Source organism: Cornus florida, unplaced genomic scaffold (assembly GCF_030987335.1).
Source record: "Cornus florida cultivar Cherokee Brave unplaced genomic scaffold, ASM3098733v1 CherokeeBrave_3.0.0_Hap2_Chr10, whole genome shotgun sequence".
Lineage (NCBI taxonomy): Eukaryota > Viridiplantae > Streptophyta > Magnoliopsida > Cornales > Cornaceae > Cornus > Cornus florida.
The window spans coordinates 66,253,895-66,325,983 of record NW_026775580.1 but is presented as its reverse complement, the minus strand read 5'-3'; the positions used below and the strand labels follow the sequence as shown (position 1 = coordinate 66,325,983).

At 35.9% G+C, this 72,089-nt stretch overlaps 3 protein-coding genes and 1 pseudogene across 3 annotated transcripts; 2 read left to right on the top strand and 2 right to left on the bottom strand.

Moving 5' to 3' along the window:
* The first annotated feature begins 18,014 nt into the window (after positions 1–18,014).
* Positions 18,015–19,387, top strand: LOC132277742 (uncharacterized). The gene is made up of 2 exons (XM_059779591.1): positions 18,015–18,960; positions 19,086–19,387. Exons 1-2 carry the CDS (start codon positions 18,015–18,017, stop codon positions 19,385–19,387), a joined length of 1,248 nt encoding a protein of 415 aa, XP_059635574.1.
* Positions 19,388–24,523: 5,136 nt separating this feature from the next.
* LOC132279346 (S-locus-specific glycoprotein S13-like) lies at positions 24,524–26,924 on the bottom strand. Its single transcript, XM_059781308.1, has 3 exons — positions 26,114–26,924; positions 25,349–25,895; positions 24,524–25,055 (listed from the first exon to the last, which is right to left on the bottom strand). The coding sequence occupies exons 1-3, from the start codon at positions 26,255–26,257 to the stop codon at positions 24,970–24,972; spliced, it is 777 nt and encodes a 258-aa protein (XP_059637291.1). The 5' UTR covers positions 26,258–26,924; the 3' UTR covers positions 24,524–24,969.
* A 17,952-nt stretch (positions 26,925–44,876) lies between these two features.
* On the bottom strand, positions 44,877–46,855 carry LOC132277740 (probable carboxylesterase 2). Its single transcript, XM_059779590.1, has 3 exons — positions 46,670–46,855; positions 46,205–46,475; positions 44,877–46,032 (listed from the first exon to the last, which is right to left on the bottom strand). Exons 1-3 carry the CDS (start codon positions 46,853–46,855, stop codon positions 45,263–45,265), a joined length of 1,227 nt encoding a protein of 408 aa, XP_059635573.1. The 3' UTR covers positions 44,877–45,262.
* Positions 46,856–53,712: 6,857 nt separating this feature from the next.
* LOC132277739 (protein FAR1-RELATED SEQUENCE 5-like) lies at positions 53,713–55,051 on the top strand (annotated as a pseudogene).
* Positions 55,052–72,089: the final 17,038 nt, after the last annotated feature.

Genomic DNA, 72,089 nt, shown 5'->3' with positions numbered 1-72,089 from the left:
GGACTGCAGATTCCAGCCAACTTTTGTGCAATCTTCTTGGGTCCTACAAATTCATTTCCCTCAACTTTCAAGGTGTGGATTCCATTAAACCCATTGATCTTACCTTTTGCTCCAGAATCAGAATATGTGACAGATAAATCAACAACTCTTCCTCCTCCCACACCTCCTGCAGTGTGATACACCTCGGATCCGAGACACGGGTTGATCAAGTCCGACCCGAGTCCGAGGGATATCAAACAATTAAAGTATTTTAAATCGAACACGAAATACAAAATTGATTTAAGAAATAAAAATTTAAAAGCTGAAAGGAACTAGAAGTAAATATCTTCCAAATATAATTATAAAAATCCAAGCTTCAAAACCTCTGTAAGTTTACAACTCGGGAATCCATCTATTGGACCCCTTATAAAATTCTTAAATAGGAGTTTAAATCATAGAAATAAATTCTACAGCTAACATAGAGAAGATTCCTACATAGTCAGAGGAATGAATATCTGTATCTGCTCTGCACGTCCAAGCTCTAACCCTGGAACTGACGAACACCTGAAAAATAAAGGAGTGGGTCAGGCCCACATGCAAGTCCTGATCTACTACAATCCAAACAGTAATCTGATACGCAGATACATCCTAGGAAGACTCAACCATATCTAGAGTAGTCCATATATGTATATAGTGCACACTTATAGGACGTTCGCTAGTCCAATAGGTTTGTCTCAGCCTGAATAGAAGGCAACATGCAAATACGCACCCTAAGGTGGGCATGAGTACCTAGACCTACCAGGGAACAACACCTATGTCCAGTTATCCATCCCAAGCGATATACGCGCCCTAACCCTGGCCCTGAGACTCAAGCTCATACCATGGCACATAAAATAAATATATAAAGTCCGTACTCCTAATACAAAATATCATCCATCTGTATAATGGTCTGATATATGTAGCACAAATTCATCCTGAAACCATAGTAAGTCATTCACTTTATTTGATTGACATGACACAAGTAGGTGATGGACTTAACATTTATGGTTAATCCATACCTTAATCCAAATTTGGGTAGGACTTAGTATTTTGAACTAATCCATTCCAATATAGGTAGGTCTTAATGCTTTGAGCTAAGCCATCCCTAATATGACACCGTCCCATACCGGTTCATACACATCCATTCAAGTAAGACTTAACCCTTTTTATGGTTAATCCAACTCATTCCAGATTAGGTAGGATTTAGTGCTTAAACTAATCCATACCTAGTATGTCACCGTCCCATACCGGTACATACAATCCTCCAATTAACATAGTCGATAAAACAGTAATAGATGCAAACCAACTATACTCCAGAATAAGCATTTATTATAACCTATCAAGTTTAGGATCAAATTATGCACACAATATAAAGTTTAGAAATCCTAAACCAATTCCTTTAAGCTGATAAAAATGTACTGAGCATTTAACTCCTCCAAACTGCGTAGTTAATTGAACCACACTATATAATCAACATCCATCCTCCAAAATATGTATCATTATAATTTGATACATATATATCAATAATAAGCATTCATTATAGAGCCTAAACAAAATCAATATTCCAATAATGTAATCTGCAAAATAAGTATAAGCATTCACATCCTCCAAGTTGTCCGTACCTGCCATAGTTGAATAACACGGTGAAAATTAACTTGATTCAACACAAATTCAGTTAAATTTAAGTAATTAATGTTACTTATAATCCTATTTATATATGTTTAATCCTAATTAAATCATATACAAACGATCCTCTAAATTCTCTAGTGTAAACAGTTTAATATTCAAGGTGCAACCGGTAAATTCCTTGCCTAACTGTGCATTGTCCAATCCTTAATTAAATTATGAATTTATGTTTCTCTATTGTTTAACGAATCTACAACACTTGTATCCATCCATTAATTCAATTCAAACCATTTAAAACACCCCACGCAGCCAAACAGTGCACTAAACCAAAACTAAGCGCATCCGGGTGAGAGCACTACTCAAATTGCCTCAAGAGCCGGCTCTGCACTATTGGAGCCGGCTCCAAAATAGCCAGGAGCCGGCTCCAAAGGCTTAGAAGCGGCTCCTAGGTTTTCTGGAGCCTGCTCTTGCTCCTTTGGACACCGTCATCTGTTCTTGCTTCATCTTCTTCGACTCCGGTAACTAACAGAGCCTCTGGAATGTTTTAATCAGTTGTTCTAGGGTCCAATCAAAGTTATAGATTAATCCTAACCCACTAATATGCAACCATGATTTGAACTAGACTCAAGTTTGGAAGCCACAATTACAGAATGTTCAAATAGCAACCTTAAGCAACTTACAACAGTTTTTTTTTTGTAAAAATCAAAACTGTTTTAAGATCTTGTTCCAGGCTTTAAACTCACTCCTAGATTAGTTACAAAGCATCCCATATATAATTTACAACCTTAGTGTACAACAACCTGAATCACAACTATAGAAAAACAGATTAACAGAGAAGCAGAAATAGGCAAAACAATTATCTTACGAGTATTTAAACCAGATTCTTATATGCATAAATCCATGATATTATGTTTGTTTACAATTGTTTAGCCTTTATTAAGTCCCTGAAGTCCTCCTAGGCATGAACAGAACACAGATTAAAGAGATAGAGCAGAATAGAAACTTGTTTCTGATTTCCGACTGAAAATCCAAAACTGTTGTCTCTAGCAACTTCGGCAATGTCAATAGTTGTTATCAACCTCTGCCACTCCTAGTTAAATCCAGAACTCCTCCTTGATACCCTACCTTATTCTCTTAAAGTTCTCTCTGTATTCCCTATGTATCCTTATGTATGTGAATATAGTGAATATGGTTTACAGGAAACCCTAGCAGACGTATACTTATGTATTTATAGGCTTAAGTTAAAACCCTAATTTAAATCCTAAACCAAACCCTAAATTAAATCCTAAACCAACTATATGTCGGCTCCAATCCTAAACACGATGTAAAACATAAAACCCTAATTACCAAAACAGTGCATTTACATAAACACGTAAAGAAACAAACCCAAATACAATTTAAGCAATTAATTAAAGAAAACACAATTTAAAACAATTAATGAAAGAAAAACACATTTAAGTTAATTAAAAATAAAACAAATCAAATGAGCAAATAATCAATTAATTAAATAAAAATAATTATATTAAATTACAGGATTGTCCTTTTAAAATTAGGGGTATTACACTCTTCCCCCCTCACAAAAGGAATTCCGTCCTCGGAATTCGCTCTTACCTTCTTCCCATAATTCAGGAAACTGCGAGTGAATGGCATCCTCCCGTTCCCAAGTGGACTCAGCCTCATTATGATGACTCCACTGAACACGCACCAAAGGGATAACCTTATTACAAAGGATTTGATCCCGACAGTCGACAATACGACACGGTGACTCCAAATAAGTTGCATTCATGTGTCAGAATCCTAAATCCTAACTGTTCTAAATACTCCATAATGCAAAACACTTAAAGTAACCAAAATATTCAGTAAAGCAAAACACATAAGGTAAAACAAAAATGCTCCATATTCTTCCTCTTTTTAGATTATCGTTCTATTTTGGGAATTCCTCCTTCTAAACCAAACCTACCATATAGATTTACACCAGTTCCTTTGTAAACTCCTTGGTAACCATCCTGTCTCAACACAACGTAATTCAGAACAAATATTTGTTTACCCTTCAAACCCAATCATTCCACTATGATAATCATCTATTATGACAACATACACTTTCCAATATAGTTTTAAAACAGCTATGTATATATCACCAAAAATTCTATTACAGAACGCAATAAAGATAGCCAAATCCAATAGTTCACTTTATTAAAAAGTTTCCCAAACCATAAACTTCTAGAAGCTTAATCATAAAATATTCCTTAACAAAACCAGTGTATTTGATCAAAGCCATACTAAACTTTTAGTAATCCTCCTTTACAACTACTAATTAATATTACTCTTAAAAGAGCCTTCCTCTATGTGAGTCGGTACCCTCCTGCTGGGACAGCCCGATATCTCCTCGTCTAGGACACTGCCTGCAAGTGTAACCAAATTCACCACAAGTATAGCAAGTACCCCTAAAAGTACCAAACGGCCACCTCCGTTGGTTTTTCTGTGGGCGATACCGTTCTGCCTGTGGTCCCCCATTCGGTTGTCTCTGAGCTAGTCCGGTACACTGGTTGGATGTATGCCCAAACTCTCCACAGGCAAAGCATTGACCTTGTAACACATTCTGCACCACTGGTATTACTTTGGTTGCCTGCTGAACGTGTGTCTGACTCTGAAATGCAGTTGCTACACCTTCAGCTACAGCCTGAGCAATGATGTAAACTAGCTGAGGAGAATACCCTGGATTCCTGCCCTAATTGTTGGCCCGATCATGAGACTCCTGAGTATGCTGAACATCCTCGTGTTCTACGTGCAACTGACCATCTTCCTCCTGCTCCTCCTGAAACCTAGGCAGTTGTTGCTCTTTCTCCAATTGCTGACGCCGTAGGAGATACTGTTGCCTACGTGCCGCTCTTCTTTCCTTTCGAGTTCCTTAAACAGTCTGTCCTCTATTATCCATCTGTTCACACAGAAAGATAGACATCAGTACAACTCACTAGGACCGTAAAGAATACAATGAATCCTAACCAAAAACTCTAATCAAGAGATAACGCTACGCGGAAGACTTAATACGAAACATCCTAGAGACACTTGAACCTGGAGTGCTCTGATACCAACTGTGATACCCCTCGGATCCGAGACACGGGTTGATCAAGTCCGACCCGAGTCCGAGGGATATCAAACAATTAAAGTATTTTAAATCGAACATGGAATACAAAATTGATTTAAGAAATAAAAATTTAAAAACTAAAAGGAACTAGAAGTAAATATCTTCCAAATATAATTATAAAAATCCAAGCTTCAAAACCTCTGTAAGTTTACAACTCGGGAATCCATCTATTGGACCTCTTATAAAATTCTCAAATAGGAGTTTAAATGATAGAAATAAATTCTACAGCTAACATAGAGAAAATTCCTACATAGTCGGAGGAATGAATATCTATATCTGCTCTGCACGTCCAAGCTCTAACCCTGGAACTGACGAACACCTGAAAAATAAAGGAGTGGGTCAGGCCCACATGCAAGTCCTGATCTACTACAATCCAAATAGTAATCCGATACGCAGATACATCCTAGGAAGACTCAACCATATCTAGAGTAGTCCATATATGTATATAGTGCACACTAATAGGACGCTCGCTAGTCCAATAGGTTTGTCTCAGCCTGAATAGAAGGCAACATGCAAATACGCACCCTAAGGTGGGCATGAGTACCTAGACCTACCAGGGAACAATACCTATGTCCAGTTATCCATCCCAAGCGATATACGCGCCCTAACCCTGGTCCTGAGACTCAAGCTCATACCATGGCACATAAAATAAATATATAAAGTCCGTACTCCTAATACAAAATATCATCCATCTGTATAATGGTCTGATATATGTAGCACAAATTCATCCTGAAACCATAGTAAGTCATTCACTTTATCTGATTGACATGACACAAGTAGGTGATGGACTTAACATTTATGGTTAATCCATACCTTAATCCAAATTTGGGTAGGACTTAGTATTTTGAACTAATCCATTCCAATATAGGTAGGTCTTAATGCTTTGAGCTAAGCCATCTCTAATATGACACCGTCCCATACCGGTTCATACACATCCATTCAAGTAAGACTTAACCCTTTTTATGGTTAATCCAACTCATTCCAGATTAGGTAGGATTTAGTGCTTGAACTAATCCATACCTAGTATGTCACCGTCCCATACCGGTACATACAATCCTCCAATTAACATAGTCGATAAAACAGTAATAGATGCAAACCAACTATACTCCAGAATAAGCATTTATTATAACCTATCAAGTTTAGGATCAAATTATGCACACAATATAAAGTTTAGAAATCCTAAACCAATTCCTTTAAGCTGATAAAAATTTACTGAGCATTTAACTCCTCCAAACTGCGTAGTTAATTGAACCACACTATATAATCAACATCCATCCTCCAAAATATGTATCATTATAATTTGATACATATATATCAATAATAAGCATTCATTATAGAGCCTAAACAAAATCAATATTCCAATAATGTAATCTGCAAAATAAGTAGAAGCATTCACATCCTCCAAGTTGTCCGTACCTGCCGTAGTTGAATAACACGGTGAAAATTAACTTGATTCAACACAAATTCAGTTAAATTTAAGTAATTAATGTTACTTATAATCCTATTTATATATGTTTAATCCTAATTAAATCATATACAAACGATCCTCTAAATTCTCTAATGTAAACAGTTTAATATTCAAGGTGCAACCGGTAAATTCCTTGCCTAACTGTGCATTGTCCAATCCTTAATTAAATTATGAATTTATGTTTCTCTATTGTTTAACGAATCTACAACACTTGTATCTATCCATTAATTCAATTCAAACCATTTAAAACACCCCACGCAACCAAACAGTGCACTAAACCAAAACTGAGCGCATCCGGGTGAGAGCATTGCTCAAATTGCCTCAAGAGCCGGCTCTGGACTATTAGAGCCGGCTCCAAAACAGCCAGGAGCCGGCTTCAATCCTTTAGGAGCCGGCTCCAAAGGCTTAGAGGCGGCTCCTAGGTTTTCTGGAGCCTGCTCTTGCTCCTTTGGATACCGTCATCTGTTCTTGCTTCATCTTCTTCGACTCCGGTAACTAACAGAGCCTCTGGAATGTTTTAATCAGTTATTCTAGGGTCCAATCAAAGTTATAGATTAATCCTAACCCACTGATATGCAACTATGATTTGAACTAGACTCAAGTTTGGAAGCCACAATTACAAAACGTTCAAATAGCAACCTTAAGCAACTTACAACAGATTTATTTTGTAAAATTCAAAACTGTTTTAAGATCTTGTTCCAGGCTTTAAACTCACTCCTAGATTAGTTACAAAGCATCCCACATATAATTTACAACCTTAGTGTACAACAACCTGAATCACAACTATAGAAAAACAGATTAACAGAGAAGCAGAAATAGGCAAAACAATTATCTTACGAGTATTTAAACCAGATTCTTATATGCATAAATCCATGATATTATGTTTGTTTACAATTGTTTTAGCCTTTATTAAGTCCCTGAAGTCCTCCTAGGCATGCACAGAACACAGATTAAAGAGATAGAGCAGAACAGAAACTTGCCTTTGATTTCCGACTGAAAATCCAAAACTGTTGTCTTTAGCAACTTCGGCAATGTCAATAGTTGTTATCAACCTCTGCCACTCCTAGTTAAATCCAGAACTCCTCCTTGATACCCTACCTTATTCTCTTAAAGTTCTTTCTGTATTCCCTCTGTATCCTTATGTACGTGAATATAGTGAATTTGGTTTACAGGAAACCCTAGCAGACGTATACTTATGTATTTATAGGCTTAAGTTGAAACCCTAATTTAAATCCTAAACCAAACCCTAAATTAAATCCTAAACCAACTATATGTCGGCTCCAATCCTAAACACGATGTAAAACATAAAACCCTAATTACCAAAACAGTGCATTTACATAAACACGTAAAGAAACAAACCCAAATACAATTTAAGCAATTAATTAAAGAAAACACAATTTAAAACAATTAATGAAAGAAAAATACATTTAAGTTAATTAAAAATAAAACAAATCAAATGAGCAAATAATTAATTAATTAAAACAAGCAAATAATCAATTAATTAAATAAAAATAATTATATTAAATTACAGGATTGTCCTTTTAAAATTAGGGGTATTACATGTAGGTAGGACCAAATCTCGCTCTCGGCAGAGTAAGTTTTATGCCTTTGTTTTTCTCATATAAACTTGTATTTTGTTTAGATACTTACTAACACAAACTTCAGGCGCACACTCCACTGTACCAGAGAAATCAATACTTGCCATGTCTGAAGAAGCCTAATTTGATCCTTATGTCCCTATTCAAAATATACCCCCAATGTCGACTACCCCAGTAAGTCAACTAAACTTTTTTTTGATTTTACTGAATTTATGTCAAAATTCTAACAATCTTTCCCCAGGAATCAAAGAAAAGAAATAATGTCAAAACAGTAGGAAGAAAACCTGTGAAGAAACAAAGGGCGAAAAGGGACTTTGTGTTGATTGATGATGAGGATGGAGAAGAAACGGTGATTAAAAAAGTTCAAGTCTCCACTGATACTCCCAAGGTACAACTGTATATCAACTGGACTTGTAATATTCCTTTGATATTAAACTTGAAATGAAACTGATTTTGTTATACAGGAAAATACACCTCAATCAAAACAACGAGTAAACTCAAAGAGTGGTGCCAAAGAAAAACTTGAATTGTCTGAAGAACAATAACAATTCTCTCCTGAAAGAACCGTTTTACCTGCCTCTTCTCAGCATCTACCAGTAGCATCCCCTACGGCTGAACATTTTGGAGATTTTGATGAAGTAAGTTACAAAATTCTAGCTACATAGCACCTATTACTTTGAACTATAGAATACTAATTTAAAGTGTCTCAGGTACTGAGAAACTCTGTTCCCCTGCTACTCCTGCCAGTGCTAACCCTAGTTCCCCTTTCACTACCTTAGACTCTCTCTTTGACTCTGTGTTTAACTCATTAGACTCTGAATCAGTTGTGGCTCCAACACAGAATATCACTGAAACTCCTATGGAAGTGATACAAGCTATGAAATTATTATCTCAAATGTTGGAACAAGATGTTTCTCTAATTTCTGCTTTCAAAGATGACTTAGCTCAGACTTTGTCCTTCTTAAGTAGCTACCCCGGATTTACTTTAAGTGACCAAACTTTCTTCAAAGCTTTCCAACACCAGGTTCCTTCAATAACCCGTTCTCTCACCGAATCCACCCAAGCCATTAGCCATTGTTCTTCCCAATTGCAGGAAAAAGAAAAGCTTGCCTGTAATTTGAAGATGGAAAAAAGCTACATATCTCTTTGAAGAAAGAAGTAGCCGAGCTAGATACCAGAGAGAAAAAGCTTCAAGCTGAACTTGCTCAGCTACAACTGAAGAAGATCCAACTCGGCAAGAAAGCAACAAAATTAAAAGTGCATACAGAGATTACTGCTCCTCAATTCAAAACACTATAAGCTCAGACACCGAGGTTGGAGCAGTCCAAGAAACAGGCAGAAATCAAACTCAACCAAACCAAGGCTTCGTGGGCCGATTTCAAGGCTAAATTTGAAGATTTTCACAAGAACTTTAGCCAATCTTGAACATTTATGGATTTTCTTTCTATTATGGGTCTGTAATTTTTGAACTATTTGAGACAATGATGTTTGGATATGCTAATATCTTTATTTTCTTGCTTAAAACTGAGTTATCATATCTTCTCATAATTTGCATAAAACAAAAAGGAAAGACAACAACCGAGGGTGAATATAACCCAAACTAATTTGACTTAATGGAGGTTTTCTTTTCCTCTATTAAGTTCAAAAATAGTTGGTTTATATTTTTTAAGGTACCTTCCATTTATTGGCCTTTCATACACCTCACCATCCAAATCCTTCAACTTATATTCACCTCCATGCAACACTTGGTGAACTATATATGGTCTCTTCCAAGTAGGGGACCATTTTCCATAAGTTCTATCCACTTTTCCAGGTGGAAGGATTGTTTGCCAAACCATAACCCCCTCTGCAAATGACTTGAACTTCACTCGTTTGTTGTAAGCTTTCATTACCTTTGCTTTATATATATGGACCATAAAGTGGTCTAAAGTAAGTTTCTGAACTTTGTCTAAGTCTTCCAACTCAGCAAGCATATCTTCGTTGTAATTGGCAGGTATCAAATTGTGTTGCAGAGCTACCCTTGCCGATTTTACATTTAACTCCATCGGCAGCACGACGTCATGGCCAAATGTTAGCCGATAAGGAGTAATTCCAGTACTTGTCTGCTTTGAATATCTATAAGCCCACACAGCTTCTGAAAGGGTTTCATGCCAACATCTTGGCTTGTCCTTAATCATTTTCTCGATAATTTCAATCACAACTTTATTTGAAGCTTCTGTTTGGTCATTCCTTTGAGCATATTAAGGAGTTGAGGTTAACATTTTTACCTGCATATTGCGGCCGAGTTGTAATACTTCTCTTCCTCTAAACATAGATCCATTATCGGCAACAATTGTTTCTGGCAGACCAAATCGGTGAAAGATGTGTCTATCCAGAAATTATATGACAGTATTTTGTGTTACCGATATATATTCCTCGACTTCTACCCACTTGGTAAAATAAGCAGTAGCTAATATAATCCAATGATGACCCTTTGATAAAGGAGGATTAATCTTGCCTATTAGGTCCATGGCCCAACCTCTAAAAGGCCACGATTTAACTAATAACTGCATTTCTATTGCTGGAACCCACTGCATTGGACCATGTTTTAGACAATCTATACAACCCTTGGCATAGGTCATACAATCGTTTCTCATTCCAGGCCAGTAATATCCATATCGGCGTATCAACCATCTCATTTTTATGCCAACTTGGTGAGCTCCACACATTCCTTCGTGTACCTCTGCCATAATCTTTAAACCTTCAAACTTAATAATACATTGAAATAGCAAACCATCATCAGCTTATCTCCTATAAAGATCCCCATCCATAAGTACATAATCGACTATATTTCTTTTTATTTTTCGATCGGCTTCTGGAGTTGGATGTTGTAAGAACAAGATATAAGGAATCCGCCAATCATCATTATCTAGCTTGGCAACATCAGTGACAAAGACTTCTTCCATAACTTGATTTCTTGTTTCAGCCGATGGAAGAGATTGGTGTGTAATTTTCATTACCCTTTCCTTCATACCATTCGGCACTCTGATTCTTGAAGCAGTTTGTGCTAAATCATTAGCTATTTTATTCAGGCCCTTAGTCTGTATTCCAAAGTCACGCTATAAAATTAGTTAACCAATTGGGTTGCTAATGAATGAAATGGCCTCAATTGTCAATTTAAGTATCTAAAATCTTTTGAGATTTGATTAATCACCAAACTTGAATCCCACACAATGTGGACATCCTTAACTGACATTTCAAGTAGAATTTCCAAACCGATAATCAATGCTTCATACTCAGCTTAGTTATTTGAGCACCTGTAAATAAAAAGAAAGAAAATGAAATTTGATTCCCTACTGGGGATATTATGGCTATACCAGCACCTGAGCCTTCACTGGTACTGGATCCATCAAACATTAAAGTCCAAGGGGTCAAGAATACAGCTGCCGAGTCAAGTTCATCAAATACTTGTGATTTAATTTCAGGTGAGGGGTGATCGGCAAGGAAATCTGCCAATCCCTTCCCTTAATCGCTTTTTATGGAACATAGGCAAAGTTGAACTCCATTAACGCTAGAGCCCATTTGCCGATCTGGCCTGTTATTAATGGCCTTGATAGAATATACTTTATAAGATTTGTTTGACAAACAATATAAACTAAAATAGACAACATATAGACTCTTAATTTCATCGCTGCAAAGTACAAAACCAAACATAATTTCTCAATCGGCGTATATCTACACTCGACTGGAGTTAAGACTCTGCTAAGATAATATATTGCTTGTACACTTCCTGCTTCGTTTTCTTGTGCCAACACACTTCCTATGGATTCTTCAACAGCCGATAAGTATAACTTCATCGACCACCTTTTCCTTGGTGGCATCATAACAGGAGGACTCGACAAGTACTTCTTAATCTGTTCAAATGCTCTCTGGTGTGTGTCATCCCATTTGATTCTTCCATCGGCTTCAGCTTAAGTAGAAAGGAAAACACATGCAACTTACCAGCTGTATTAGTAATAACTTGTCTGAGATAATTCATTTGTCCAAGTAACCTCTGCAATTGTTTTTTGCTTCTTGGTGCACTTGCATCAATAATTGCCTTAGCCTTATTCCTATCAATCTCGATGCCTCTTTGGTGTACCAAGAAACCCAAAAAGATCCCTGTCGATACTTAATCGGTTGATCAACTATACATCAACCTTCGCAATAGCACGAATCATTGTAAAATAGGGCTATTGGTCGGGTAAGTCGAACCACTGGGACTGCGCTAGTCTTACAGTAACCTTAGTGTCTAGAATCTTTCTAGAATAATGAGGGGGTGTTCATAAAGGTTTTGTTTATTTTCACTTAAATTAGGAATTCAAAGTGCATAAAACACTAATTTGCAAGAAATTTAGGATGAAATAGAACAATAGAGAAGAGACTAGGGAAGAGACTCCACAACCATCAATAAGCATGCTAGGATATGATTTACTTAGGGGAATAACATATATGTATAACCATAGGATGCAACAACACAAATTATTACATTCCCTTCAAGAAATTTATGAAATCAATAGGTAAGAATAACCTATCAAAGCATTGCATGTTTTGGTTACCTAAACTAGGTTGTAACCTTAGACATACTCACTAAGCATAGAGTTATCAAACCCTTAATCACATAGTAGAAGCACATGACATAGAATCCAAGAATAATCTATCAAAGGAAGATCCTAAGCAATAGATTATCAAATCTCCTAAATATCATGCCATTAACAACACTTCCATAAACTCCATTCCATTGTCACTACGAAAATGTAGCAATATAATCATAGAAGAAAAACCATCTAAGACAAGATATTTAACTCAAGATGATTATGTATAGGTATTGAAATTCATTACATCAAATAAAGAGCTCTAGTTCATGGAAGGATTACATACATATATTAACCCCCAAATATAAATCAAAACAAAGCAAAGCTTACAAAATGGAGCTTCATCACCTCCCTAGAGGAGGTTTAGTTACCCATGGTGGCCCTAGATGAAGGAAGAAGCAAGGCTTTCCCCTCCATTTTCGAGCTTCCTCCTTGAAGCTTCAAGAACTCCTCCTCTTTGCTCTCTTCTCTCTCCTCTATCTTGCAAAAATTCAAGGATATGAAACGTGTGGCCTTTGGTTGCCTTTTGTCCTCCAACAAAACCGTCTCTCTCCTCCAAAAAACATCCCCAACCACCTCATTAATAGGGAAATCCAAAGTTGGAAATTTCAGAGCACAAGTGGGCTGTCTCGTGGAGCAAACTGCCCAAATTTCGAGTGCTCGAAATAGGGCCTCGAGCACTCAAATTTAGTGTAAAAAGCTCCATGCTTCACTTGCTCTGCTCAGACCTACTTTGATGAAATGGCCATAACTTTGCGCTCCAAACTCCGAATGATGAACCGTTTAAAGATTTGGAGAGCTGATTCAGAGCTTTAAAAACTTTATGTTTTAATGAAGACCCAAATCGCAAGTCTAGTTGGTCGAAAATGGGGAGAAAGGCAGTACTTCAGTGCTGCCAGGCAGTTCTGCACACCTCTGGTAACAAGGCCATAACTCTCTGCTCCGAGCTCCGAATGATGAACCGTTTGAAGATTTAGAAAGCTAATTCAGAGCTCTAAATCTTTCATGTTATGATGGAAGTCCAGTTCTCGAGTTTTCTAGGTCAAAATGGTGAGCAAAGTCCTAACTCCACTGCTGATCTCGTGAAGCAATCTGCCCTAATTTTAAGCACTCAAAATAAGGCCTCGAGCACTCGAAAATTGGCCAGAATGCCTTATGCTTGGTTTGCTCCGCCCGGACCTACTTTGGTAAAATGGCCATAACTTTGCGTTCTGAACTCCAAATGATAAACCGTTTGAAGATTTGGAAAGCTAATTCAGAGCTCTAAAAACTTCATGTTTTGGTGGAGATCCAATTCTCAAGGATGATTGGTCGAAATTGAAGAGCAAGGCAGAAATTCATTGCTGCCAGGCAGTTCTGAGCACCTATGATAAGAAGATCATAACTCTCTGCTCCAAACTCCGAATGATGAACTGCTTGAAGATTTGGAAAGCTGATTCAGATCTCTAAATCTTTCATGTTATGAGGGAAGTCCAGTTCCCAAGTTTTCAAGGTCAAAATGGTGAGCAAAGTTCAGGATCCACTGTTGCCAGAAATTCAGCCTTGTGCCTTTTGATGGCCAAAACTCCACAAAGCCTTGATTTTGCTCCTTTTTTGGCAAATGGACCTGAAAATATATACATACACACAAATGAAGATAATCTACTTAATTAAACAAACAACGGACTTAACTAATGCAATTTAGGGCGCTTGAATATACAGTATTCGGCGCTTATCAATACTCCAAAGGTACACTTTATTGGATTCATCTTTAACTTATGGGCCCTCATTCTCTCAAAAGATGCTTTTAGATGAACCAAGTGCTCTTTTTTTGTTGCTGATTTCACTACTACATCATCGATATATACCTCCACAAACTTGCCGAGCATATCATGAAAAATGGAATTCATAGCTCACTGATATGTGGCACCAACGTTCTTCAATCCAAAAGGCATCACTACCCATTCAAAAGTTCAATTGCTCCTGGACATCTGAAAGCTATCTTTGAGATATCCTCCTTGGCTATATAAATTTAATTATAGCCTAAGTGTCCATCCATAAAAGACATGATTTCATGCTTGGTAGCTGCATCAATCAATTGATCTACTATCAGCATAAGATACTCATCTTTTGAGGCTGCTGAGTTTATGTTTCGAAAATCAACACATGTTCGTAACTTGCCTTTCTTCTTAATAACAGGAACTACATTTGAAAGCCACTCGACATACCTTGTAGTTCGAATAAAACCAGCATCCAACAACCGTTCGATTTCCACCTTGACTTTATCTACCACCTCTTAAGACATTCGTCAAGGCGGCTATTTATATGGCTTGTTACCATCTTTAATGGGCAACCGTTGTTCCACCAGATCTATGGATAAACCCGGCATTTCCTCATAATTCTAAGCAAAACAGTCACTGTATTCCTTTAACATGTCGATCACCTCGGCTTATAATTATGGTGCTAACAGTGCACTGATGTAGGTTGGTCTAGGCTTTGCATCAGTACCTAAATTCACCTCCCTTAATGGATCTTGAGTTTCTGCCTTAAGATCGTCAAGCTTAGCTGGTGCCGATTCCAAGTCTTCTAGTTGAATAGTATCCAACTTTTCATTATCGATTTGCTCAACTTCGGCAAAATTAGCCGATAGTCTTGGTTCTGTTTCTGCTTCCTTTTCTAGTCATTATTCAGTTATGTATGCTTGTAACCTGATGCAAACGGCCCTAAAGGCCTACTGCTGAGCTGCTTCTCTTTCAAGTTTGGCTTCCATTAACAACTTTTTCTTCAATTATAGAAAGCTGAGGGAGTTCTATCTTCGGCGTAGAATTTTCCTGCTGCAACTCGCCGATTTCACGATCGGCAAGACTTCTTCTCATAGTTGCCGATATAGGTGTTCCATCGGCTCCTGTTCCCACAAATCTAATTGGAACACACTCCTCATCATACAAAATAGCATCTGCCGAATAAACATTTGCCACAAATGGTTTATCATCAGCATTCACTATTTTCACCTTGTCTCTATCCCAAAAGATCAACATCTAGTGTAATGATGATGGAATGCACATATTTGGATGAATCCAGTCACGGCCTAATAACAAATTATATGAAGCCGTGGATTCAATAATGAAAAATGCCGTGAAGGATGTTCTTCCTCCTATTTTGATTTCTAAAGGAAGAATTCCTTTAGTACTGGTTGAACCTCCATTAAACCCACAGATTGCTACATCAGTGGGAATAACATCTTCCATACTCTTGCCGAGTTTCTTCAACGTATTAGCTAGGATAACATTCAAAACCGAGCCATTATCTACCAAGACTCGGTTAACAGGTTGGCCTTCTACCCATACCTTCACATACAAAGGCCTTAATTGTTGAGTCATTGCTAACAAAGGTTTCTCAAAGACTACCTTCTCTACCAATTCTGAAGAAAGAATTGATAACTTCTGAATCGGCTGAGTTTCTTTCTCCTCGGCACTATCTTTTACTTTTGTTTCTTCTTTCTTTCCAGTATCTGCAGTTGATGTCAATGAAGCCTGGAACATTGCAAGTAATACGAATGCTATATTACAAAACATTTCATCTAGGAAACTGCCAAATTGAATTCTAAACTCATTTTTGCGTCTGGGCCACGTCGGCTGATGTTCTTCTACCTCATTCGGTTAATCCTTTTCTGGAATATTGACCTGCTCAACCAACTCTTCTCGGCTTACCTTTTCTGCTTTTCTTTTCTCCTCGGCCATCCTCCTTTGTTCCCTGCATTTCTGAGATCGAGTTGGTCCTTCATTCGGATGTTGCTGAACTCTAGGAAATTTTGGGTGATTGACTCGAGTCCATCTATCTTAGCCGTGTCTATCCTTGGCCGCATAGTTGTCAAAGGCGCCTCCAGGCGCCAAGTTAGCACCTTGGGTACACTTAAGGCGTCTGTGTTATATAAGGCGTGCGTCTTTCTGACCAAGGCGCCAGGCTACAGGCGCGCCCGCATGAAACTATGGTTTTTAACTTCTTTTCGTTATTTTTTTGTTTTGTTTGTTTATTGTTTGTGACTCTGTATTGTTATATTATTGTTATTATTTGTATTCTATTATTTTATTACTTAATATAGTAGAAAGCTCAAAGCCAAAGCCTATTACAACATAAAAAATAAAAAATAAAAAAAATAAAAAAATAAAATAAAAAAAAGAAAAGAGAAGCAAAGGAAAGAAGAAGACAGACTGACAGAGGCAGCGAAGTACTCACTCGGACTCTCGGATCTGCGTCGGCAAACACTCAGCAGGTTAGTTCTTCTTCTTCTCTCCTTCTCTTCTTCTTCTCTCCTCTTCCTCTTCTCGGATCTGCCAGATCAGTGACTCAGTCAATTTTTTTCTTTTCTTTTCTTCTTCTTCTTTTCTTCTATAAAGTCTGGGGCCTCTCAGCTCTTTCTTGCTAGATTTATATCATTTATTTTTATTTTTCTTCTTCTTTTTATTTTTTTATTTTTATTTTTTTTTTCCTCTAGTTTTATTCTTCTTCTTCTCTCGAGTCTCGGCTCTCTCCTAGCAGATTTGTTTTTTTTTTTTTCTTCTTTTTATTTTTTTTATTTATTTTTTCTTTCTCCAGTTTTTTTCGTCCTTTTCTTTTTCTTTGTTTTTTCTTCTTTTCTTCTTCTTCTTTTCTGCTTCTTCTTCTCTCAAGTTTCGGCTTTCTCCTGGCAGATTTGTTTTTTTTTTTTTTTTGCTTCTTTTTATTTTTATTTTTTCTTTCTTCAGTTTTTTTCGTCTTTTTCTTTTCTTTTCTTTTCTTTTCTTTTCTTCTTTTCTTCTTCTTCTTTTTATTTTTTTATTTATTTGTGTGAGGTACTTTATATTTTCCTGATTTATTTGTGTGAACAGTTGTATTTGTTCTATTCTAACATGTTGTTGGTTTAAGGAAATGCATTTTTATCTAATTTTGTTAAAATGAAATAATTAGTTAAGTGTACTCTAAATTATAGAAGACAATCTCAAATTGTAAATAGCTCATGTACTGTTAAAATGCAATAATTTTGTTAAAATGAAATAATTACTCATGTAGACATGTACTGTTATATTATTTTCATATAATTAGGTTCTATTATTAAAAGAATGTTTAGTTGTTAAAACTTAAATCACTCACCCAAAAATGAAAAATAGAATCAATGATGGTGCTTATAGAAACTTAAATTGATTTGATTTGAAAATATATCACATCCTTGTTGTTTTTGCAGGATAAAAATAAATTCATAATTTCTATTTAATGCATCCAAACATGGTGCTTGCAGTTTGTAAAAATGTTTTATTCGTGCATAATGAAAAATAGATTTGATTTGACTTAAAAATAATAATAGCACATCCATCATCCATTCATCTGTTTTTTGCATGAAATAATATTCTGCTTTTTGCATTTTGCCAAAGCTTTGTATTTATTTTTTTAAATTGAAATGTTAATATTGCTAATTGCTTTGAAGCTCTGTATTTATTTATTTATTTATTTGCCAGAGTTGTTACATACACTGATTACATGATGCTATTATTTTGTTATCTTAAATTCGATTGTAGTTTGTACTTTAAAAGATGCCTAGTGATGGTTCAAGAAAGGATCCGGCATGGAATTACTCACATTTGGAGAATCCGAAAGATACAAATGCCGTCACTTGTAACTTTTGTGCAAAAGTTACAAAAGGAGGTATTTATTGGGCTAAACAACACTTAGCTGGAGGGTATAGAAATGTGAGTGCATGCCCAAGATGCCTATCTAGTGTTAAAGAAGAAATCAAAGAGTACATGAGTAAGAAAAAGGAAGAAAAAGATCAAATGAATTTGTTACCTAGTGATGAAATTGATTTCATTGATGGAGAGGATGAGGATGACGTTATGGAAGTTAACAATATGGGAAAAAGGGTAGTTAGTGCAGGTAGTAACAGTGCTAGTGTCAATTCCTCAAAGATGCAAAAGCAAAAGGGACCGATTGATTTATATTTCACTCCCAGACCAAAAATTGTGGTACAAAAAAGAAAGGAGGGGGGAAAACAGACATCCATTAATGATGCATGCAAGAAAGAGTTGAGAGGAAGAGCGTGTGCTACTTTTGCAAGGTGGATGTATGATGCAGGAATTGCCTTCAATGTTGTTAAGTATAATAGCTTTGCCGAGGTTGTTGAAGCAATTGGACAATATGGTCCTGGCATGAAACCACCTAGTTATCATGAGGTGAAAGTTCATTTGCTTAAGAAGGAATTGGATAATACCAATGCTTTGATGAATGACCATAGAGAGGAGTGGTCAAAATTTGGATACTCATTAATGGCAGATGGGTGGATAGACAAGAGAGGGAGAACATTGCTTAATTTCTTAGTAAATAGTCCAAGGGGAACCATGTTTATTGAATCGATAAATACTTCTTCTTTCTCAAAGGATGGTGACAAGATGTTTGACTTACTTAATAAATTTGTGAACCGCATTGGAGTAGCAAATGTTGTCCAAGTCGTCACAGATAGTGAATCAAGCAATAAGTATGCCAGTAAGAATGTTCAATGTTTATAACTTTTAGAGTTTACATTCTTTATAAATATATAATTTAAATCAATTTTGATTTACTCATTCTCTTTATATCATTTTTTCTTTTTTCCGTTTGGTTTCAAATAGGGAGGATGTTAGAGAAAGAACACCCATATTTGTATTGGACCCAATGTGCTGCTCATTGCTTAAACTTGATGTTGGAAGACATTGGGAAAATACCGTCCATCTCTAGAACAATGCAGAGGGCAGTGGAGTTAAATAGTTATATTTATATGCGTCCAAAGTTGTTGAACATTATAAGGAACTTTACTCACAAAAAGGAGTTGCTTAGGCCTGCTAAAACTCGATTTGCTACATGTTTCATCACATTATCAAGTATTCACAAGCAAAAGAATAACTTGAGAAAGATGTTTACTTCAGAAGAATAGAGTCGTAGTAAATGGGCGAAAGAGGAAGCCGGTAAAAGAGTTGCTTCTTATGTTTTAATGCATTCCTTTGGGAACAACATTGTCTTTAGCCTTAAGGTTTCCGGTCCTCTTATTCTGGTTTTGAGATTAGTTGATGGCGAGAAAAAGCCTCCCATGGGATACATTTATGCGGCTATAGATAGGGCTAAAAAAGCCATTGCAAAATCATTTGGGGGAGTAGAAGATAAATACTCAGATATTTTTGAAATAATTGATAAGAGGTGGAATGTTCAACTTCATCGCCCTTTGCATGCAACAGGTTATTATTTGAACGCAAAATACTTTTATTCAAATCCAAAAATTGAAGAAGATGAAGAGATTACAAAGGGTTTGTATGCATGCATTGCAAGGTTAGTCCCGGATGCCAAAGACTAAGACAAAATTACTGAGGAGCTGTCCTTATATTCTAAAGCTGAGGGCCTCTTTGGTAATCCCTTTGTTATTAGACAGAGAAGTACACGAGCACTAGGTAAAGTGGTAAAGTATATTAAGTTAGTATAGCTAAGTGTTAAAATTATTTTGACAATAGGGTCGATAGAAAGATAAAGCTAAAGTTGCTAAACATCATTATTAATTCTTTTTAATAACTAATTAGTGGGAAGCTTATGGCAAGTCAACAAAACTTCTCCAAAAGTTTGCTATAAAGGTTTTAAGCCTTACTTGTAGTTCTTCTGGTTGTGAACAAAATTGGAGCGTGTTTGAGCATGTAAGTATATACTATCTACTAACTAGGTTTGTAATTTAATTGTTGAAAATTAAAATTTTAATTTATTATACTTACTAGTTAAAGTTGAATTTATTGCAGCTTCATAACAAGAAAAGAAATAGGCTCGCTCAAACAACTTTGAATGATTTAGTGTTCATCAAATATAATAGAGCATTGAGGCGTCGATATAATATGCGTGACACTCTTGATCCCATTTTACTCGATGACATTGATGAGAGCAACGAGTGATTGACGGGGAGGATGGATGATTCTGATACAGAACATGATCTAGTCTTTGAAGATGATTCCTAAACATGGGGTGATGTTGCTAATTTTGCTGGTATTGGAGAGGCTAGCAGGCCGCAACGGTCTACTAGATCAAAATCTAGTTCTAGTTCACGGTTACCAACAAAGGGAGCAGGTGGATGAGGATGATTCAAATGAGATAGAAGAGGATCCTGAGAATTATGAATCATTTAGTGACGATCAAAATGATCTTATGCTTATTGGTTGGTGTTGTCTTCTTAGAAAGAAATGATGTTTATGTTTGTTTTAGTTTTATCTCATACTTCTCCTTAGTTGACTTTTGCATCTTTATGTTAATATGTTTAATTATTCACTGTTGAACTCAAGTACTTGATTTACTTGGTTTTGGCATCTTTATGTTGAATATTTAACTTAAGTAATTCATTTAGTTGACTTTTACATCTTTATATATATTATTGCATCTTTAATACTTTATTGGGTGGGTTTTGTTTTTTTTTTTTTTCCCAACGTGCTCCTTGCTTCAGTCGGGTGCGCGCCTCGCCTTGCGCCTCAGGCTCCAGGAGGCATTTGCGCTTTTGTGCGCCTTGAGCCTTTAACAACTATGCTTGGCTGTACAGTTCGCACTTTATGGGAATCGGCGCCAATTTGCACCCAAATTTCTAACTGAACTGGTGAAAGTTTTTTAAAACTGGGATGCCGATATTGAGAATGGAATCGGCTAGATATATATTCTTGTCGATCCTGTTTTTCTGTCTTTACATGACTTCTGCTGGAATTACCTTGTCGAGGCTCTTCACCGGGCTTAATTGGGAAAGTAAACCTCTCAAGAATTCCCTTCTTCTTTGGTTGAACCTCCATTGGCTCTTTTTCCTTAGGTTTCTGCTGCCCTTATAACCATGGTCTATCAAGGCCAATTGAGCCTCTCTTAGTTGTCTCTGCAACTCTGCCATCTTTTCTGGTGTCACACTTGATGAAAGAAACTCATTTGAGATCTTCTCAACCTCTTGCCGATTTTCTTGCTTAGCTAAGCTTATCACATTAGTCGATGTGATTGTAGGAAATAGATTGGTATCCACCTTCATGGTATCTGATGTTTTCTCCGAAAATTTGAATGTACCTTCATCAATAGCTTTCTACAACACACCTCGTAGAACAGTACAATCATTAGTAGCATGGTTCCAAGAGTTATAATACTTACAATACTCTTTTCTTTTGAGGTCACTTGCCGATGGAATCTTATGCCCTTTAGGCAAAGAGATCATTTTATTGGCTATCAAGTGATCAAAGATTTGATTTATTTTTGATAAGTCAAAAGAATAGATTTTTCCTGTATCAGCAACTCCTTTCCTTGTTGTTGAGGTTGATGTTGCATTGCCCCCAGTGGTCGGCTTAGGTTTAATCAATGCCTTACAGATATAAGGCTTCTTGATATTGACCTCAGCAACGTCAACTTCTAACTCATCACCAATTTCTGCCAAGAACACCTCATAATTAGGGTCTTTATAATAAGTACCATTAGAAGAATTCTTCCTTTCTTTCTCTTCTTTAAGTATCTCATCATACTGAGTGGCTCTGTATGCTAAATCGAAGAGATCTTGGAATTCAACCCCATCAAACCTTTTGTGATGTTCAATGTCAAAACCATTTAATGCCAACTTAATATATTCTGCTTCAAGCAAACTTACTCGGCACTTAAGCTTGGCTTTTCTGAATCTGGCCACGAAAGTTTCAACCGATTCGCTCGGCAACTAGGATAATCGAGATATATCTGCCAGCATAGCTTCTATTTCTGTTCGGTAAAATTGGATATGGAAAGCTTCTTCCATTTCATCCCACGTCTGAATAAAATTGGCTGGTAAATTGCTGCACCATTCAAATGCCGCCCCATTCAAATGCCGCCCCAGCGAGAGAGCTAGAGAATAACCTTATCCTCAACCAAGGATTGGGACCTGCTTCTTAGGGATGGCAATTTCCTCCAACCCGCTGGGTTTCTGCCCCGCTCCGCTCCTAATGGGGCGGATTTGGCAGCTCCATAAATGGGTTTGGGACGGATATGGTAAAAGAATTGAAAACCCGAACCGGGTTTGGGGCGGGCGCGAATTTAGTGATGCCCCCACCCCACCCCCGCCCGGCCCCCGCCCCGACCCCGATATTATATATATATATATATATATATATATATATATATATATATATATATAAAGTATATATTTAATTTAAGTGTCCATTAATATATTTTGACTAAATATTCGCTAGAATTACTACTTACTAAAATTCTACAATTGTGCACGTGATTCAATCTTCAAAGATTCAAGATCTTAGTATTCTATCCCAAGTCCAGGAATTAATTCAATAGTGCGGGGTGGAGTTGGTATTTTGTCTACCGGAGTAGGGGCGGGGATGGTATACCAATTATAAACCCGCCTCAGAGTTGGAGCGGAGTTGGTATGACGAATTTTTTAATGGGGCGGAGTAGGGTTTAGCCAACTCCATCCTAACTCCGCCCTATTGCCATCCCTACTGCTTCTCCACATTGTGCTGTGAACCTCATAATATGCTGCACCGTAGAAAAGATTTCTTCACCACTGTACATAGAAAAATCGGGATACCGATAATTTCTAAGTTACTCATGGATATCGACATGAACAGGATAAGGCTTCCTGTACACTGGCCGGGCACGTCTGCGTCCCTGTGCTACCTCGGCCTGTATTAAGGCTAGAATCTGAGCCCTATCGATCCTCGCATTTTGCCTAGAAGATCATTTGGGTGAAGTGGAACAAATGGGTTAACCTATTCTCGTTGTGAATTTGTATTTACATGCCCCCCGGCAGCCGCCGATATACCAGCACAGTAGTTATTGCCAACGGATCTAATAATATTGGTGGATTACCAATCGACATGCCGATAGTAGGGTTCGGCACATTGTCGATTATGATACCGAAAGTTGTGTTTGGTGGTACGATGCCTGCTGATGCTGTTTGAGGTCCCTGAGATATATGTATCAATGGTACCGAAACACGTTGAAATATGGATTCATTAGCGTGGGATGTTTTAGCTTGATCATGTCGGCTTTGATTAGCCGATATTTGAGCTTCAAATCTCTGACTCAACTTATCTATTTTAGCAAACATCATTTGATTTAACTCTCCGATCATTGACTTCATCTCATGTATTTGAGAAATCAAAATTTGATTCGACTCCCCCATTTAGGACTTTACCTTGCCCATTTAAATTTGTTGGCCATCTATTTTCCCCATGATTGATTCCAATACCCGACCCAAAGGAACGTCGGATGGAACAGAAGAATCGGCTTCATTAGATTTGCCTATGCCGATTTACGGGTTCTCTTCTTCAGTGTTATCACCTGTAACACCTTTCGAATTTCTTAGCCTGGGAGGCATAGTTACTATAATTTACTCACCTAGTGGGGTCCCACCGAGTGTGCCAAAAATATTGATGCTAAAATCGACTCCTTAAATCCGATTCTAAATTGATGTGTGCGGGCCTGCCATAACCAATTATATGGTTCAAGTGTAAATTGTCAACTTCAGTCCCTTTGAGAAGGTTGACTTTCAGGCGATTGCAAGAAAAAAAGGGAACAGTAAAACTTCTCTTTGAGTTCAGAATTGTCTTAATTAAAAGGACTTTAACAATGAATAATTATAGTAAAATATTGAGATAATAGAAAGGGGAGAGAAATAGATATAGAAAAAAATAGAGAGAGATTTTGAGAGAAAGATAGAACAAGATATTGAGAAAGGTTGGGAAAGAAAGAGATAGAAATAGCAGATGGAAAACCTTGCTCATCCTAATATGCACGCGTTTCTATTGCCTAAGAAGAGGGAGCTGGAGGCGCTTCCTTAAAAGATGGCTTTAACCAAACCCAATGCCACCGAACCTATGGCTTGACAGCTGCTAGACAACTTCTCTAGCGTAGGTAACCACAAGGTTATGAGCCTGGCTTGCTATTAATGGATGGCTTGGAGTTAACTGCTATGCCCTTATCAAAGTGACTCTCTCGTTCAGTTACACAATAAGGAGGGAGGCGGAACGAGGAGAGGGCTCGACAATCATACCAACCGCTGTCGAAAAAGCGTGTTCCCTTCATATAACACGGCACCGTAGGCCATCCTTAACCTAAGGATGCTTTTCTGGAAAATGTTTGAGAAAGCAAACAAAATAATATAATGATTCTGAGGGTATTGGATCCTTATCTCAGCATGCCTCTTTGATTATTTATAGAATAAAACGTTAACAAAAACCTATACATAAACATTCTAATTACATCAAAACTCTATCAAATAACTAAATACTGTTTTCAAATAGTAACTTTATCCTATAGATAAATATTATTATGCAAATAAATTAATTAATTGATATCTATTAGTAATCTACTCCTTATCTATTTGTTACTTCATGTTATCCAAACCAACTCTATTTGTTGCACCTTTAAACATAATCCATGCAGAATTAAATTCTCATTTAACTGAAACATCGCTGCAACCCCAATTATAGTCCAAATAAATTATCTGATCCATGTTGCATGATAAAGTTCTTCAGCCCAATTTAATTACTGCACATCTTCAGCCCAGTCTCTTCTCACGGCCCAAACCTCTGCCACGTCATTGTACTTCAAGCCCAATTGTAGTCCAAGCCCTGCCAAAATGGGTGTCAATACTGATACACCGTTTCTCTACTTTTTGACCAAACCGACTTTTTGACTAAATTAATTAATGAATAATGTAACAAGTAACCACAATTATACTCTATTATTGATTAAAAGAAAGAAAAATTATTAAATAGTAGTAATATATTTATTTTTTTAAAAATAGATCGGAGTTGTGTGATTAGTGAAGATCATCTCATATCAAAAAATAGAATAATTTTTCAAAAAAAATCTTTCCGTTAATATGTATATTTATAAAACAACTAATACTAAAAAAACATACCAAGGTCCAGAGCATCGACGCGGAGGTAAAAATCTTGTCCATCTTCGGTGCGATTGTACTGTTTAATATCATTTAACTCACCAAACCATGCAAAGCAACCGCGTCCCCCAACATTGGCATCGGCACTGGCATACCCCGTGCAGTTACACTTGTTCAAGCACTCCCTTTCGCATTCTTCCAAGCTCACATTCTTATACAATTGGCATACCTTAGCGTCCGGAATCTTCAAACCTGCTAGTTTTATAATTCCTTCACCAACACCCTTTCCAGATGTGTACGATTGCTTCTTCTCCACACAATTTAGGAACCAATCTCGAGGGGACTGCGGTTGGAACCCAGGCAAACAGGTGCACTGCATCGTGTTGTAATTGTTGCATATGGCTGAAGCCCCACACCGGGAGTATTCGTCGCAACTATCTTGCGAACCCACAAAAAAAACCCAATCTTTGGAATCGGTTCGCCATATTGCCCGAAAGACTGATCCCACCGGTAATAGCACAAGTCTTTGAAATGTTGAAGTATTTGGTACTGAGATTGAATAATATACCTAACAATTCCATCATAATGGTAATGGTCTTTGGTGAGTTAGTTTTGCAATATTTTTGCCCACATGAGTAAAAAAAGAAAAACCAAAAAAATAATATACCTAACATTTGCATGATAATAATGGTAATATTGCCCACATGAGTGGAATTAGCCTAAATGAGTGAAAAAAAGAAAAACGAAAATAGATTGGAACTATGGGAATCCCATTCAGTGTCCTACCGTTCCATGGCCCCGCCCGCCAGATCGGAGCCGAGTTCTTGTATCAACCGCCAGTGAGAAATCACCCGGTGCCGTGTCATTCTCAGACCTCCAAGATGTCAGCACCCGGTTGAGACCGCTTCTCCGGTCCAACCCCAATTTCATTCCCTGCAAAAGCGTAGCAGTTGGGTAATCAAAGCTTTGCCATACAACAACCGTGTGGGCGTGGCTGGAACCGTTTGTTTTGGTCAGAACCAAATTGCCCGAAGGTAAGAGCACGGCGGTGGAATTGGTAGTAATTGACGACACATTGGTAGACCAGACCGGTAGCCCTCTTTCGTCGCCGGTGTCGAAGACGGCGATGTTGCCATCATCGTGGATCTTGAAAACTCCAGTTTTGTTTTCGATTGGGGTGACTCTATTGGCGACCCAGACAAAAGTAGGTTCGTAAACTTTGTTGAACCAAATACCAAGGTACCGGTTGTTAGACTTTCCGGGGCTGAAGAAGCCCAGTTTGAAGTTGCCATTGGAGGACACAAGCACTGCCTTCTTAGCGTCGGAGATGAACCGGTCGCGGGTTACGGTGTCGGTAGTAGTGTATGTGACGGAAGAAAAGTAATAGAGTGAGCAGAGTTACACCGTAACTTATCTCGAACTCCATGAAAAGTGTGATTAGGAGGATAGCAATAATCGCCCGTGACCTTTCTATGGTTTTGCAATAATATCTGCATTGTATGCTGGCAAGGACACAGGTGCAGGTTGAAAAAGAGGTGAAAGAGATATTTTGGGCTATATAATTGATTTGCTCACGAAGGTTATTTTTTTTTTGAAAAATATGAAGTCGTGATGAACAATTTATTTGAGAAAAACGTATGCATAACCTAAAATTTGGTAAAGTTGGAATTAGTCAAATTGACTTTTTAATCTTACAAAAATTGAAACAAATTTGTATTGAAAGAACATATTTTATTTATGAAAAATGATTCTTGCGACTTATAATTGAATTGCTAGATTTATTATTTTTAATTAGTCATTTGGACAATAAATAAGAAAATAGAACTTCTTACTTAATTGTATTTAATATAAATAGTCAATTAAAAATTATAGTACAAATGTTCAATGTGAATACCACAATTTTTCATTTAGATCTTTTATTCCTATTAGTGATTTCAGTTTTCCACTATTTTAATAGTCTGAGACTACGAGTAAGATGCGAATAAGTGAATTTGTAATGACTGATGCATATAATTCATTTAGTACTTTTTGTGACAAAAATTTTAGAAACAAAATTTATTTTATACTTAAAAATAATTTAGAGACGAAACACTGATTCCTCTTTATTTGTGTATGCTTAAGGGACGAATTGAATAATTCGTCGCCGACTGAATGTATATATAATTGTCATTGAATACTTCTGATCATTAGAGGAAGACATCAAAGGAATTCGATCTAGAAGTTGCAGAAATACTATTTTCTTTACATTTATATTGTATCGGATTACTGATTAGTTAGTTGGTGAGGCTGTATCTTACAAAGATCATAATCAGTAGTTGGAGTCCCCCAGATTCATCCAATTGCTAGTGAGTTTGATATGATTACTTCAGTTCTAGATGTTTCTATGTAGTTTGGCTTGGGCCATGTTGTAATTGGACTCCTGGCTCTAGCTTCCGCGTGTTGTATTGTTGTTGGGCTTTAGGGCATGTTTGGGAAGTTATTATAATTTATACTATTATTTTTTTTATATTGATATTTAAATTTAGGCTCATATCATATTTGAGACGACTGATATTAGTTTGAAATAGTTCATAACATATCAAAATTTTCGGCCAAAACCTATATCACCAAATTTCCAAATTTTCCAAAACAAATTTTTGTTACCAACTATAGTTCCGATTTTTATTCCAAACACTCCTACAACAAAACAATTATTTTGTTATTGACAAAAAAAACATAATACCTAAAATACATCACATGCCAAACGGGCCCTTAGCCTTTGTGCTTTTATTTTTGTTGGTCCCGGGCCTCTCTTCATCTAAAGCTGATGGCCTCTAATCCTATTTTCAAGAGCGAAGCTAGGATGTTGAGGTTGGGGGACCAAAATTATAATCAACATTACTTAGCTTAAATTTTTGAAAAAAAAATATTTTATTATTTATTATATTTATATAAAAATATATCTATCTAAACTTTTGTCAATTTATTTAAGCTCGTCAATCCAAACTTGCCCCATAACCTTTTGCCTCCCCACGTATTAATGGCTATTATCAGTCAATGGTCAATTGGCTTGCAACTGGTGACCAATTAAAAAGCTCCTTATTTTTCCACAAATGCTTTGGTAAATCCAATCAAGTTAGCTCGTCAGTCCCTCTTATACATTTATAGATTTATGGTTTTTTAACTTTTTCTAATTCAATCGTCAATTTTGACATCTAAGGCACTATTAATACTTTTCTAATTCCATAATATACATTAAAGATGCAATTGTGAAATTATATAAACAATCTTACTCATAAATTAGAATTTTAAATCTGTTATAAGAAACTAAAAACATAATATATGATCTTTAATTTATATTTCAACAATTTACATTTTAAAACATATATGTTGACAAGGTCACAATAATAATAAAAAAAATATGAATTTACAAGGAATAGAGAACATGTATAAAGATGAGTTTCTCAATATTTATAATTAAAAAAAAAAAAAAAACATTTGTAATTAGAAACAACATAATTCATATAGAATTTTCAAAACATAAATAACTAAATAATAAAAATTAAGAATAGAAATCAACCATTTGCATTTAATCAAAAGAGAAAAGAAAAGAAAATAACAAGATATAATAAATTAAATAGGAAAGAATTGGCGTAGATAACACAAAATTGTTAGCCGTTAATAGTTTTTAAAATACAACTCATATTCATTAATGATCTTTTTCTCTTTGGAGATGTCTAAAGACTATAAAAGTCTATCTTAAAAAAAAAGTATGTCTACCTAATGAAATTTCCACAAAGAAAGTATGTCTAGATCAAAAGAAACAGTGTTGCATTTTCATCAGTGGTTGCATTTTCATCAGTGGTCTTTTTCGCTTCGGATATGTCCAAAAGACTATGAAAATCTATCTTCAGAAAAAAAGTATGTGTACCTTGATGAAATTTCCACAAAGAAAGTACGTGTCAAAAGAAGAGTAATGGCCAGGCTTAAAATTTCCACAAAGAAAGTTTGTCTCAATCAGAAGAAATAATGTTGCATTGCAGCCATAGAAGACTTTGATGTGCACCTTTCTTTTTGACGAAAGAAGAGATATATGTATATCATGTATGGGACCATAGCTGACTTTGAGGTGCACACCTTGACGTCTCCTGGTTTGATTTCCATTCATTGTGGTAACTGGTATAATTGTTAATGAAAATATATTAACATATTTTTGGATGATTAATTAAGGCATGTCACTGAATCAAATAAAAGTGTTATAAAGGGCACTCCTCTACAGTAAATGAATCATGATATACCCATATTGTAGTACAAAAAGGTATATTTTTAAAAAGGATAATTTTTTAGTGAGACGGAAAAAAGGAATGACGTAGCTAAAGTGACCTGATAATATAATATGTGAGAGAGAAAATCCATGTTCTTGTGGTAGACTTTTTATTTATTTTTTCCAAATTACTCATATTTGAGTTTGAGAAAATATTAAAAAGCATTGAGGTAAAAATTATAGGGTATTGAGGTAAAAATTAAAATTGTTGATAATAAATTTAAAAGATGTTAAGAATAAGATTAAAACTATTGAGAACAAAAATTAAAAAGTGTTGAGGTAATATTAAAGGTATCGAGAACAAGATTAGAGGGTGTTGAGAAAATATTAAAGGTGTTGAGAAAAAAAAAATAAAGATGTTAAAAATAAGATTAAAAGTGTTGAGAAAAATATTAAAAAGGTGTTGATAACAAGATTAAAGGTATTGAAAAAAAATATTAAAGGTGTTGAGGTGATTAAAGACCCACTCCATCACATGGTATGATATTGTCCATTTTGGGTCTGAGCCTGCACGGTTTTGCTCTTGGACTTTACCCCAAAAGGCCTCATATCAATTGGAGTGACACACCTATATATAAGCACTTCACATTTCCCTTTCCCAGACAATGTGGGGTGCACTCGTAACTCGCTAATATGGTAGCCTGTCAGTGTCTCGCACCCGCCCACGGCACACCCGTCCACAGGGTCATCATAGAGATAATGATTAAAAAGTGTTTAGAATACAATTAAAGGTATTGAGAACAAGATTAAATATATTGACAATACGATTAAAATGTGTTGAGAAGGATTTAATTAGGTATCTTTCCAAGCACAAGGGCTTAAATTGCTTAAATTTCAATTATATTTATCTCTACTTGTTTCATGTGTTAAAATTTTGAAAATGAATTTTTCTTGAATTTTTTTATCAACCGTTGCACAAATTGTTTTTCTTCTAGCAGAGGACTGTTGTTCCACTTTTCAATTTTACCTAACTAATCGCGCCTATTGTCTTTCACAAAGTAAATTCTCCGCTCCATGGAGCCAATGGTCCAATTTTAATTTTCAGCTGAAGAATTAGGAATTCGCAGCATTTTACCAGCATATTTGGACCCGAATCTGAAGACTGAAGCTCTAGCCACCGGTGTAAGCTTCGCTTCAGGAGGCTCAGGATACGATCCTCAAACACCTAAGTTAGTGGTACGAACATTTTTCAATAGATATTATAGGTACAACAAACATCTTTTTTAGTAAATTTTATTTTTCACTAATTTTATTTTTATTTTTTATAAATATATCAGTCAGTTATATCGTTATCGGATCAACTGAACATATTCAAAGAATAACCTCCCAAGGAGCGGGAACTGCCATTCTAACCCTTTTTAAAAAAAAAATACAAATGCTAATCAATTACGAATCATATATATAACATATATAATGAAATTCTTGTTCAAAAAATAATTTAATAATTAGTATTTACTTTCAAAACATTGGGCATTATCTTTTCAAAACAATGACAAATATTTGAAGTCAAAGTGACCTGATAATATAATATGTGAGAGACAAAGTCCATGTTTTTGTGGTAGACTTATTATTATATTTTTCTAGATTACTCAGATTTGAGTTTGAGAAAAAATTAAAAGACATTAAGGTAAAAATAATATGGTTTTCAAGTAAAGATTAAAGCTGTTGATAATAAATTTAAAAGGTGTTGAGAATAAGATTAAAGCTGTTGAGAACAAGATTAAAAGGTGTTGAACTAATATTAAAGTTGCTAAGAACAATATTAAATGGTGTTGAAAAAAAGATTAAAGGTGTTAAAAAAATAAATAAAGGTGTTGAAAACAAGATTAAAAGTGTTAAGAAAAATATTAAAATGTGTTGAGAATAAGATTAAAGGTATTGAGAAAAAAGATTAAAGGTGTTAAAAATAAGATTAAATGTATTGAGAATAAGATTAAAATGTGTTGAGAAAAAAATTAAAAACTGTTGAGAACAAAATTAAAGGTGTTAAGAATAAAATTAAAATGTGTTAAGAAAAAATTAAAAGGTGTTGAGAAAACTATTAAATCGTTATTCTCAACACCTTTCATCTTGTTCTCAACACCTTTAATCTTGTTCGCAATACTTTTTAATCTTTTTCTCAATACCTTTAAATCTTGTTCTCAATACATTTAATCTTATTCTTAACACCTTTAATATTTTTCTCAAACACTTTTAATCTTGTTTTCAACACCTTTTAATCTTTTCTTCAACACTTTTAATCTTGTTTTCAACAGCTTTATTCTTTTTCTCAACACCTTTATTCTTTTTCTCAACGCCCTTTAATCTTGTTCTTGACACCTTTAATATTACTTCAATACCTTTTAATCTTGTTCTCAACACCTTTTAAACTTATTATCAACAACTTTAATCTTTACCTCAAGACCCTATAATATTTACCTCAATGCCTTTTAATTTTTTTTCTTAAACTCAAATTTGAGTAATTTGAAAGGAAAAAAAAAAAAAAAAATCTACCATAAAAACATGGACTTTATCTCTCACATATTATCAGGTCACTTTGGGTTCAAATATTTGTCATTGTTTTACGATGGTGATGAGGGAGGTGCTGAAGCAGAATATATATATATTGATAGTGGTCAGAATGATCAGTGAGATACTTGGAATATACCCAAGGTTCCCATTAGGTATATTTACAAATCTTCGACTTTCAATTTCAAAATAGGATACTCCATCAAAACTGTTGAACAAACTATTTCTCTCAAAAAACCATCCTTATTAGAGAAAAGTGGTATGCTTTCTACATACAACATAAGTTCTCAACCCCTTTCTTCACATGGTTTGAAAAATATTGCCTCGACAACAATATTGATTTTCCTTTCTCCACAATCAAATCCTTAAATGTCACAACCAAATCCACCATTACTTGGCAAACATCACGTGGTGAGGCTCTTGAAGCCATCCATCCCACAGCCGAGGCAATCGAATTCAAGACAAAGGCGTCAGGAACAGTCACACTTACTGCTTCTCCTTTCAAGACAAAGGCAGTCGTCAATGACAATACCACATCCACGACCCATGATGTCCGAAGCATCATGGAACAAAATAACTACACAAACCAACACCTCCAAACACTTAGCGATCAGCTTTCTCGTGTGGAAACCTTACTTCAGAAAGAACAAATTATCCCCATTCAATCTGATAATGCTTCCCCTTTCATACCCCATGAAATTCCCTTACACTTGTCTAAACAACTATCAAAACGTAGTGCCATTGAAGAAGCACAGGACATGATTAAGCGTATCGAATCCCTTATGACTCCACAACAACGATTCCTGATACGCCTGAAAGACCTCTTAGAGCCATCAATACTCTTGACCAAGAAATTGGTAGTGATACTGAAATTGATGAAATTACTGAGGTCTTCCAGAACCAACACGTCAATACTTTAGAACCAACTTCTTCTCGAAATTATTATCCCAAGCCAACTTTCCCTGACCTCCAGATCGAAGAACGAGGCTAGTTTTCCCAAGCTGCTTATCATGGTGGTATCATTTATGAATGGACCATAGATGGCAAAACTGAGAATGCCACTAGCCGAAAAGAATTAGGAACTTTCTACCAACAATTCGGCTTTGAAAACCTAACCCCTCCTTCCAAACGAAAAAGTCACACCCGCTACCGCAAGCTTTTTCCCAAGAGATACGAAAACAGGTCACGGTATAATAAGAGCAAACCCTCATTTGCAGATAAATATCTCTCCTCTGAGAAAAATAGATAGAAAAATGCCCCTCCTCCAAAACATTTTCAAAAGAAACCTACCACCTCAAAAGCAGATATAAAATGCTTCAAGTGTGGCAAGATGGGTCACTACAAACGCGATTGTAGAGCCAAACAGAAGATCAATGAGCTCGATCTCCCTGAAACCGTCAGGAGCCAGCTGATGCAAATTCTTTTAAACTCTTCAGATGAAGAATCCGAACATAATATCAATGGTAATCAAGAAGATGACTATCATGCTGATACAGATTATGATTCTGATTCTTCCAACCCATCTTTGGATGACCAACCTATCAAAACCAAATGCATCTGTATGATTACTAAGGACCAAGAATTCATGTTGGAACTCATTGACAAAATAAAAGATCTTGATCAACGCAAGGAATGCTTGATTAAATTCACCAACAGCATTGGCCAAAGAAATGACAAAGCTCCCGTTGTTATACCAAATACTTACAACCTTACTGATATCTTTGAAAGATTTGGTACACAACCCCAGATGCCAATTACAATTCAAGTTCTCCATAAAGAAATCAAACAAACCAAGTAAGAGATTTCACTCCTAAAGCAAGAGGGCAAGGCTTTGAAAGATTCCACTGCTCATGATATTCTTACCCTCAGAAGCCAAATCCTTTTTCAACAATCCCAGATAGATGCCTTACTACCTAAGTCCTCTGCAAAACTTGAACAACAAGTTTCTGAAAATCCCACCAAGGACAATGAGACTTACATCAACCTTCTGACCCAGATAACATTTCAGAAATGGCATGTTAATCTAAAAATTGTCATCAACAAAGACTATACCATTCATACAGTGGCTCTCATTGACTCCGGTGCTGATCTCAATTGTATCAATGAAGGACTTGTCCCTACGAAATACTTTAAGAAAACCAAAGAACAGCTTTAAGGTGTTAATGGTTCACGACTCACTGTTCAGTACAAGTTAACCAAAGCCCATGTTTGTAATCAGGGTCTTTGTATTAAAACACCTTTCATCCTTGTCAAAGACCTCAATACCCCTGTTATTTTGGGAACTCCATTTATTTCTCTTCTTTACCCGTTCAAGGTTGATAACCAAGGCATTTCAACAAGTCTAGTTGGACAAGAAATTTGCTTTCCTTTTGCTCATCCTATAGACACCAAGGATCTCAATACCATTAAGGATTCCTGTGTTACTCAAGTCCCTGCTGTCAACAGGATTGAAAGCAAAACAAAGCATTTAGACTTTCTCAAACAAGAATTAATCTTCAAACAGATTGATGAACGACTCAGTCAAAAAAGTCTCCAAGACTCTATTTAAAGGTTCAGATTAAGACTTGAAAGTCAGGTTTACTCTGATCTCCCAAACGCTTTTTGGCATAGAAGACAACACATTGTTGAATTACCTTATGAAAAATCTTTCAATGAAAAGGATATCCCTACCAAAGCCCGTCCTAGCCAAATGAGTCAAGAACTTCTTGATTACTGTATGAAGGAAGTATAGGAATTATTAAACAAATCCCTCATCCGAAAAAGCCGTTCCCCATGGAGCTGTGCCGCTTTCTATGTCCAAAAGAATGCTGAAATAGAAAGAGGTGTTCCTAGATTAGTTATCAATTACAAGCCCCTCAATGAAGTTCTTCAATAGATAAGGTATCCCCTGCCCAATAAAAAGGACCTAATCCAACGTCTCGTTCTTGGAACCGTTTTTTCAAAGTTTGATCTTAAGTTAGGATTTTGGCAAATCCAAATTGCTGAAAAAGATAGATACAAAACAGCTTTCACGGTTCCTTTTGGCCATTACGAATGGAATGTGATGCCTTTCGGATTAAAAAATGCCTCTTCAGAATTCCAAAAAATTATGAATGATATTTTTATTCATCTTACGAATTTTTCAATTGTTTATGTTGATGATATACTAATATTTTCTTCTTCTATAGATGCTCATTGGAAACATCTCAATGTTTTTGCTCAAATTTTAAAGCATAATGGATTAGTCATTTCTTTATCAAAGTTAACTTTATTTCAGACCAAGATTAGGTTTTTAGGTTTCCAGATCCACCAAGGAACTGTCATCCCAATCAACAGATCCATCCAATTTGCTGATAAATTCCCTGATGAAATTAAAGACAAAACCCAGCTTCAAAGATTTTTAGGGTGCCTAAATTATCTCTCTGAGTTTTTCAAGGATCTTTCCCTTCTTTGTGCTCCACTACGCCAAAGATTAAAAAAGTCCCCTCCTCCATGGTCCGATGAGCATACAAAAACAGTCAGAATCCTTAAAAGCAAAGCAAAAAACCTTCCTTGCCTATCTATTGTTGATCCAGAAGCCTTCAAAATTATGGAAACTGATGCATCTGAATTAGGATATGGAGGTATCCTAAAACAAAAAACAGGTGACAAGGAACAATTAGTTCAGTTCGCCTCTGGCACATGGAACCAAGCACAACAAAATTACTCTACAGTCAAAAAGGAAATTTTATCTATAGTTTTATGTATTTCAAAATTTCAAAGTGACTTACTAAATCAAAAATTTTTAGTTCGTGTTGATTGCCAATCTGCAAAAACTGTTTTAAAGAAAGATGTTCATAACATAGCCTCAAAACAAATTTTCGCCAGATGGCAAGCTATTCTTTCTGTATTTGACTTTGATATTGAATATATAAAAGGAGAAACAATTCTCTTCCTGATTTTCTCACCAGAAAATTTTTGCAGGGAAAAGCAGGAGCTTAAGGGCGGTTACTATGCCTCCCAAGATAGGTAGAGGAGCCTCAGTTGTAAGCACTAAACCCCACAAAACAAAAGATGCATATGCACAATCATCCTCTTCTCAAAACCCTTCCAAAAAAACCTGGTATGATAAAGTCGAGGAAGATGAAGAAGCTATGTGTGCTAGTCCATCTTCATTAATTACAAACTAGTTTTCAGCCCTAACCACAATTCCCCAACATGTCATAGACATGTCCCCAATCCAGTATGACCCCATCCAAGCATACTTACAATCCCAACAACCAGTTTTTCCTCCCCTTCAAAAAACTTATGCTGCAATTTCTTCAGCAACAGATAAACAAATTTCCTCAAAATCTGTTTCACAGCAAGTGGTGGTCAACAATCCCACTCTCAAAAAATCTCGTTATTTTCAAAAACCAAATTCATCAACCATTTGTGTGGTTGAAAAAGAACTTTTTAACCAAAACCCAGTTTTACTTTCTCAAAATCATTTTGTCAAAGGTTTTCATTATCCAACATCAGATTTTCGAAAAACATAAAATTTTTATGAGTTTATTTTAGTGGACACTGATTCCATCAAAATTCGAACTTATTCAAAACCAGGTGATGAGTCTTTTATTTCTCACACCACATGTACCATTCAAAATTCCTTACTCCGGCATCCTGGGGTAAAAACATCAATGCTCTGAGGCATTTTCTCAGCCTCGCAACCCTCAAACTTTCAATTACTGGGACTATCAGGATGCCTGATACAATACCTTTTATTTCCAAAATCAGGATTATAGTCATTCCTGGCTTATCCTTTTCCAAAAGAATTTCAATCTAAATGTCCCCAGATGGTTCATTGACTGGTGGCATATGTTTGGTCTCTGCCAAGAAATCATCCCTAAAACGGTGTCCAAGGGATTTTTAATTTTCAATGAAAAATTCCAAGCTCTTCCTGAGCTTTCCGAATTTCCCAAATCATTCTTATTTTTTGTAAATTTTGCATTATCATGGATAGTTCTATGGCAATTCCAAATCCTCAAAACCCCTTCTAATCTTCCTTTTCTATGAAGGATTTTCAATGTCAAATGGTGGGACCAATTCTCTATCAAAGATGTTACTCCAGAAGCAATTTCTGAATGGTTCTCAAAGCACCCTACAATATCATGTTCTGGCTTAGGAGAGTCTTCGGCTTTCCTCCTATCCAAAAGCCAGGCCCAAGCAAAGCTTTCTTCAGCAAAATCTTAAGATGAGTATGAAGCCTTCCTCATGGAAGCTTTAGCCCAAGTCAATCCCATAGCCTTCTCAAAATTGGGCTCCAACAGAAGTGAAGGCTCAGGTTCTTTCCATGGTTCCCAAACAGATCTGGCACAACCCAATGAAGATGACTATTTTGGTATTTTTACCCAACAACTCCAGTAAACAATATTCTCAAAAATCATCATTTCATTTCAAAAAAGCTTCTGACCTCGGTCATTCAATGCCGCTGCATAGCGATAAAAAAAAAAAAAAAAAAAAAAAAAAAAAAAAAAAAAAAAGAAGAAGAAGAAGGCAAAAACGACAGTTTAAAATTTTATTCAATAGTTCTCCATTTTCAGGCTTTTAGCACCTTTCGGTGTTCATGACAGACAAGCTTTTAAAAAAAAAAAAGGAATCCAAGGCAAATCAGTGGCCATCATCTCAATTCAGCCTTTCAGGCTTTGCACATGGCCTCCAGCATCATTCAGAAGACATCACCTCAAATCAGCCTTTTAAGCTTTGCACATGGCCTCCTGCTGCATCCTTATCTCCAAAGAATCCAAAGCTCCCCAAGGCTCCTTCGAGACCCTATAAATAACAGCTCCTCAATACATTGGAGGCAGGCTCATTTTTTCAAGTTCAGATTTTAGTTTCCATTTCAAAAGTTCTCAGTTCAAATTGTAATTTTTAAGTTTGAGTTTTTAGTTTTACTTCATCCAAGGAGCTCGGCTCAGAACAAAAGTGTTGTATTCAAAGATCAAAGTTGTAAGTTCCATGTTTTAATCAAAAGTTCTTCAAATTTATTCATGTTCTGTTATTTAATGTTAACTTGTATATTTCCATATTTTATTTCATTATTTCGTTGATTATTTAACCTTTTCATTATTCTGTTTCTCTCATAATTCATTATCAGTTATTTATCCTGGGTGCTTATGGTATCAGAGCCATCGTGTGTTGATTAAGCCCGATGGCTTAATCAACACCCGAAATAAAGAAACAGAATAATGAAAAGGTTAAATAATCCACGAAATAATGAAATAAAATATGGAAATATACAAGTTAACATTAAACAACAGAACATGAATAAATTTGAAGAACTTTTGATTAAAATATGGAACTTACAACTTTGATCTTTGAATACAACACTTTTGTTCTAAGCCGAGCTCCTTGGATGAAGTAAAACTAAAAACTCAGAGAGATAATTTAGGCACCCTAAAAATCTTTGAAGCTGGGTTTTGTCTTTAATTTCATCAGGGAATTTATCAGCAAATTGGATGGATCTGTTGATTGGGATAACAGTTCCTTGGTGGATCTGGAAACCTAAGAACCTAATCTTGGTCTGAAACAAAGTTAACTTTGATAAAGAAAGGCTTAATCCATTATGCTTGATGGTTTAAGCAAAAACATTGAGATGTTTCCAATGAGCATCTATAGAAGAAGAAAATATTAGTATATCATCAATATAAACAATTGAAAAATTCGTAAGATGAATAAAAATATCATTCATAATTTTTTGGAATTCTGAAGGGGCATTTTTTTAATCCGAAAGGCATCACATTCCATTCGTAATGGCCAAAAGGAACCGTGAAAGCTGTTTTGTATCTATCTTTTTCAGCAATTTAGATTTGCCAAAATCCTAACTTGAGATCAAACTTTGAAAAAACGGTTGCATGAACGAGATGTTGGATTAGGTCCTTTTTATTGGGCAGGGGATACCTGATCCATTGAAGAACTTCATTGAGGGGCTTGTAATTGATAACTAATCTGGGAACACCTCTTTCTATTTCAGCATTCTTTTGGACATAAAAAGCGGCACAGCTCCATGGGGAACGGCTTTTTCGGATGAGGGATTTGTTTAATAATTCCTGTACTTCCTTCATACAGTAATCAAGAAGTTCTTGACTCATTTGGCTAGGACGGGCTTTGGTAGGGATATCCTTTTCAGTGAAAGATTTTTCATAAGGTAATTCAACAATGTGTTGTCTTCTGTGCCAAAAAGCGTTTGGGAGATCAAAGCAAACCTGACTTTCAAGTCTTAATCTAAACCTTTGAATAGAGTCTTGGAGACTTTTTTGACTGAGTCGTTCATCAATCTGTTTGAAGATTAGTTCTTGTTTGAGAAAGTCTAAATGTTTTGTTTTGCTTTCAATCCTGTTGACAGCAGGGACTTGAGTAACACAGGAATCCTTAATGGTATTGAGATCCTTGGTGTCTATAGGATGAGCAAAAGGAAAGCAAATTTCTTGTCCAACTAGACTTGTTGAAATGCCTTGGTTATCAACCTTGAACGGGTAAAGAAGAGAAATAAATGGAGTTCCCAAAATAACAGGGGTATTGAGGTCTTTGACAAGGATGAAAGGTGTTTTAATACAAAGACCCTGATTACAAACATGGGCTTTGGTTAACTTGTACTGAATAGTGAGTCGTGAACCATTAACACCTTGAAGCCGTTCTTTGGTTTTCTCAAAGTATTTCGCAGGGACAAGTCCTTCATTGATACAATTGAGATCAGCACCGGAGTCAATGAGAGCCACTGTATGAATGGTATAGTCTTTGTTGATGACAATTTTTAGATTAACATGCCATTTCTGAAATGTTATCTGGGTCAGAAGGTTGATGTAAGTCTCATTGTCCTTGGTGGGATTTTCAAAAACTTGTTGTTCAAGTTTTGCAGAGGACTTAGGTAGTAAGGCATTAATCTGGGATTGTTGAAAAAGGATTTGGCTTCTGAGGGTAAGAATATTATGAGCAGTGGAATCTTTCAAAGCCTTGCCCTCTTACTTTAGGAGTGAAATCTCTTGCTTGGTTTGTTTGATTTCTTTATAGTGATCTTGAATCGTAATTGGCATATGGGGTTGTTTACCAAATCTTTCAAAGATATTAGTAAGGTTGTAAGTATTTGGTATAACAACGGGAGCTTTGTCATTTCTTTGGCCAATGCTGTTGGTGAATTTAATCAAGCATTCCTTGCGTTGATCAAGATCTTCTATTTTGTCAATGAGTTCCAACATAAATTCTTGGTCCTTAGTAATCATACAGATGCATTTGATTTTGATAGGTTGGTCATCCAAAGATGGGTTGGAAGAATCAGAATCGTAATCTGTATCAGCATGATAGTCATCTTCTTAAATACTATTGATATCATGTTCGGATTCTTCATCTGAAGAGTTTAAAAGAATTTGCATCAGCTGGCTCCTAACGGTTTCAGGGAGATCGAGCTCATTGATCTTCTGTTTGGCTCTACAATCGCGTTTGTAGTGACCCATCTTGCCACACTTGAAGCATTTTATATCTGCTTTTGAGGTGGTAGGTTTTTTTTGAAAATATCTTGGAGGAGGGTCATTTTTCTGTCTATTTTTCTCAGAGGAGAGATATTTATCTGCAAATGAGGGTTTGCTTTTGTTATACCGTGACCTGTTTTCGTATCTTTTGGGAAAAGGCTTGCGGTAGCGGGTGTGACTTTTTCGTTTGGAAGGAGGGGTTAGGTTTTTGAAGCCGAATTGTTGGTAGAAAGTTCCTAATTCTTTTCGGCTAGTGGCATTCTCATGCTTGATTTGCTGTTGGAGTTTGAAATCGGTGCAGAGAGCAATCCCTTCAGCTGTGATGGTACTAATAATGTCACCATAGGTAAGGGAGTCGTAAGGAATATGGCCATTGTGTTTTGATCTGAAATGCTTGTGAATTCTCAAAAGATTGGGGAGTCCAGCAATGAACTTTTCTTTCCAAAAGGCTTGGTTACAATCAGTCCTGGTGAGGACCTTTGAGAGGAAGACATCCTTGTACCATCTGAAATCCTGAAGTTTGCAATATCGAAGGTTAGCTAGAATTTCTGAGGTCTTGTCTCTAACAATTGAGAGGTCACCGAGGAACTGTTTGACGATAGAGAAAATAAGAGCAGCAACTGCATCTTTTATATCTGCACCTTCTTCTGTTTTGATAATTGTTCCTTCAGGAGTTATTTTGACAGAGTTAAGAATGGCTTGTCGTTTATCTAGAGTGAGGATGTTGTCCTACCATCCTTTGAGTTGGCCTGTGAATCCTCCTACAAGGAGTTGTGCTATAGCATGATCAGAAGAGTCATTCTTGGTTTTGTAAGCAGTGCTGACCATTGTCATTTCTTGAAGTGTATTGAGAATGTGATACTCAGTTTTGCCATCTATGTTCCATTCATAAATGATACCACCATGATAAGCAGCTTGGGAAAACTGGCCTCATTCTTCGATCTGGAGGTCAGGGAAAGTTGGCCTGGGATAATAATTTCGAAAAGAAGTTGATTCTAAAGTATTGACGTGTTGGTTCTGTAAGACCTCAGTAATTTCATCAATTTCAGTATCAGTACCAATTTCTTGGTCAAGAGTATTGATGGCTCTAAGAGGTCTTTCAGGCGTTTCAGGAATCGTAGTTGTGAGGTCATAAGGGATTCGATATGCTTAATCCTGTCCTGTGCTTCTTCAATGGCACTACATTTTTATAGTTGTTTATACAAGTGTAAGGGGATTTCATGGGGTATGAAAAGGGAAGCATTATCAGATTGAATGGGGATAATTTGTTCTTTCTGAAGCAAGGTTTCCACACGAGAAAGCTGATCGCCAAGTGTCTGGAGGTGTTGGTTTGTGTAGTTATTTTGTTCCATGATGCTTCGGACATCACGGGTCGTGGATGTGGTATTGTCATTGGCGACTGCCTTTGTCTTGAAAGGAGAAGCAGTAAGTGTGACTGTTCCTGACGCCTTTGTCTTGACTTTGATTGCCTCGGTTGGGGGATGGATGGCTTCAAGAGCCTCACCACGTGATGTTTGCCAGGTAATGATGGATTTGGTTGTGACATTTAAGGATTTGATTGTGGAGAAAGGAAAATCAATATTGTTGTCGAGACAATATTTTTCAAACCATGTGAAGAAAGGGGCTGAGAACTTGTGTTGTATGCAGAAAGCATACCACTTTTCTCTAATAAGGATAGTTTTTTGAGTTGAAAAGGTTTGGAAATACCATTGTCTTTTGGAATCATTGATCGCAGAGTAGAAATCTTTGCGTAAGAAGTCTTTATCGATCTTATAAACCTTTTCTATCATGTAGAGCTGATGAACCTGATGATCGGTATCTTCAAATTGAGAATCATTTGGGGATGGAGGGGAATCATGACGATCTTCGTTTAGGGGAGGGTTTTGCAGACCTTTGTTTGAGAACTAATTTGTGTAGGTAAAGGAGTGCTGCGAAGAGGATGGATGTCTTCTTCCTCAGTCTGTATGCTAACATTGTCCTGGTAAACTGGGTTAGCAACTTCTTTGTTTTTGACACCAACGAGGTTTGGATACCTTGTAGACATTTCTGAAAATGATTTTCGGGAAGGGGCTTTAGAATAGTTTGAGGAAGTAGCATGAGAAAAAGAGGATCTAGAACTTTCTATTTCTTAGATAGAAGGTCTAGATCTTTCTATTTCTTGGATAGTAAGTCTATTGGACCTGTTAGAATTAAATCTAACCTTTACTGTGCCATCAGAAAATTGAGATATTTGTTCCAACCTTTTATGCTCGATCTTTGAAGGAGGAGCTGCATGCTCGAGAGTCCACTCTGTCAGGAAGGTGACTTCATTCCAAGTGATGGTCCTCGGAACATAAGTTTGTGAATTTTCGTCACTAGCATGAAGAAGAAGGGTTTCTCCTTTGGGAGACTCACAAAGAGCATGGGGGCTGACTTGGGTTGTATAGACTTTGTAGTGGATTCTATAGACAACATTGAAGGGTATGGCTCCATCCATCATTTTGTAACCACTACTTGAAACATTGAGGGTTAAAGTATGGAGGATTGTTGGATCATCAAGAGCTACTGAATAATTTGGAAAACAATTGAAGTATTGTAGGCCATCAAAAAGACTTTGGCAAACTCCTAACAAAGAGGTTTCAAAATCGAGATGCCTACAATCCCTTAGAGTAAGCGTGATAGTAGTGTTAAGTCCCCTTGATGTAAGAGGTTTAACTGCAACTTGGACAAGCCCTATATGTAGGAATTTGTACTTCTTTTTGTATTCTACTATGACTCTTTTTTGCAAAAGTTGGATAACTTCAAAAGAGTTTTTGAGATAAATAACTGATAATGTAGGAATATCATATATTTTATTAGAGAAACAGAATAATGAAAAGGTTAAATAACTGATAATGAACTATGAGAATATCAGTTATTTGAGAATATTTCCATTATCAGTAATGTAGGAATTTGGTTCAGTTCGGTTTGATAGTTTTCTCTCTCTTTCTCTCTCTTTTAGTAATATTTTTACTGTAACATCGTTTCTTTTTTCCCTCTCACCTTTTTACACTACAGCAGGAAGACTAAGAATTCAGTTGTTATAAATAGATTATTGCATTAATTTTCCAATTGTTCTAGTCTTTGCAAATAGTTTACACTCTCATTTTGCCCACGAAAAGCTGGAGCTTCAAGTTTGAAAGAAATACCATAATATTAAATTTACTGGCATTAAGTTTCGGTAAATTGCACTCAAAGTCCCGAGGTTCGTCCTAACTATACATAGATGTATAATTTGGCGAAACCTGTACTTGAGGTTTTGGCGCGTTATAACACTCAACTCCCACTAGTCCTCCATCAATCTAAAAAGTATTCTTTTTAACAAAAAAAAAAAAAATCTAAAAAGTATTCTGACACTATGTGAACTGTTCGTTTTACGCTCCACTTACTCGAATTTAATGGTGGTTGTCCAAGTAATTTCTTGATTTGAAAAAGAAAATGGACGCAACGGTTATAAAATGGTAGGAATGAGGTGTTTTTGTAATTTTCTTACTTTTTATGGTTCAAAATGTCTTTTACTAGAATGAATGGTATTGTGAAAATTTTAATTTATTAAGTAAATAATATCAGCAAAATCCGTGTAATTTATCCTAGATGAAAAAGATTGGGCCTCAAAAAAAAATGAAGGTGAGAAAGGAGAGCAGAGGATCCTAGTAAACCTACTATTATGAGATTTAATAATATAAGGAAATAAAATTTTTAGGGAGGTTATAATAAATAAAAATATTAAAAATTTTGGTTCAAAAAACAGAAAGTGGGAAATAATATAAATCTTTTATCCGACTAATAATAACTCTCTTTAATAATAGAAGGTAATAATAATATATAAGGAAATAAAAAATAAATAAATTGGGGCCTTCTTATTAGTTGGGACATTAGGGGACCGCCCAAAGCTCCAGCTGGCCCGTTGCCTGCATCTTGCATCAGACCTCCCCCTCACCCGGACATCCCTCCGATTGGTGAAGCTCTGCATCCAGCAAGCAACTCGAATGCATTGGTGACTGATAACTGTCACATTGTTGCCTATGGCTTGTTGGGCCTGTTTCTGACCCGAGAAAAAAATGTAATGATCTGTGGGGCTTTTTTTTTTGGGCTCTTCCCTCTTGGGTCAAATAGCTTCATCCATTTGCTTGTAAGCTTATTACATCTATAAATTTTGCTTAACCTTTCCCAAAAAACACAAAAATGATGATAATTGAGAGTATGATAAATAATTTTATTTGATATGACAATAGTCTCAAGGGTTTTTTTTTAGTCTCAAATTCATCAGAGCAAAAGGTTCTCGAGCGGTCTCTGCTTTGGAGAGATTGAGAATGAATAATTAAATAAATAAATGCATGTGACATAATGATGGTACATTGTTACACTTGTAAACACACAAAATGGAAAAATATAAATAAAAGATATACAATTTTTTTCTTTTCAAAACACAATTATTCACTTTGTTTTTTTTTTTTTTTTTTTTTTAATTCAAACAAATGCAAACAATTACACCATAGTATTATTTTTTTTCTTTCTTTCTTTCAAGCAAGCAAATGCACACACTTGCACCATTATTCAATATTGGTTCCAAAGATCCAGCACGTACACTTAAAACTTTAAAAGTCATTGATTTAACTTGTGAAATGATCAAAGCGAATGGTATCAAAGCAAAGGAAACATGTCCTTGTTGTAGAATGTTGCTAACAGTTTGATTAAATCTTTGGCTTTCTCACTCTCTTTATAAAGATGAAATGCATGGTCCTCCCCTTCTGTCTCATGGATCTCAACCACACCCGTCCACCCGCTCCGACCCAACGCCTCATAGTAAAGCCATGCTCTGTCCCTCAGCAAATCCTTCTCTGCCAGACACACCAGCACCATCCTACACCCCAACCCGGCCAAGCTCGGCGCACCCTCCGCCACCGGGTTAACCCGCGGGTCATTATTCTCCAGTGCCGACGGAAACACCATCTGCCAAAATCCATCCATCTTAGCCTTCCATTCCGGATCCAATCCCTCAGACCCGACAGGATCCGAACCCCAGAATGAAGGATGAACCAGTGCCAGCCCAAGAATTTCAACATGCAGCCGGGACCCGCAACCTCCCGCCATCATGGCCAAGTTATGAGCTATGTTAGCACCGGAAGTCTCACCCGCCACAAAAAACCTGTTAAAATCTGCATAGTTGTTCAGCCAATCCTCTGGTCCGTCGCAGTCACGGTGGGAAGCGACCCATAGAAGTGCAGCCCATGAGTCTTCATATGCAGCGGGAAGAGGGTGCTCAGGTGGTCTTCTGAAATCTACTGAAACAACCACGATTTGAGCCTCTGCGACGAGTTTGTAGAGGTAATTGTGGTAGGAGGGACTGGAGGATGAAGAGACCAAGAAGCCACCGCCGTGGAAGTATAGGAGGACTGGGAGCTTTTTGATCACTGGTCACTGAAAATTTCAAAATATCATAATATATAAATAATAATAATAATAACTTTTAACATTAATTGATATTTCCATTATAAATTGGTATTAAAAAAAAAAAACTTAAGTATATAATATAAATTAAAAAAAATTCAGTGGGAGCGGCTGCCTACACTTGACCCTTCTTACCTTTGCCCTTGGTGGTGGTGGTGATGTTAGGAAGGTAGAGGCGAGCTGAGACATTGGTCTCTGGGATGATTGTTAGGTCTTTGGAGGAAACACCGGTTACAGGATCGGTGGTTGCCGGGACTGAGTCGGCGCCGAGAAGCCTTTCAACATGGCCGTCTTTGTATACTCGGAGGAATGGGAGGAACTCGTAGGCGATTTCATATTTGGCTGAGCACCTGGTGGCGTGTAGGAAGGGGTGAGCTTTTTTGGGTGGGTTTAATGGTTTCTCTTCCTTTAATTTCCTTCTTATATACGCATGGATGGCATATATGAATCACGTGATTCACGTCGTTTTCACATGACACGTAAAGGTGATAATACTCCGCCACAAAATTATCAATGCGAAGGTGATAATATATATATATATTTTTATAGTTAAAAGGTAAATTGGAGAAAGAATATACATGAGGAACTAAAGTCCCCAACAGTAGCTACAACAGGCAAAATGCCACAAAAGGAAGAATGCAACAGGCACAAGGCCACAAAAAGCAACATGTTACAGGCACAAGGCCACAAAAGGTAGAACAAGGAGCATCTCCTGATATATCCAGTGTTGTTTCCAGATAAACCACCAACCAAACCAACCAAATCGACCTCTACGAAATCAGCCATGCGTGACCTCCACGCAAGGAACAGCCCTTGAAATAGAGATTCTACAGGTCATTGAAGGACATAACTTGACTTAATTGTGAGCTGCTTCTAAAGTTATAGAAGCTAACCTTGAACGCATGGAGCAATATTTAATTAATGAGATAATATGCCAAGGAGAAGAAGATTTGTTATTGAAGGCTCTTGAGTTCCTTTCCATCCAAAGGAAGTAAACTGCAACTGAGAGAAGCAATTTGAACTTGCTTTGAATCCAATGAGTGGAGCAACAATCAACCAATTCAACCCAAGTCCTTGATTGAAAGGTGCAACCTGTGACCTCTTGAATGAATCTCCATATGAGAAAGCTAAAATTGCAGTTGAAGAACAGGTGGTCCATTGTTTCATAATCTGAATTACACAAGAAGCAAGCATTTGTATAATGTTTATTCAACATGGGTTTCGAGTCCAGAGTGAAGAATCTATTTCTAATTGCAAGCCAAGTAATGGAGCCACTACTTACCCAAAAACAAAGTAATGGAGCCATGCTTTGGTATGTGGTGCTGGAACCAGAAAATATTGAGGGGGGGGGGGGGGGGGGGGGGGGGGGGGTGTTGGTGGGAGTGTAAGACATTGTGTGAGCAAGGGAGAAGTTCAATGTGGCACTAGGCAACCACTCAAAGGTGATAATATTATGACATGAATGGTGAGTTAACATTTGATTCTAACATTTTATTTCATGCTAGAAGTGGTAGTGTTGAAACTAGCTTTAACATGCAATATATTGATCATGAAATTAAAAATAGTAGTGTTAAATCTCTTTTCGATCTATCATTTTTAGTTTCAATATCATTACATAAGTTGAAGTTGAAGTTGAAGTAATATATATAATAAATCATGATTTTGTGTTGAGTGGATACACAACCCCACGTTGTGTACTGCAGTTTGGTTGGACCTCAAGCTTTTGGATCCCATCAAGTATAGTCTGGATTGTGGGCAACTGAAAAAATTAAAAAATAAAAAATTTGATAAGTGAGCCGAACTTCCTGCCTTATATCCTAAACTTATACAATATCAATCATTTGATGATCTAATTGTGATAATTTTTTTTATTTAAGTAATTTGTTTCGATAAAAATAAGATGGTCCAAATCTCTTTTCTTAATAATTTATAGATTAAGGCAATTAAGAGAGCGCTCTCTTAAGTATACTGACAAGCTCTCTTTTTGCATTAAGAAAGTTCAAAGATTAATAAAAGTTGAGAACGATTGTTAAAAAGAAAATTAATTTCTCGTCTATCTCTTCTTGCAAGTAACCTATCACTCTTTAAATCTTTCTTCATATCATCAAGAATGAAAATTTTTCTTTAATTTTTTATGAATTTTTTTTATGTATTGTTGTATTTGATAAATTTCAAAACCAAACATTCTAACTAATCACAGTTCTTTTTTTCTTCTTGATGTTTGAAAAAAAAAAAATACAGTTGTTTTATTGTTTTCTTCTTAATATCTTTCTTTCAATAACATTTAATATTTTTATGTTTATTCCTATATTTAATCCTCTTATTTTTCTGATATTATTTTTTCTTTTTAGTTGCTGTTAAAACTGCTCCAATCTGCACCAACTCAATTTATTGAAAAAAAAGAAAACAAAACAAAAAAAAAAAAATTTACAAATTGCACAATATTCTGAATTTTTTTTTTTTTTTTTTTTTTTTTCAAGAGTACTAAGGAAACGTTATTTTCTCCATTTGCACATATTTCTAAATTTTCCCAACATAACACGTATAAAGGATAGTTTGTCAATATATTCAAGAGAATACTCCCTTAATTACATTACTCTAAATTATATGAATAAGGTCCATCACAATGACATAACTTCATTCATGAACATTCTAGCTTCTGACGTAATCGCACTCGCAATGAAGAACATATTAAATCAATTGATCAAATGAATATGTAATTTGCTTGGCAGGTTATCAATCAACATTTGTTATCATTATAAATGAATCCATATATTAATTTCGTACATTAATTTGCTTTAATCCTTTATGCTTAGAAAATAAATGGGAATCTCTTACAAGTGACAGGTCCTTTTATTTTATTTTATGTTGATAAGAACTTTATGTTAAAATACATTTTCAATTTAAGATTATAAGACAAGTGTCCAAAATATCTGTGTATTTTTTTTTTTGGAGGAAGTAGACATAAAAGCACCTCGGCTGCTTCCCTTCGAATCTTTAAATTAATTTTTAGTTTTTTCAATATGAGCTCCTGACAATGAGGTTGAGACACCAATTGCTCAAGTATGCCAATAGTTAAAAATAATAATAATAAATAAAAATAAAAATCCTAAAATTGACATAACTGTGTTTGTCGGGAAATTATTGAATGCAATGGTGATGCCACATCACATGGTTGGCGTGGCATTATACAATCAATAGATGCATGCCACATATTTGAAAAATATGATCTAGGTGTCCCATTTAATTTTTAGATGTTTATACCCTCAACCCTTCCCCGACATTCTAGCTCACCGAGACTATGCCTCACAAATCGTGGCATTTACCGCCTACTCTCACTGCACCGACCACACAACCGGAGTCGTTGCACACCTCATTACATCATCGCCAAGATTCTGCATCATCATCACCACATAGGAAGCAGCCACCGACATCAACAAATCTCCACCACCGGCCGCTGGTTCACCTACTCCTCCCTGCTACATTCTTCACCGCCGTTTGGACAACTCCAACACAGTACAACGTTAGACCCACCATTGATAAGAAATTAACGTGCCTTCACACGCGCTTTGTAATGATCCATTCCACCACATGTTATGATATTAAAAGTACCATAAGATAAAACATTAGACCCACACCAACCTTAGACATAAAAGCACCTCGATCAGATGCTTCCCTTCGAATCTTTTAATTAGTTTTTAGTTTTTAGTTTTTTCAATATGAGCTCCTGACAATGAGGTTGAGACATCAATTCTTCAATTATGCCAATATTTAACTGATAAATTTTTTTAAAAAAAATTGATAAAGGCCCTAAAATTCGTATAATTGTGTTTGTCTATTTAAGATATTGGACCAACTATTTTATTTTGTGTTTTTTTTTTTTTTTTTTTTGGACAGTGCTTCAAGCAATAACTCTTTTAGCCAATTCACTTGATGTAATAAAGTGTGACTCAAGTTTTACATTTTGACAAATAAATTTAAGTATTTTAAAGTATTTTTTAATTTGTTTAGTAAATAATATTTTATAAAAAGAAATTCTATTACTAATTTTACAATAATATCTTTCTTTAATAGAATCTTACCATATTCGATAATCGTCATTATTAAAAAATAATAAAAAAATTGTTTACGAAAAAAATAATTACTTCGTAATTGATAACTAAGAGTGTTTTTCATGCTGGCTTCTTGGTCTCGTCATCCTCCAGTCCCTCCCATCACAAGTCACAATACCTCAACAAACTCGTTGCCGAGGCTTGAATCGTGGCCGTTTCACTAAGGGTCCGTTTGGTTAGATAGAAATTGATGATAGAAAGTGAAGTGAAAGAAAAAAATCAAGTTTCTACCATACGTTTGGTTAGCATGAAAGTTTTTCAAGAAAGTCATGAAAAAATATGATTTTGTTAATTTGGGTAGGATGAAAGTGAAAAGAAAGTGATTCAACTTACCAAAATTACCCCTATATCAGTTAAAATTTAATTGTGCAATGGATGATATATATATATATAATAAAATAAGGCAATTACAAGTTGGATTAGACATAATTAGAGAGCAGAGGCTCAACTAAATATTAATATTTTTTTCTTTTATTTTTGAACCTCCACATTAGATACTTTATTTATTTTTCGTTATTAATCAATATTTACGTCTATCAGGTTAGTGGAGTGGATTATATTAAAAAAAGATACACTTATCCTATTTTATTGAAAGAAAAAAAAATTTTGTTTCATAAAAATACTTATTGATAATTGACAAAGTTACAAAAGAGAGAGTTACCCAAAAATAAATACAAAAAGTTAGTTGGATAAAATAGGAAAGTCAAATTAAAGGTATCAAAATAAGAAAGCAATTTCCATGTTCAGCGGATTTTCGAACAAATCCTTCTTTCACGGGAAAATATATTTTCGCGTGTTTTGTTCGTGAAAATTTTTGGGGAAAAATAGGTAGATGCGGGAAACCAAATTTTCTCTTTATTTTTTTTTTTTTTCCTTCTATCCAAACTCCAAAAAAGTTTTAATTTTTTTTTTTTTTTCCAGTTGATTCCATCTAACCAAACGAAGCCTAAGGCATTAAGGTACATTACATGTTGATTCAATGAACTTGAATTTTAAAGTAAGGGTAAAGTGCAAAAAATTCCCCTAAACTATTGTTCATTTGCAAATAACCTCCTTAAAATACAAATTGTCCCCTCGAACTATTAATTTGTTGTAATTAAGGACAAATTCATCACAAAAGACTATTTTACCTTTTCTCATTAAATTTGTCATTCCTTATTAAATTATTTTATTATCATTTCTCTTATTTAAAAATTAATTAACTATTTACCTTAATTTTATTATTAGTATCAATTTATAATAAAAGTAGAAAAAAAAAATAAATTTATAAGTACCATTTTCTAAAATGATTAACTTATTATTAAAACTTTACTATTTATAATAAACCTTATTAAACTAAGTTGAAACTTTTTTACCTTACAAAAATATATTCTTTCTCATACAATATATAATATATTCATGAAAAATTAATAAATTAATTAAAATAAAATACCTTCTTTTTTATGCAATATATTCATGAAAAATTAAAAGATTACTTAAATTGTTTTTAAAAAATCTACTTAAAGATTTTTATTTTAACTATTAATTTTAAAAATTAAAAGTAAATTTATGCAAATTTAATTGAGAGTGTGTCATCAAATTAGTCTTTTTTTTTTCATAATGTATTTCAATAATAAAAAGTAGATTAAGTGTAATTCAATAAGAAATGACAATATAGTCATTTAATGAAAAATATCTGAAGCTGCAAGGCTCGAGCTTCAATACCTTGTTGATTTTTTCTAACAGTGCCTAGTACCCACCCACACTTACTCATCAGTAAGGTAGCATCGATGGCAACTAACACTCGCCCACAATACACAACTTTGTACGATAGAATGCCATTTGATTTGACCAATGCTCCAGCAGCTTTCATGAATTTGATGAACCGTGTATTCAGTCAATTAAATCTGCTTCATTTTATCCATTTTGAACGGATAAGATATCAGTTCATACGAATGGAACGGATCCCGAGACGGCTTAGGTGGATAGACGTGGTGTTTCACACGTTGCATTAAGTTCCGTCTAGTGGAAGTAAATATGCGTGAATCCCGGATATCTTTGGAAATACTCTACAGCGCAGTCAACGTATCCGTGCGGAGAGTAGTCACATCGGTAAATAGAATGTCTAAAAGTGAAAAATCATTTTTTCCATCTTCTTCCTCCCTCTTTGGCCAGTAGCCATGGAAGCCCATGAGGCTGCCACCTTCTCTCTAGATTTTAAAACAACTCCAAATGATTCCAAATTAATATATGCCCAAGTTTCTCCTTTCTGAGATTTCTGCCACTCTAGACATTGGGATATTTTGTAACTAAATGTGCTGCTAGTTCAGGGGGTATTATGCACAAAATATAGTTCAAATGGATTATTTGCAAATTCGAACATAGTTCAGGGAATTTTTTTACACTTTACCCTTAAAGTAATTCTATTTAGACAGATTAGCCCAACTTATTTGTCTAGTCGAGAACGTTTATGGATTCGGCTCCTCTCAGTTAAAAGCCCTCTCTGGGCATCTGTGAGTATTAGATCCAACAGTAGGAAGAGCTGCCACATCATTATCATGAAGCAATACCCAAAATGCCATCATTCTATTTAATTAACTATAACGTCATCTTCAAACGGAGGAGCACGATTTCCCCTTGATTTCCCTCTTCTTCTTTTTTCCTTTCAGATTTTCCCACCTTACAGTACTCTCAAATTGTTCCCTCCATTTGATTTCCCTCCCCAACTCACGATCTCTGTCTGTCCAAAGATTTTAATATTTGTCCCCAAAACCCTCTTCAAGCTTTTAGAGAATTTCATACCTATCATAGATCCAGAACCTCGATCTTTGCCCTTTCTCTGTGTGGTGGATCAATTGTTTGACCTTTGTTGAGAGCGAATTAGCCCAGAAGTTCCACTAAAGCATCATTATTTGGAAGGTATGTTTATTTTTCTCTTTCAAAAACCTTTACCCTTAAATGGGACGAGGAATTCAGATTTATTTCCAAATTTCAGGTGATATTCTGTTTTTTTTTCTTCTTCTTCTTCTTCTTCTTCTGTAGGAGTAAAATAATGGAGGTTGTGTTTCAGTATTTTAAATCTAAAATATTTTATGTGAAACTACTCCAATTTAATTTTTAGGATTTTATGTTGAGTTACACTAATTTAATCTAAAATATTTTATGTGTTTCAGCTTTTCTTTTTATGATAGGCCGATTAAATTTTACATTGCTCCTAATGTTTCTAAGATAAATTATTTTAACAATTTCTTGTTACATTATGCTATGTGTAAATAAATCATATAACTATGTTTTGTATCATAGTTTGAAGTAACTGAATAAAGAGGAGAATCTTTAAAAAAAAAAAAAAACCTTCAGTTGAGATTTTAAGTAGTGGAAGAGATTGCCTTCCTCTAACCTTTCTAATTGTCTAATATCAAGCATGTTAATTTAATAAAAGTCTAATATTATACTTACACGAGAGAAGAAAAAAAATTATACTCGCACATGTAGAATTATTCCAACTCTATGATTTTTTTTATATAGTTTAGTTGCTTATTTGATATTACCACAATGGATAAGAGTGAAGTTGATTGGAAACCTAAGTATGGAATGGAGTTCGATTATGAAGAAATGGCTTTTAAATTTTATAACGAGTATGGGCATAGAGTTGGATTCAGCGTGAGAAAAGATCATGCCAACAAAAGTCCTGTCACAGGAGAAGTTACATCACGATTGTATGTTTGTTGTAAGGAAGGTTTTCGAAGGAAAGACAAACGAGACTATTTGACAAAGAATCCTAGAGCTGAGACTAGGATGGGATGTGGTGCTTTGATGAATATTAAACTAAACAGAAGTAATGGAAAATTTTGGGCTAATAAATTTGTGAAACAACATAATCATTCATTGGTTATGGAAGCATGTGTTCATATGATGCCATCACAACGCAAACTTTCTACAACTCAAGCAATTGAAGTGGACTTGGCAAATGAGTCTGGTATTCCTTTATGATCTGCATATGAGTTATTGGGAAGGCATGCTGGTGGAAGGGAATGTCTTGGGTACACTAAACGAGATCAAAAGAATTATATACGATCTAAACGACAACGAGATTTGGCATATGGAGAGGCAGAAAGCCTGTTAAAGAACTTCCAAAAACAATGTTTAGAAAATCCCTCATTCTTTTATGCGGTGCAATTAGATAAAGATAAGCAAATAACAAATATATTTTGGGCGGATGCGAGAATGATTATTGATTATGGTCAGTTTGGAGATGTCGTGAGTTTTGATACGACATATAAACTAAATCAAGCCAACCGACCATTTGCACTATTTGCCGGGTTTAATCATCATCGTGAAACTGTTACTTTTGGAGCAGCACTAATGTATGATGAGACCATTGACTCGTTTATGTGGTTGTTTGAAACATTCTTGGAGGCAATGTCTAACAAGAAGACGAAAACTATTTTTACAAATCAAGATGCAGCAATGGCAAAGGCTTTAACACTTGTGATGCCAGAAACATGCCATCAACTTTGTACATGGCATATCATGCAAAATGCTGTGAAGCATTTAAGTATCCTTTTAGAACTTCAAATGGAATTAAAGCTATGTTGACAAAGTTAATGGATGACTACAATGAAGAAAATGAGTTTACTAATGCATGGGACAACATGCTATCTAAGTATAATGTCCATGAGAATACTTGGTTGCATAAATTGTTTGAATTAAGAGCTAAATGGGCAAAGGCATACTTGAAAGGGGAATGGTCTGCGGGCATGAGGAGCACACAACTAAGTGAAAGCCTAAATGCTAGTCTAAAGGACTACTTAAAATCTGACTATGATTTGCCACAATTTTTAAAGCATTTTGAGAGAATGCTTCATGACAAGCGCTACAAAGAGTTAGAAGCTGAGTGTGGGTTATGTTACAAGGTGCCTAAAATAAAGATGCACTTGAAGATGCTAGTGCATGCTGGTACTATATACACTAATGCCATATTTGAGGACTAGGCAACCACTCAAAGGTGATAATATTATGACATGCATAGTGCGCCATAAAAAAAAAACACTTAGTTAACTCTGATTCTAACTTGTTAACTCTTGATTGTAACATATTATTTCATGCTAGAGGTGGTAGTGTTGAAACTAGAAATTAATAGCTTTAAAAATAATATATTGATCATGAAATTAAAAATAATAGTGTTAAAATCTCTTTTCGATCTATTATTTTTAGTGTCAATATCATTACATAAGTTGAAGTTGAAGTAATATATATATATATTAAATCATGATTTTGTGTTGAGTGGATGCACAACACCACGTTGTGTACTGCAGTCTGGTTGGACCTCAAGCTTTTGAATCCAATCTAGTATAGTCTGGATTGTGGGCAACAGAAAAAATAAATAAATTAAAAAATAAAAAATAAAAAATTTGATAAGTGAGCCGAACTTCCTGACTTATATCCTAAAATTATACATTATCAATCATTAGATGATCTAATTGTGATAATTTTTTTATTTAAGTAATTTGCATGTTTCGGTAAAAATAAGATGGTCCAAATCTCTTTTCTTAATAAATTATAGAGTAATACTATTAAGAGAATGCTCTCTTAAGTATACTAACGAGCTCTCCTTCTGCATTAAGAAAGTTCAGAGATTAATACAAGTTGAGAACGATCATTAAAAGAAAAATTAATTTCTTGTCTATCTCTTTTGGCAAGTAACCTGTCACTCTTTAAATCTTTCTTCATATCATCAAGAATGAAAATTTTTCTTTAAATTTTTATGAATTTTTTTTTATTTTATTTTTTTTTTATGTATTTTTGTATTTGATAAATTTCAAAACCAAACATTCTAACTAATCACAGTTCTTTTTTTCTTCTTGATGTTTGAAAAAAAAAAAATACAGTTGTTTTATTGTTTTCTTCTTAAAATCTTTCTTTCAATAACATTTTATATTTTTATGTTTATTCCTATATTTAATCCTCTTATTTTTCTGATATTATTTTTTCTTTTTAGTTGCTGTGAAAACTGCTCCAATCTGCACCAACTCAATTTATTGAAATAAAGGGAAACAAAAAAAAAATGGAAAATAAATATTAGAGATGACAAAGACCTAAATCTGCCATCATGAAGGAAAAAAAAAAAAAAAAATTACAAATTGCACAATATTCTGAATCATTTTTTTTTTTTTCAAGAGTACTAAGGAAACCTTATTTTCTCCATTTGCACATATTTCTAAATTTTTCTAACATAACACGTATAAAAAAAGCGTTTGTCAATATGTTCAAGAGAACACCCCTTAATAACATTACTCTAAATTATATGAATGGGTCCATCACAATGACATAACTTCATTCATGAACATTCTAGCTTCATCTAACTCTATCATTGGTTCCAAAGCCAGATAAAATAAAGTAAATAGGCTTAAGCTTCTGACGTAATCGCACTCGCAATGAACAAAATATTAAATCAATTGATCAAATGAATATGTAATTTGCTTGGCAGGTTATCAATCAACATGTGTTATCATTATAAATGAATCCATATATTAATTTCGTACCTGAATTTGTTTTAATTCTTTATGCTTAGAAAATAAACGGGGATCTCTTACAAGTGACAGGTCCTTTTATTTTATTTTATATTGATAAGAACTTTATGTTAACATACATTGTAACGAGTGTCCAAAATATCAGTGTATTGGGTTTGAAGGATGTAGACATAAAAGCACCTCGGATGCTTCCCTTCGAATCTTTAAATTAATTTTTAGTTTTTTCAATATGAGCTCCGAGAATGAGGTTGAGACACCAATTGCTCAATTATGCCAATAGTTAAAAATAATAATAATAATAATAATAATAATAATAATAAATAATAAATAAAAAATAAAAATCCTAAAATTGACATAATTGTGATTGTCGGGAAATTATTAGATGCAATGGTGATGCCACATCACATGGTTGGCCTGGCACCATACAATCAATAGATGCATGCCACATATTTCAAAAAAATATGACCTAGGTGTCCTATTTAATTTTTAGATGTTTATACCCTCAACCGTTCCCCGACATTCTAGCTCACCGAGATTATGCCTCACAAATCGTGGCATTTCACCGCCTACTCTCACTACCCCGACCACACAACCGAAGCCGTTGCACACCTCATTACATCATTGCCAACATTTTGCATCATCATCGCCATATAGGTAGCAACCACCGACATCAACAAATCTCCACCACTGGCCACTGGTTCACCTACTCCTCCCTGATACATTCTTGGCCGCCATTCGGACAACTCCAACACAGTAAAACGTTAGACTCACCATTGATCAGAAATTAATGAGCTTTGTAATGATCCACTCTACCATATGATATGATATTAAAAACACCACAAGATAAAACATTAGACCCACACGAACCTTAGACATTAAAGCACCTCGATCAGATGCTTCCCTTTGAATCTTTTAATTAGTTTTTAGTTTTTAGTTTTTTCAATATGAGCCAGGTTGAGACGCCAATTCTTCAATTATGCCAATATTTAACTGATAAAAAAATTTTTTTTAAAAAAAATTTGCTAATGTGACGGCCCTGATTTTTCAAGCCAGTGCGTTCTGTGATGAACCGAAAATTGACCCCATAACGGATCCGAATTGTGGAAGCGAAAACAGAAAACAAGATTCTAAGAAGTCAAAGTGACCTTCCATGAGGTCGTGGAACTCAATGAGAATCGATGCGGAAGCAAAAGATCAAAAATATGACAAATAAGCCCTCAGGGGCAAAATAGTCATTTCTAAAAATTGTGGACTCTGGTGCCACCGAGCACACCGCTGGAAGGATAACGAAAAACTAATCAAGATGGACTCAAAAATCACATGATTCGGAGTCCGGACGAAGGAGAAACGGCATGACGAAGAAAAACGAGCGATTAAGGCTAAAAGGGTAAACTGGTAATTGTCCAGGAAGATGCGGGTACAACCGAGCATACTGTTGGAAAGACAACGAAAAATTAATCAAGTTCAAAAAAAAGTTCACTCGATTTGGAGTCCGGACGAGGGAGAAACGAGTGTTTGAAGTTTTGACGTCGCGGCAGCCCAACGAAGGCCATAACATGCCCCATGCGCGCCCGGCGCCCATGCCGACGCGCGCGCCGGCGCCCAATGGCATGCCGATGCTGACAGCAAGGGTCCAAAACAGGTTTTCCAGAACTGAGACTTGAAATGGAGGTCAAGACGAGTTTTTCTGAAAAAACACGAAGAAGAAACCCCCCCCCCCTAAAATTGAGTTTTCTACGTGACACGCTAGAGAATTAAAAAAAAACTCACTGTAAAATACTCAAAATGCCCATATATGAAATCTGGTCATGAAGGCCAAAAAGTTGCTAAAATGTAAAGGGATTTCCGGTACCAAGACGACATTTTATGGAAAAACACGAAGAAGAAACCCCTTATAAAATCACATTTTCTATTCAACCATGTCAAAAATAGAAATTAAAACTGATGTGAAAGGTCTAGAATGCCCCTAAATCAGATTATGCAACAAAATTTCAAAATGAGTCCATAGGAGGCTCATTTCACTAAAGAAGAAGGTTTGCCCGGAAACGACCATGCACGCAAACGTAACTTACCTATTTGGACGCGCTGCAATGGTCCACGGCTTAAAAATACCACCGATACAAAATCCGACCCCCTAACGGACAAAAAGGCAAAAATGAACAAGAAAAGGGAAATTTGAAAACCAAAATTATCAAATGATTTCAAATTACCATTTGGCCCTTGGCCACACTTTAAACATGATTTATAAGACCCTATGAAAGAATAAGAATGTAATTCCCACACCCGATGCAAAAGTTATAAAGCAATGACGTAACATTTTTCAATATTTTCATTATATTTCATAAAGTTAAAGTTGCATAGAATACAAGATACATGTCATTAGCCTCTGGCCTCATCTCATACATGTCAAATACATTGCATAGAGTGTACTTATGTACACATTACATAATTGGAATCAAATATACACATTTTGACATATAAGGCTACAAGTGGCATTTCAAGCCAACTTTTACAAGAATTGAAATCTTCAAGGCTACAAATCATCCAAGCAATATGAGAATCTCGAATCTTGATTCCTGTACCTGAAAAATGTTTCCACTACGTGGATGAGTAACATAAAACTACTTGTAGGAAATGAGCATGCATCGACCTAACATTTTACAATAAGATCACCTTATGGTGAAACATGTTAAAATGGCTCATGCCACCAAACGTCTATATCAAAATGAGACTCAGGGAGCATCCTAAGTTACTCATGCAATTAAAATGAACTACGGCATACAAGTATACATGCCAAAGTATATATGCCAAACACAAGTATACTAAGCTAAACACATACGTATAAGACAAGTATACATGGCACAAGTATACAAAAATGAAATCCGCACACATAAGACAAGCATACTAAGCGTAAATACACTAAATAGAGTTTAAATACACTAACAAGGATACAAGTTCAAGTACACAGTTTCAAGTATACTAAATGAGATCGAAATACATAGGCAAGCACCAATTCTCAAGTTACAAATAATCCATGATTAACAACTTGAAATTGAATGCGAAATCAAAGTAGAAAAATTACGACATGTGGTCTCTAAACCAAGCAAGTATTTCCAGGTAATTACGACCCACAAGGCACTACCTAGTGCGCACATGCATAAGTTATTCCGGTCAATTACGACCCATAAGGTACTACCTAGTACGCACTTATGACTTAGAAGACTCTTATCTCCGCACTAGAGCCAAACCCTAGCCATCACGTGAAATATGTCCTTACAAGCTTTCCAAAATCAATAAGTCCAAAAACTTATACAAAAATCAATAAGTTAGACTAAACTTATACCAAATTCACTAATGCATAAAATCATTTTCCATGCACAAATAAGGTTGAATCCGCACAAATAAGGTTGAATCCACACAAACCATGTCCTATAATTCAAGTCTAGATAGCATATAACATGTTAAGCCTCCAATATACAATTTATACACCAAAACAAGAATATTTTACAACAATTGAATCACATTACCACACTAAGCCACAAGTACTAAATAAGTTCCAATTTAGTAACTAGCTTCCAAGGTAAACAATTGTAATATTCTAACAAGCTATACACCTACACAAGATATATCTAAACAAGCTATGCAAGTCAATGATATTATATATCATGCTAAGTCCAATTACCATTTCAAGAGGTCTCAAGTACTAATTCTACATCAAATTAGTAACATGCTCACAATGTGATTAAATAAACTATATTTCAAGGGATTATCAACATATTACCTCCAATATCAATTTAAGTGACCAACACACTTAAAATAAAATTAATTAAGCTCATTAATTAATTTTTCTCTAGATTTTCAAACATGTCCAAATGTCCTCAATTTAATATATATTAAAGAACTCACCAAGGCCTACTTTAATATCACATTACAAGTTGATTCCATGCTTGATATAACTAGGTGAATTAAACTTTCACAAAAGATAAATATTAAATAAAATTTGCAATTCTTATTCAAATAATCCCAATTTAATATATATCAACCACCATACCAAGGCCTAAATTTCTAACATGCCATAATTTAATTCTAAACTATATATCATCATTAGAATTAAATCCTAAACAAAGAAAATAAATAAATTAAATTCTAAAAACTTGAACAAGGCATGCTCACAAGTTGTATATGCTTATAAAACAATCAATACAACAATAATATAAACCTAAGACATCCCCTACCTCAATTTGAGATGAAAATCTCAAAAGCCCACCGAAAAAAAGGTGCTCCGAATCCGATGATACCGAAGGGTTTTATCGGGGACAACACGATCTACAAGAACCCAAAAGAAGCCCCATCAAAATCACAACTTGACTTCAAACCCGAACTCAAAATTTGGCAAAAAACGGGTTCTAATAAGGGTGAAAGAAGCGTGTAGTCAACACGAACACAAAACGCAAAAGCCCTACAATGTTTTGACAAAGAAATGAAGTTCAAATGAGGAGAGAGAAGGTGGCAGCCTCCCTTGGGCTACCATGGAAGCTTCAGGTCGTGGAAGAGAATGGGGAAGATGACAAAAAAAAAAAAAAAATATCTCATCCCCCTTTTATAGAAATCTCAAAAAGTGTCCCGAACGGGCCCTATAGGGTCCGAAAAAGTGAAATTTGAGCAAACGCACCCAAATGATGAAACTCTATGAATGAAAAAGATTCAAAATTAGAAAATAAGAATAACGGAAGAAACAACGTCAAAAATTGAGTCCCGAGCAGAAAGTTATGCCCCAAACAAGTTTAGCGCAAATTGGGGCCAGAAACCCTGAAACTGGAAACATCGACCAGAAGGGACTTTTAAGAGTTTACGACTCGATGAAAAGTGAAAATGAATCCCGTACGAGGATCCAGGCTCAAAACAAGATAATTTGCAACAACTTTCATTAATTGCACAATGACCCCCACAAAAAGGATTAACTGCAAAACTGCCCCAAAATGAAAATATCTTCCAAAAGATATTTTCTTAGATACCCCTGAAATAAAATATCTTCAAAAGATATTTACGAAAAACACCCCAAGAAAAGAAATTAATTTCAAAGAATTATACATTAATGCCCCTATGGACACCGGAAGCAACCAGAATATTTTCCTGCAAAAGTAAAGATACGTATTTCGTGGAAACTACTCACGATAAAGATACGTGAAGTCAAAAACCAACTCCGAGTACAAGAAGTGAGGTTTTGCCAACAAAGTGACAAACGGGGAAAAGACGAAATAAGGAAAAGACGAAATAGGGAAAATGATGAAATAGGAATAAGGACAAAAAAGTGAATAGTGTCGAAAAACGAAAATTGTGGAAATGACTCGGTCCTCAAAGGAAGTTGTCAATCCAAAGGAAAGAGTCTCAGAAACCATTTCCGAGCACTCGAGATAACACTAAGCATTGAGAAACTAAACTCAGAAAAGAAATTTCAACGGAAAAAATTCATCTGTAAAATTCTAAGGAAAAAGGAAATGAAGGAAATGACCGGGTCATTACAACCTACCCTCCTTAAAGAGATTTCGTCCCCGAAATCAGGAACATTCCCAGAAGAACCGAAGAAGGACCGTACACAAGGTCACACGAAAGAACAGATCATAAAGTACCTAAGGACAACTCCAAAGGTCTCAAAATCAACGAGGAGGCACGAAACCGCGAATAGCGAGACACCTCTCAAATGAATTGACATACTAACCCAATGTCAACCACCCAAAAGAGATCAAGGAAACTACATAACTAAACAAGGAACACAACCAGAAGCAACATGGCAGCACGAATACTAACTAGAACCCGCCCATAACGTACCCAAGGTGTGGTAGTATCCATAGTGTCAAGTGCCCGCCCACACTCACATTACTAGCTAGGTAATGCAAGGTAGCATTGACGGCAACTAGCACTCGCCCACACACAACTTGTACGGTAGCATGATAGTATAAAGCCCTAATTCATCACCTGCCCCCAACAAGCTCACCCGTGAAACCTATCGATACAAATGACATCAATGTCAAACAATCATTACCAAAAGCACCACGGAAACCAGGAATTCTGTGAGAGTTGCAATATGGTCCAAAATGTCCGGCCGGACCATTCTGGCCAATCTAAAACCCTGACAACAATGCCATAGACACCGCTACGCTTAAGGCCTTAAATCCTCAATACTGGAAAAACTGACAACCACAAGTCTCAAAACACTGTTGTCAACCACACCAGTCACGAATCCAAAGCCTGACAAGTCTATGCCTTCAAGCCAATGGATTGGACTTTACAAATCAAACAACATTATCATCGCCCTAGTCGCAACGACTCCTAACAAAACAATGCACCCAAAATATTCCACGTCATCCTAAAGCTTACCTACTATAAGGTTACCCCTAGGAATCAAGACATCGGATCAAGCTCACACACACAATCCCGACAACCAAGGTCATACAACCCCAAGCACAGTGCGGAATGATAAAAAGGAATAAACTAATAAATCAATTAGTTATGAAACATATATATACATATGCAAATATACACTCACAAGTATACTAAGAAATATCGAAATGGAAATACAATATATATATATATGTACAAGTATACATTTGCAAGTATACTAAGCAGTACTAAATCTATGCTAGACAAGTATACAGGCTTAAGTATACTATACCCAAAACGAACTAAAATAGACAACGCGCAAGCATGCTAGGTACAAGTATACTAAACGTAAATGAAATTCCACGAACAATTTCATAGAAACAATATCGCACCATACAACTAAACACATAGTGTACAAGGGCAATCAAATATGCTACATATCACATAGGGGTCAAGAATCAGAGACATGCTACACATCACCTATGACGCTAGCATAACAAACAAATATAGTAAATGAAAAACACATCATCTATATCATCACATAACCACCAAATAATCACATCCCCTAACATGTTTCTAAGGCATGCTTAAAACAACAAGGCATATAAACATGTATGAATCACTATGCAAATAACAATCCTGCAAAATCACAAGTAAGAAGGGATAAAATGCCTCTCAGAAGGACAAACTCACGGAAAGTGAATCCCAAAAACCCGGATGAGTCTGATCTCTCTCCGTGAGGAAAGGAATCATCTCCTAGAATGAACACTAAGGTTCCCGAAACAAAGAGACTACAAGTCTTTCCCAAGACAACCCAAACACAAGGTGGAATCCTAACGCCACACAAAACAAACAAAGATGTAATGGATAGTCCTAATACTAACCATTACGAGACACCAACAAGAGAACTCAACTCAAGATGCCAATGAGTTTGATGAGAACTCTACATGATCCTATCCATACAAAATCCCAAGTCTCCAAGGACGAGGGAGAATAATTAATTGCACCAATGCAATTAATTACGCATAACCACTCACACCCCAACCTTAGCTCGTAAGAGCTGTCCAAGGCAAGACAAGAAGAATCCTAGGTCAACGCACCTATCAAATCTCCAACCATCACTATAAGAAGAAGAAACGCGAGGACCTCGCCATTGAGGCTCATGAAAACGAATCTCCCAATCCCCAAGGAAGGACTTGAGTCAATCCGACTCGTCGTCCCGTGGCTTTAGAAACAGGACCCCAATGACGTCATCACATCAAGGTCACCACGAAACTCCAAGAGATGATGCCTTAGCATCAATCTCAACTAACCAAGCTAGGACAACCCGCAATGCCTAAACAAAACATAAAATAAGTAGTTGTCATGTAATATAACAATGGACTACATACTCACACAAGTAGAAAATAATCACATAAGGCATATCAATGTAAACATCATACAATCATGCTAAGAATAACAAGCACATGTAACACGCCAAGGCAAATAAGCATAACCCACATGCTAAGCAGACAAGCGTAAATCAACATGCTGAAACAGACAAGCATATACAATGTACCCAGACAACAAGCACATATAACATGCTAAGACCCACAAATATATACTATATGCTAAAGCAACAAGTATATATATATCATGCTAAGACAGTTAAGTAAACTTCTAAACATACGTCCACATAAAGACGTAAACATGTTACCAATAAGCCATTAAACACATAAATCATGGTAACACAAGTATGATATGAACCCAAAACCCGTCGTCTTAAGGTTTTCGAACCTAGGAGCTCTGATACCACCTGTGACGGCCTTGGTTTTTCAAGCTAGGGCGTCCTGTGATGAACCGAAGATTGACCCGATAACTGATCCGAATTGCGAAAGCGAAAATAGAAAACAAGACTCTAAGAAGTCAAAATGACCTTCCATGAGGACGTGGAGATCAATGAGAACTGATGCGGAAGCAAAAGATCAAAAATATGACAAATAAGCCCTCAGGGGCAAAATAGTCATTTCTAAAAATTGTGGACTCGGGTGCCACCGAGCACAACGCTGGAAGGATAACGAAAAACTAATTAAGATAGACTCAAGAATCGCATGATTCAGAGTCCGGATGAAGGAGAAACGGCATGACGAAGAAAAACAAGCGATTAAGGCTAAAAGGATAAACTGGTAATTATCCAGGAAGATGCGGGTATAACCGAACACACCATTGGAAAGACAACGAAAAATTAATCAAGTTCAAAAAAATGTTCACTCGATTTGGAGTTCGGACGAGGGAGAAACGAGTGTTCGAAGTTTTGACGTCGCGGCGGCCCGACGAAGGCCATGACATGCCCCATGCGTGCCCGGCGTGCACTCCGGCGCCCAATGGCATGCCCATGCTGACAGCAATGGTCCAAAGCAGGTTTTCCAGAACTGAGGCTTGAAACGGAGGTCAAGACGAGTTTTTCTGAAAAAACACGAAGAAGAAACCACCCCTAAAATTGAGTTTTCTACGTGACTCGCTAGAGAATTAAAAAAAAGTCACTGTAAAATGCCCAAAATGCCCCTCCATGAAATCTGGTCATGAAAGCCAAAAAGCTGCTAAAATGCAAACTAGAAGCTGAAACTTCACGAGGGATTTTCGGTACCAAGACGACATTTTCTGGAAAAACACGAGCAAGAAACCCCCCCTAAAATCACATTTTTTATTCAACCATATCGAAAGAAGAAATTAAAACTGATGTGAAAGGTCTATAATGCCCCTAGATCAGATTATGCAATAAAATTTCAAAATGAGTCTATAAGAGGCTCATTTCACTAAAGAAGAAGGTTTGCCCGAAAACAACCATACACGCAAACGTAACTTACCTATTTGGACGCGCTGCAATGGTCCACGGCTTAAAAATACCACCGATACAAAATCCGACCTCCTAACGGACAAAAAGGCAAAAATGAACAAGAAAAGAGAAATTTGAAAACCAAAATTATCAAATGATTTCAAATTACTGTTTGGCCCTTGGCCAAACTTTAAACATGATTTATAAGACCCTATGAAAGAATAAGAATGGAATTCCCACACCTGATGTAAAAGTTATGAAGCAATGACGTAGCATTTTTCAATAATTTCATAATATTTCATAAAGTTAAAGTTACATAGAATACAAGATACATGTCATTGACCTCTGGCCTCATCTCATACATGTCAAATATATTACATAGAGTGTACTTATGTACACATTACATAATTGGAATCAAATATACACATTTTAACATATAAGGCTACAAGTGGCATTTCAAGCCAACTTTTACAAGAATTGAAATCTTTAAGGCTACAAATCATCCAAGCAATATGAGAATCTCGAATCTTGATTCCTGTACCTGAAAAATGTTCTCACTACGTGGGTGAGTAACATAAAGCTACTCGTAGGAGATGAGCATGCATAGACCTAGCATTTTACAATAAGATCACCTTATGGTGAAACATGTTAAAAGGGCTTATGCCACCTAACGTCTATATCAAAATGAGACTCCGGGAGCATCCGAAGTTACTCATGCAATTGAAATAAACTACGGCATACAAGTATACATGCCAAAGTACACTAAACGGTATTAAAACATGATACACGACATTCAAGTACACATGCTCACAAGTATACTAAATTATGTTAAACGGGATAAGCAATATCTAACATACATACACAAGTATAAGATATATGTATAGAGTACTCATAAATCAAGTATACAAATACAAGTATACTAAGCTAAACACATACGCACAAGACAAGTATACATGGCACAAGTATACAAAAATGAAATCCGCACACACAAGACAAGCATACTAAGCGTAAATACACTAGATAGAGTTTAGATACACCAACAAGTATACAAGTTCAAGTACACAGTTTCAAGTATACTAAATGAGATAAAAATACATAGGCAAGCACCAATTCTCAAGTTACAAGTAATCCATGATTAACAACTTGAAATTGAATGCGAAATCAAAGTAGAAAGATTACGACATGTGGTCTCTAGACCAAGCAAGTGTTTCCGGGTAATTATGACCCACAAGGCATTACCTAGTGCGCACATGCATAAGTTATTCCGGGCAATTACGACCCACAAGGTACTACCTAGTGCACACTTATGACTTAGAAGACTCTTGTCTCCGCACTAGAGCCAAACCCTAGCCATCACGTGAAATATGTCCTTACTAGCTTTCCAAAATCAATAAGTCCAAAAACTTATACAAAAATCAATAAGTTAGACCAAACTTATACCAAATCCACTAATGCATAAAACCATCTTCCATGCACAAATAAGGTTGAATCCACACAAACCATGTCCTATAATTCAAGTCTAGATAGCATATGACATGTTAAGCCTCCAATATGCAATTTATACACCAAAACAAGAATATTTTACAACAATTGAACCACATTACCACACTAAGCCACAAGTACTAAATAAGTCCCAATTTAATAACTAGCTTCCAAGGTAAACAATTATAATATTCTAACAAACTATACACCAACACAAGATATATCTAAACAAGCTATGTAAGTTAATGATATTCTATATCATGCTAAGTCCAATTACCATTTCAAGTGGTCTCAAGTACTAATTCTACATCAAATTAGTAACATGCTCTCAAGGTGATTAAATAGACTACATTTCAAGGGATTATCAACCTATTACCTCCAATATCAATTTAAGTGACCAACACACTTAAAATAAAATTAATTAAGCTCATTAATTAATTTTTCTCTAGATTTTCAAATATATCTGAATGTCCTCAATTTAATATATGTTAAAGAACTCACCAAGGCCTACTTTAATATAACATCACAAGTTGATTCCATGCTTGATACAACTAGGTGAATTAAACTTTCACAAAAGATAAATATTAAATAAAATTTGCAATTCTTATTCAAATAATCCCAATTTAATATATATCAACCACCATACCAAGGCCTAAATTTCTAGCATGCCATAATTTAATTTTAAACTATATATCATCATTAGAATTAAATCCTAAACAAAGAAAATAAATAAATTAAATTCTAAAAACTTGAACAACTCATGCTCACAAGTTGTATATGTTTATAAAACAATTAATACAATAAAAATATAAACCTAAGACATCCCTTACCTCAATTTGAGATGAAAATCTCAAAAGCCCACCGAAAAAAAGTGCTCCGAATTCGACGATACCGAAGGGTTTTGTCGGGGACAACACGATCTACATGAACCCACAAGAAGCTCCATTAAAATCACAACTTGACGTCAAACCCGAACTCAAAATTTGGCTAAAAACGGGTTCTAATAAGGGTGAAAGAAGCGCGTAGTCAACACGAACACAAAACGCAAAGGCCCTACTATGTTCTAACAAAGAAATGAAGTTCAAATGAGGAGAGAGAAGGTGGCAGCCTCCCTTGGGCTGCCATGGAAGCTTTAGGTCATCGAAGAGAGTGGGGAAGATGAAAAAATAAAATATCTTATCCCATTTTATGGAAATCTCAAAAAGTGCCCCGAACGGGCCCCACTAGGTCCGGAAAAGTGAAATTTGAGCAGACGCGCTCAAATGATGAAACTCTATGAACGAAAAAGATTCAAAATGAGAAAATAAGAATAACGGAAGAAACAGTATTAGAAACCGAGTCCTGAGTAGAAAGTTATGCCCCAAACAAGTTTGGCGCAAACTAGGGCCAGAAACCCTGAAACTGGAAACATCGACCAGAAGGGACTTCTAAGAGTTAACGGTTCGATGAAAAGTGAAAATGAATCTCATACGAGGATCCAGGCTAAAAACAAGATAATTTGCAACAACTTTCATTAATTGCACAATGGCCCCCACAAAAAGGGTTAACTGCAAAACTGCCCCGGAATGAAAATATCTTCCAAAAGATATTTTCTTAGATAACCCTGAAATAAAATATCTTCAAAAGATATTTACAAAAAACACCCCAAGAAAAGAAATTAATTTCGAAGAATTATGCATTCATGCCCCTATGGACACCGGGAGCAACTAGAGTACTTTTCTGCAAAAGTAAAGATACGTATTTCGTGGAAACCACTCACGATAAAGATACGTGAAGTCAAAAACCAACTCCGAGCACAAAAAGTGAGGTTTTGCCCACAAAGTGACAAACGGGGAAAAGAGGAAATAGGGAAAAGGACGAAACAGGAATAAGGACAAAAAAGTGAATAGTGTCAAAAAATAAAAATTGTGAAAATTACTCGGTCCTCAAAGGACGTTATCAATCCAAAGGAAAGAGTCCCAGAAACCATTTCCGAGCACTGGAGACGACACTAAGCGACGAGAAACTAAACTCAGAAAAGAAATTTCAACGAAAAAAATTCATTTGTAAAATTATGAGGAAAAAGGAAAGGAAGCAAATGACCGGGTCATTACATCCTACCCTCCTTAAAGAGATTTCGTCCCCGAAATCAGGAACATTCCCAGAAGAGCTGAAGAAGGACCGTACACAAGGTCACATGAAAGAACAGATCATAAAGTACCTAAGGACAACTCCAAAGGTCTCAAAATCAACGAAGAGACACCAAATCGCGAATAGTGAGACACCTCTCCAACGAATTGACATACTAACCCAATGTCAACCACCCAAAAAAGATCAAGGAAACTATATAACTAAACAAGGAACACAACCAGAAGCAACATGGCAGCATGAATCCTGATTAGAACCCGCCCACAACGTACCCAAGGTGTGGTAGCATCCACAGTGTCAAGTGCCCGCCCACACTCACAATTCTAGCTAGGTAATGCAAGGTAGCATCGACGGCAACTAGCACTCGCCCACACACAACTTGTATGGTAACATGATAGTATAAAGCCCTAATTCATCACTTGCCCCCAACAAGCTCACCCGTAAAACCTATTGATACAAATGACATCAATGTCAAACAATCATTATCAAAAGCACCACGGAAACCAGGCATTCTGTGAGAGTTGCAATATGGTCCAAAATGTCTGGCCAGACCATTTTGACCAATCTAAAACCCTGACAACAGTGCTATAGGCACCGCTACGCTCAATGCCTTAAATCCTCAATACTGGAAAAACTGACAACCACAAGTCTCAAAACACTGTTGTCAACCACACCAGTCATGAATCCAAAGGCTGACAAGTCTATGCCTTCAAGCCAATGGATCGGACTTTACAAATCAAACAACATCATGATCGCCCTAGTCTTAACGACTCCTAACAAAACAATGCACCCAAAATATTCCACGTCATCCTAAAGCTTACCTACTATAAGGCTACGCCTAGGAATCAAGACATCGGATAAAGCTCACACACACAATCCCGACAACCAAGGTCATACAACCCCAAGCACAGTGCAGAATGATAAAAAGGAATAAACTAATAAAGCAATTAGTTATGAAACATATATATACATATGCAAGTATATACTCACAAGTATACTAAAAAGTATCAAAATGGAAATACTATATATATATATATATATATATATATATATATATATATATATATATATGTACAAGTATACATTCGCAAGTATACTAAGCAGTACTAAACCCATGATAGACAAGTATATAGGCTCAAGTATACTATACCCAAAACGAACTGAAATAAACAACGCGTAAGCATGCTAGGTACAAGTATACTAAACGTAAATGAAATTCCATGAACAATTTTATAGAAACAATATCGCACCATATAACTAAACACATAGTGTACAAGGGCAATCAAATATGTTACCTATCATATAGGGGTCAAGCATCAGAGACATGCTACACATCACTTATGACGCTAGCATGACAAGCAAATATAGTAAATGAAAAACACATCATCTATATCATCACATAACCACCAAATAGTCACATCCCCTAACATGTTTCTAAGGCATGCTCAAAATAACAAGGCATATAAACATGTAGGAATCACTATGCAAATAACAATCCTGCAAAATCACAAGCAAGAAGGGATGAAATGCCTCTTAGAAGGACAAACTCACGGAAAGTGAATCCCAAAAACCCGGATGAGTCTGATCTCTCTCCATGAGGAAATGAATCATCTCCTAAAATGAACACTAAGGTTCCCGAAACAAAGAGACTACAAGTCTTTCCCAAGACTGGCCCAAACACAAGGTGGAATCCTAACGCCACACAAAACAAACAACGGTGTAATGGATAGTCCTAATACTAACCATTACGAGATACCAACAAGAGAACTCAACTCAAGATGCCAATGAGTTTGATGAGAACCCATACAAAATCCCAAGTCTCCAAGGACGAGGGAGAATAATTAATTGCACCAATGCAATTAATTACCCGTAACCACTCACACCCCAACCTTAGCTCGTAAGAGCTGTCCAAGGCAAGACAAGAAGAATCCTAGGTCAATGCACCTATCAAATCTCCAACCATCACTCTAAGAAGAAGAAATGCGAGGACTTCGCCATTGAGGATCACGAAAACGAATCTCCCAATCCCCAAGGAAGGACTCGAGTCAATCCGACTCGTCGTCCCGTGGCTTTAGAAACAAGACCCCAATGACGCCATCACATCAAGGTCACCACGAAACTCCAAGAGATGATGCCCTAGCATCAATCTCAACCAACCAAGCTAGGACAACCCGCAATGCCTAAACAAGACATAAAATAAGTAGTTGTCACGTAATATAACAATGGACTACATACTCACACAAGTAGAAAATAATCACATAAGGCATATCAATGTAAACATCATACAATCATGCTAAGAATAACAAGCACATGTAACACGCCAAGGCAAATAAGCATAACCCACATGCTAAGCAGACAAGCGTAAATCAACATGCTGAAACAGATAAACATATACAATGTACCCAGATAACAAGCACATATAACATGCTAAGACCCACAAATATATACTATATGCTAAAGCAAGAAGTATATATATATCATGCTAAGACAGTTAAGTAAACTTCTAAACATACGTCCACATAAGCACGTAAACATGTTACCAACAAGCCACTAAACACATAGATCATGGCAACACAAGTATGATATGCACCCAA

What these genes read in the sequence shown, in the direction of transcription:
- LOC132277742 (XM_059779591.1), top strand. Translation starts at nt 18,015, where the DNA reads ATGCCTAGTGATGGTTCAAGAAAGGATCCGGCATGGAATTACTCACAT. An exon ending in ATCAAGCAATAAGTATGCCA is followed by an intron (nt 18,961 to 19,085) that starts GTAAGAATGTTC and finishes GGTTTCAAATAG; the next exon opens with GGAGGATGTTAGAGAAAGAA.
- LOC132279346 (XM_059781308.1), bottom strand. Translation starts at nt 26,257, where the DNA reads ATGAAATTGGGGTTGGACCGGAGAAGCGGTCTCAACCGGGTGCTGACA. An exon ending in GCGGGCGGGGCCATGGAACG is followed by an intron (nt 25,896 to 26,113) that starts GTAGGACACTGA and finishes TGGAATTGTTAG; the next exon opens with GTATATTATTCAATCTCAGT. An exon ending in CGTCGATGCTCTGGACCTTG is followed by an intron (nt 25,056 to 25,348) that starts GTATGTTTTTTT and finishes CCATTTTGGCAG; the next exon opens with GGCTTGGACTACAATTGGGC.
- LOC132277740 (XM_059779590.1), bottom strand. Translation starts at nt 46,855, where the DNA reads ATGGCTGATTTCGTAGAGGTCGATTTGGTTGGTTTGGTTGGTGGTTTA. An exon ending in TTTTGCCTGTTGTAGCTACT is followed by an intron (nt 46,476 to 46,669) that starts GTTGGGGACTTT and finishes AGGAAATTAAAG; the next exon opens with GAAGAGAAACCATTAAACCC. An exon ending in CACCACCACCAAGGGCAAAG is followed by an intron (nt 46,033 to 46,204) that starts GTAAGAAGGGTC and finishes TTCAGTGACCAG; the next exon opens with TGATCAAAAAGCTCCCAGTC.